The sequence below is a fragment of the Durio zibethinus genome, chromosome 9 (assembly GCF_047325235.1).
Source record: "Durio zibethinus cultivar Kanyao isolate XHJ-2024 chromosome 9, ASM4732523v1, whole genome shotgun sequence".
Lineage (NCBI taxonomy): Eukaryota > Viridiplantae > Streptophyta > Magnoliopsida > Malvales > Malvaceae > Durio > Durio zibethinus.
Window position 1 is genome coordinate 27,705,054 of NC_143170.1, and position 62,545 is coordinate 27,767,598.

The 62,545-nt window shown below is 32.7% G+C and overlaps 7 protein-coding genes across 15 annotated transcripts; 2 read left to right on the forward strand and 5 right to left on the reverse strand.

Annotated features, from left to right (window-relative positions):
* Positions 1–5,733: 5,733 nt before the first annotated feature.
* On the reverse strand, positions 5,734–8,379 carry LOC111314066 (ubiquitin-conjugating enzyme E2 27-like). The gene is made up of 5 exons (XM_022915074.2): positions 8,090–8,379; positions 7,622–7,670; positions 6,526–6,685; positions 6,239–6,328; positions 5,734–6,039 (listed from the first exon to the last, which is right to left on the reverse strand). Exons 1-5 carry the CDS (start codon positions 8,265–8,267, stop codon positions 5,932–5,934), a joined length of 585 nt encoding a protein of 194 aa, XP_022770809.2. The 5' UTR covers positions 8,268–8,379; the 3' UTR covers positions 5,734–5,931.
* A 4,783-nt stretch (positions 8,380–13,162) lies between these two features.
* LOC111318018 (CASP-like protein 1F1) lies at positions 13,163–14,089 on the forward strand. Its single transcript, XM_022920627.2, has 3 exons — positions 13,163–13,442; positions 13,524–13,647; positions 13,747–14,089. The coding sequence occupies exons 1-3, from the start codon at positions 13,243–13,245 to the stop codon at positions 13,966–13,968; spliced, it is 546 nt and encodes a 181-aa protein (XP_022776362.1). The 5' UTR covers positions 13,163–13,242; the 3' UTR covers positions 13,969–14,089.
* A 2,459-nt stretch (positions 14,090–16,548) lies between these two features.
* On the reverse strand, positions 16,549–18,684 carry LOC111318019 (uncharacterized). Its single transcript, XM_022920628.2, has one exon. It carries the CDS (start codon positions 18,479–18,481, stop codon positions 16,826–16,828), a length of 1,656 nt encoding a protein of 551 aa, XP_022776363.2. The 5' UTR covers positions 18,482–18,684; the 3' UTR covers positions 16,549–16,825.
* A 6,039-nt stretch (positions 18,685–24,723) lies between these two features.
* LOC111314070 (long chain base biosynthesis protein 2a-like) lies at positions 24,724–28,756 on the forward strand. Of its 3 annotated transcripts, none has more exons than XR_016345333.1 (12): positions 24,724–25,048; positions 25,187–25,252; positions 25,867–25,955; positions 26,197–26,342; positions 26,426–26,550; positions 26,668–26,761; positions 26,851–27,014; positions 27,356–27,517; positions 27,651–27,777; positions 27,891–28,057; positions 28,175–28,346; positions 28,476–28,756. XR_016345333.1 is itself a non-coding variant. In XM_089766106.1 (12 exons), the coding sequence occupies exons 5-12, from the start codon at positions 26,503–26,505 to the stop codon at positions 28,572–28,574; spliced, it is 969 nt and encodes a 322-aa protein (XP_089622232.1). In that variant the 5' UTR covers positions 24,724–25,048; positions 25,187–25,252; positions 25,817–25,955; positions 26,197–26,342; positions 26,426–26,502; the 3' UTR covers positions 28,575–28,756. The 3 variants fall into 3 exon arrangements, 2 of the variants coding, with proteins under 2 accessions (XP_089622232.1, XP_022770823.1); XM_089766106.1 differs by having other exon boundaries at positions 25,817–25,955; positions 28,239–28,346; XM_022915088.2 differs by having other exon boundaries at positions 28,239–28,346.
* A 544-nt stretch (positions 28,757–29,300) lies between these two features.
* On the reverse strand, positions 29,301–32,483 carry LOC111314078 (uncharacterized). Of its 2 annotated transcripts, XR_016345334.1 has the most exons (2): positions 31,219–32,371; positions 29,301–29,437 (listed from the first exon to the last, which is right to left on the reverse strand). XR_016345334.1 is itself a non-coding variant. In XM_089766107.1 (1 exon), the coding sequence occupies exon 1, from the start codon at positions 32,217–32,219 to the stop codon at positions 31,275–31,277; it is 945 nt and encodes a 314-aa protein (XP_089622233.1). In that variant the 5' UTR covers positions 32,220–32,483; the 3' UTR covers positions 30,966–31,274. The 2 variants fall into 2 exon arrangements, 1 of the variants encoding a protein (XP_089622233.1); XM_089766107.1 differs by lacking the exon at positions 29,301–29,437 and having other exon boundaries at positions 30,966–32,483.
* Positions 32,484–33,359: 876 nt separating this feature from the next.
* LOC111314085 (sialyltransferase-like protein 2) lies at positions 33,360–37,674 on the reverse strand. Of its 5 annotated transcripts, none has more exons than XM_089766108.1 (13): positions 37,493–37,674; positions 37,333–37,406; positions 37,027–37,116; positions 36,850–36,927; positions 36,650–36,750; positions 36,237–36,429; positions 36,048–36,138; positions 35,903–35,967; positions 35,344–35,498; positions 35,174–35,255; positions 34,868–34,977; positions 34,036–34,267; positions 33,360–33,734 (listed from the first exon to the last, which is right to left on the reverse strand). In XM_089766108.1, exons 1-12 carry the CDS (start codon positions 37,578–37,580, stop codon positions 34,072–34,074), a joined length of 1,323 nt encoding a protein of 440 aa, XP_089622234.1. In that variant the 5' UTR covers positions 37,581–37,674; the 3' UTR covers positions 33,360–33,734; positions 34,036–34,071. The 5 variants fall into 5 exon arrangements, with proteins under 5 accessions (XP_089622234.1, XP_022770865.2, XP_022770857.2 ...); XM_022915130.2 differs by having other exon boundaries at positions 33,360–33,742; XM_022915122.2 differs by having other exon boundaries at positions 33,360–33,769.
* Positions 37,675–56,744: 19,070 nt separating this feature from the next.
* On the reverse strand, positions 56,745–59,338 carry LOC111318023 (transcription factor BC1-like). 2 transcript variants are annotated; one of them, XM_022920639.2, is made up of 8 exons: positions 58,862–59,338; positions 58,535–58,696; positions 58,283–58,348; positions 58,085–58,153; positions 57,905–57,988; positions 57,604–57,789; positions 57,278–57,406; positions 56,745–57,114 (listed from the first exon to the last, which is right to left on the reverse strand). In XM_022920639.2, exons 1-7 carry the CDS (start codon positions 59,201–59,203, stop codon positions 57,311–57,313), a joined length of 1,005 nt encoding a protein of 334 aa, XP_022776374.2. In that variant the 5' UTR covers positions 59,204–59,338; the 3' UTR covers positions 56,745–57,114; positions 57,278–57,310. The 2 variants fall into 2 exon arrangements, with proteins under 2 accessions (XP_022776374.2, XP_089622355.1); XM_089766229.1 differs by having other exon boundaries at positions 57,275–57,406.
* Positions 59,339–62,545: the final 3,207 nt, after the last annotated feature.

A 62,545-nucleotide genomic window follows, 5' to 3' on the forward strand; every position in this document is an offset into this window, starting at 1 on the left:
ACTAGCTAACTATTATAGAAGGTTTGTGGAAGGGTACTCTCACAAGACCACAGCCCTCACGGAGTTATTGAAGAAGGAGCACAAATGGTGTTGGACCAACGAGTGCCAAGAAGCCTTTGAGAGATTGAAAGATGCTATTATGAAAGATCCCATCTTAGCTCTCTCCAATATTAAAAAGCCTTTTGAAGTTCAGACGAATGCATCAGATTTTACTATTGGAGGTGTACTTTTATAACAACATCACCCGATAGCATTTGAAAGTAGGAAGCTAAGCGAAGCGGAGAGGAAATATACGGCCCAAGAAAAAGAGCTCCTGGCGGTGGTTCATTACTTGAGGGCTTGACGACATTACTTGTTGGGTTCACACTTTGTCGTGAAGACGGACAACGCAGCCGTTAGCCACTTTTTCACCCAGCCAAGACTTACAACGAAACAAGCTAGGTGGCAGGAATTTTTAGCGGAGTTTGACTTTCACCTTGAGCATACCGCTGGAAAGACCAATCAAGTGGCGGATGCATTGAGCAGGCGATCAGAGTTGGCGACCCTCAGAAGAATGGCCCCAATGGCAACCAGTAGAGCCACTACCGACATTCATAAGTTGATTGAAGATCATCTAGGGAAGGACCCGCAAGCCTGTGCCATCTTGAAGCTAGTAGAAGAAGGGAAATCCAAATACTTCTGGCAAGAAAATGGTGTCTTGTGGACCAAGGGGCCTCGAGTGTTTGTGCCGAGAGCAGGAGGGCTGAGACAGATGCTGATGAGGGAATGCCATGACACCCCATGGGCGGGACACCCAGGCTGGCAACGCACTTTAGCGTTACTGAAACAAGGATACTATTGGCCCCATATGCGACAAGATGTGATGGACTACACGAAGACTTGCCTCATTTGCCAACAGGACAAAGTCGAAAAGGGAAAACCTGCGGGCATGCTAGAACCATTACCGGTACCCACCAAACCATGGGAAAGCATCTCCCTCGATTTCATTTCGAGCCTACCCAAGGTTGGGGATCTTGAAACTATCTTGGTGGTAATTGATCGGTTCTCCAAATATGCCACATTCATCCCCGCTCACAAATATTGTACAGCAGAAGACACAGCTCGACTATTGTTCAAACATGTGGTCAAATATTGGGGCCTCCCTCAAAACATCATCAGTGATAGAGATTCGAGATTCACGGGGTCCTTTTGGAGGGAACTTTTCAAAATTTTGGGGTCCCAACTCAACATCTCTTCGAGCTACCATCCTCAGACCGATGGCCAAACGGAACACTTCAATGGATTGTTGGAGGAGTATTTGAGACACTTTGTCCAAGCCAACCAAAAGGACTGGCCTTCACTGTTGGACGTTGCTCAACTATGCTTCAATTCCAACAAGAGCTCTTCCACTACCAAGAGCCCATTTGAGGTGGTCACTGGACAACTACCAAGGCTACCCCACACTTCTTTGGAATAATATGGAGGAAAGAATCCGAGAGCTTTTAACTTCAACAAGGAGTGGGAACAAAACACAGAGATTGCACAAGCTTACCTGGAGAAGGCATCAAAGCGGATGAAGAAATGGGCAGACAAGAATCGCAGAGCTCAGCAATTCCAAGTTGGTGACTTGGTTTTGGTCCGACTAGTTCCAGAACAAACCAGGTTCTTAAGAAAGAGAGATCGCAGACTGGTGCGTAAATATGAAGGTCCAGTAAGGGTCATTTCCAAGGTGGGGAACGCTTCTTACAAAATCGACCCACCGAAGTGGATGAAGGTGCACCCAATTTTTCATGTAAGCAACCTGAAGCATTTCCATGCAGATCCTACAGATATTAGCCGAAGGGAGCCAACCAGAGCCACCATCACCATGAAGCCACCCTCAGAGCGTCGAGTCGAAGAGATCTTAGCCGACAGGGAAACCAAGATATCTCGAAGACCAATTCGGGAATACTTAGTGAAGTGGGAGGGCTTAGGACTAGAAGAAACCAGCTGGAAGAGAGAACACAACCTCCAGAGATTTCAAAGGAAGATCGAAGAGTTTCAAGCCAGCAAGTCGATGAGGACGTCGATAGAATAGGTGGGGGAGGATGTCATGAGCCACCCTTGTATAGGGCCATGACCGGGACTTAGGTTACCATGAGCCACCCATGTATAGGGCCATGGTCGGGTAGATCACTTGTACTAGGAAAAGTGTCCCTATTTCAAACATTGTAACGATTACTGGTAGCATAGCTCTAAAAGTTCTAAGGCTCTTTAGGGGGTGAGCCGGCAGTGTAGTGTTGGGCTGTCTCACCGGGTGCTATGCGAGCTTAGGCCACCCACCAAGGGCTGCCCCCTGGCCCTGGTGATGGTGGGAGGTCCCGATGTATGATTTCCGTTTATAATATAATTTGTCCCGATTGAATGCCCGATTGTTGCCTCGATGTGTTTCTTTCTTTCTCGATGTGAATGTGCCTTGTTGTGTGTATGCTTGAGATTGACCTCGCTATATTGTGCCTTATTGTGAATGCTTGAGACTAACCATGGTTTATGGTTGTTTGTTCAGATCTCGATCTATTGAAGGCTGACTTGGGTGGAAGCGTCCATTCAAGTGCCGCACGGGCTAGTGCTTGTTGAGAGAAAAGCTTAGTCCGTGACACTGGGCCTGTTTTTCTAAGCTTTCGTAGGGTAATTATGCTTGTCATGTGGCTACTAATGGCCTAATTTACGCCCATTTTTGTCGCCATTGACTCCTGTCCTCAGGTTTAGAGGAAGATAAAGGACAAAGCCACAAGCATCCAAATGAACCCAAGAGTGAAAGAGCAACCATTGGCTGCTATCAATGTGGTAGATAGAAGTCCATGATTCATTTTTCTCTTTTTTTTTTTTTCACGGCCATCTCAATTTAATTTATTCGATCACTTCATTTTCATTTCATTTCTATATATTCTCAATTGGTCTTGTCTTAAACCTCGTTTTATCATTGCTTGAGTTAGAGAATTTTCTAGTCAATATTGAAAGACAAAAGTAGTTGACATGGGAAGGTGCTGTTCGGATTGGGATGAGTTTCTGCTGCTGGGTTTGATGCTGGCTTTGGTCATGGCAATGGTGCTCTTTGTCATTTGTCAACCCTATCCCAGAAGGAGAGTCGCTGTCTACCACTGTTATTGAAGTCTTTGAAACCTCATTAGCAACTTTCAGCCAATTGTTTCTTCTTCTCTTCTTTTATGTTTTTTTTTTTTTTCTCTTATTCAATGTCAACCACTATATAAATAGTTTAATACGCAATGTTCAGCTAAAGGACAATGGTCCACTTGTAAGAAGGATTCAAGTGCCAAGATGTAAGCATTGTAATGGCCAGGTGAAAGTGTCACGGATTTAAGGAGAGTCTTGAATCTCGTATCGAACATAATAAGAGGATCATTGAGGTATAAAAAAGTTCACACTATCTTCGCTTTGTGAGGCGTCTTTTGTAGGACAAAATCGTGAAATCGAGGGGTCAGAGCGGATAAGACCTCACAAAGATGTGAACCGTGGCAGGAAGGCTGATCTGGGACGCTGGAAGGGTGAATGCGCGTGTCCCGGAGCCACACGGGTTCGAAGCTTAAGTCTCGACCCATGACAAGTGATATCAGAACCAGTCCTAAACCGTTCGATCCACGTCAAGCACCTAAAAGGGAGGTAAGCAGGATGATCAGCCTCCGTGACGATAACGTCACGAGATTGGGTGCGGGAAAATGTCACGGACCTAAGGAGGAGTCCTAAATCCCACATCGAACATAATAAGAGGGTCACTGGGATATAAAAAGATTCACACTATCTCCGCCTTGTGATGCGCTTTTTATAAGACAAAATCGTGAGGCCAAAGGGGTCAGAACGGACAATACCTCACAAGGGGATGAACCGTGACAGGAAGGCTGATTTGAGACGCCAAAAAGATAAATGTCCGGATCTCAGAGTCGCACGAATTCGAAGTTTAAGTCTCAACCCGTGACAAAAGATCCTACTACAATAAATTCCTATAAATTCCTATCATCTTTAGACTTGGTTGTGTATTACATTGATGGTTGTGCCTAAAAGTAAGATTCAGATTTGCTTCAGGCGTCAGATATTTGCAGATTAGGAACCCGGTAGGGTTGTAAATGAACAAAGATTTTAAGTGCAGTATCTGTTGGTTCAAATTAAAGTTCCTTTTTGGGTGCCATGCCAACTAACCGAATGCTCAAATTCTCAAGCTCACAAGCCTTTGAAGTGGTTTAGCAGCATCCCAATATTCATGAACATTCGTGAATCATGAACACGAAAATGTCTTTCAGAGCAATGAGATTCATATCCTAATTTGTGGCCAATATTATAGCACCCATCAAGGTTCCTGAACCGTATATAAAAATCTCCTTTCGTTGTTCAACTGTTGTTTTCTGAGCTTATGGCGTGTTCGAAAATATTGATGGGGGTACATTATTGGCCTCTTAACTGTCTGGTCTTTGACAAAGATTCATAGGCTTCCTTGTCATGGGGGCAGTGACTTACTGAAATGCAGCTTTTGTGGCGACCATTTCCCATATCTCTTTCTCGCCTGTTAGTCTTTCTATATAACCTGTCTCTTTCTTCCTTGGTGGGACTGTTATTGCTTGATCCTTCCATGGTTATCTTCTTTTCTTTTGCATCTGCCTCCTTTCCCGTGATAGACGAGTCCAGCAGTTGAGCCTTTTGCTGGGTTGCAAAAATCCCGGCCTTCCATATGACTTTCTCTTCCAAACACCCCTTGCTTTTATTAAGTTTTGAAAAGTACCCAAGTATGCCTTAAATATGGAGGACACCATGGCTATAGCCTTTCTATCTTTTGATTCCAGGTCATTAAGATACCTTCTAAGTCAAGAATGTAAACCATAATAGGCTGTCATTACATCTTCATCAAATTCCCATTGAGAAGAAAAGCGTCGGCGTCCAGGATAGGCATATCAAGCAAGGTTCTTTCACTTTCACGTCTGTATGCTGTACATCCCATTCAACAGCTTGTTATGCAGTATGCAGTGTGATCACAACCACCTCGCGAAGTCCACAAACAGGGGCTGCTATGGACAACATTGCTTCAGGGTGATTAAGCAAAATCACATTTGAAGCTAGGATGAGCTAACGCATGCAATTTTAGCTGTTGGAACCTGAACGGTATAAGAGTGCAATATCAGTCAAACTGCACATTTTCCTTGCATTTTGCATAAAATGGCAGGTTCACGTACCCTTCAACCTCAATTCTACAGATTAACACTACATAATAAAAGTTGAAAGGGGTTTTGAATCCCTTTGAATTATTTTAATTTACCAGTGTTTTTCAAGGCCTCTCCTTGTCCCATGCCAGACTTCTATCTTCCCTCTCTAATATTTTGACTCTGTTCTCTCCCTCTCCCTTCCTCACAAAATTCCTCAGAGTTTTGGGGCAAAACCAAAGATGGCAAATGGCGGTTTGGTGCCAGTGGAGAGAGTGCTGGTGGAAGAAACAGCACGCAGCCATTCCCTCCTCTCTCTGCCTCCCAGACTCCCTGAGTTCTCTTCTCTCTCCCTTTCCTTCCCTCTTTCTGTCTCTCACTTCCTCCTTAAGGTCCAAAGCAACGTCGTCTTTTTGGACCTACCTTGAAAAACAAAACAAAATACAACTGATTTGGGAAACTTGGTAATCCCACAGAATTTCCCGACTCAGTTTTTAGATTAAAGATAATCATGGAAAGACTAGGAGAAAAGTTTCTGATTGAACTTCAATCAGCATTGGAATTTACCTATTTCCAAGATTCAGTAATTAATTAATCAAAAGGTCTTAGCATACAAATAATCTTCAAGAAAGCCAGCATAACTTAAGAGTAAATGAAAATGCTTATATTCAGATATAATTCTTTGTGCCATTGTATAGTGTTCAGATTCACCAGGTAGGTGAAAATTAACTTAAAGAAGTAGAGCAAGTGGCAGCTCCAGCACAGATCAGCTGGATAAAAGCTTTTCAAGAGCCAGGTTTTCATCACCGCCAACAGCTTCTAGAGTACTTCTCACCAAACCATCGGAAAAACCCATTTCCGCAAGTCGTTGCACCTGTACCAATCCGATTCTGGCTTAGCAAATTTAGCTCATTAAAAAAAATTGTCAAAAATTAGCCCATTACCAAAAGCAATTCAAAGAATGTATCTACTACAATGTAAATGTCTATTGTTAAAAGGGATGCCACCTCGCATGAAAGAATTTACTTGCTTCTATGAATATCTAGATGACTAGATGCATAAAGAATACAAACCTTTTCCTCAACCCCTAAAGAAGAGGCCTTGGCAAAACTTTCTGTCCAGTAACGGGCCGTACCAACAAATGTCTGATACTCTCTCAGATACTGCATTAGAGTAGGGGAAAAAAGGTCAATGGCTAGAGTGATAAAAACTTTAATGGAAATGATTTAAAATGAGGCATTCAAGCTGGACTGACAGCATATAGGTTTAATCTACAAACTCTTGCACATTCATGTAAGGCCAATAAAAGAAAGAAATTTTTGGTTAAGAAACATTGGAAAAGACATCGAGCAAACCAAACCTGTTGAGCTACTACAGCATCTTGAGGATCATCAGGTTCAGGAGCAGAAAGCAAAGCTTGGACAGAAAGAAGAGCTGTCTTAAGAGTTAGTGCAGGGCTCCACTGGTCCTTCAATATATCCAGGCATATCGCCCCACTTTGACTGCTAATGTTTGGGTGCCTTCGGTGGGTAATAGAACACAAGGAAGTTCGAAAAGTTGATCACCATCAGAACTTACTTGATTATTTGTCATGTTATGCTCATGCATAAAGCACAATAGGTATAACTTGCCAATAATTGACCCCTAAGATAAACTCAAGCATAAAACTTAATCAATGCAAGGACTCCAGAAAAAGACCACCAAATCTTACACTTATCATCTTGCTTATGGTATCACACTCAACAAAGTTCTGCATCTGAAATTCAAATGCAAAAGATATTCAAGGGGTACACAAAGCCATTCGTACTAACTCAAAGTAGTTTCAAAGGCATGCAATTGGCAACATGATACATTTTGCTTTTCTTTTTTCCTTTCAACATCCTCAAACAACAAGAATGTTTATACATAGTGCTGCATATCTATCAGGCAGAAAAAGAGAGGAAATTATTTATACATGTTATTTAGGGTATTTGCTCAGAAATAAGGGGAAAAAAAAAAGAAAGGAAATAACTTTAATGCAAACCTAACTATTGCTACAAACCAAGACCACAAATTTCGAAAAGGACTCACACTGTTTCAGCTATGCAATAAGTGAGAAAAAGAGCGGAACAAACAATTGTGCATCCTCAGGATTACATACACAAGTTAAGGTTAATTAAATTATTTCATCAGCACAAAAGGATAAACAAATGTGCAAGATTGTGGATTGTTTCATCCAACCAACTTATAAAAGGAACCGAACCGCAGAAACTAGGATTACGACCACAACATGCATAAAAGCAATTAACCAAGTCTTCTGCACTCTCCTTAGGCCTTTTTTAAGTATAGCCTTTATTGGCCCATCAATCACACCGACAATGTACTACATTACCAGAAAACCAATTCAACTATCCTGCGCAATTAGCAAATGATAAAAAAATATGAAGACAAAACAAGATGATGCATATTTTTCCTACCAAACTTTGGTCACAAACTTCATTTTGGGCGGCTCAAACGGATACCCATCTGCAAATTGAAATCAGTCACCAACAAATATCAGTAAGCAATGATCCATTCCATTTCAAACACGGCTAAATTTCCTTAAACTACCAGCCAATTGATAGTATTTACCTACATTAAAGTCAAAAGAACAATCCTTTATCACTTTACAAACAAGCTCAAGGTCCCAACTTTATAACTACAAACTCACAAGAAAACCTAAACCTGGATAAAAATTTCATCTTTTTTTCTGAAAATTTGAACAAGAAAAACTTACCCATTAAAAAACCCCTTACCCTCAGCCCAATTTTTAAAGAAAAAAAAAAGATGTCACTTTTAAACCAAAAAAGAGATATCTAAGCAGAAACCAAAACAAACCCATGAAAGTTAATGCAAAGAAAAACAAGAAATTTGAACCAGTCAAATGATTTTGAATTGCGAATTACCAGGCAATGTGATATCGATTTCAAAGGAGCCTCCTTCATAGGGAGTGCCAAGGGGGCCGGGGATGAAGCCAGTCAAGCGAGCAAGATTGTCTGATTTTGGAGAGACCCTAATGCCCGAAGAGTCTTTTTCTCTGCTACATTCTTGAAGCTCCTTTTGCACCCGAGCAAAGTCTATCATCTTCTCAAACCCTCCTCCTCGATCAAACTCTTAACCCAGTAATGAGAGACAAAAAAACAACAAAAGGTCAACAAATTGGGAAGAGCCCAAGAATAATTAAAGTGTTTCTCCCAACTCTTTACTGTTTTAGTCCAAGAATAATTTATCCTCCTAATTGGACAATTATTTTCCTTAATCCTTTTACTAAGAATTTTTTATTATTATGATTTTTATCGTGTTGCCAGCTGCCTCTAAAATAATAAAAAATATATATCCGAATATTCCTGTATTAATATTGTATAAAATATTAAATTTTATATATTTATATCGTATTTTATATAAAAAATTATATATTATAATTTGTATCGATATAAATATATAAAATATATTTTTTTAATTTTGTTAGATTCATATATAATTATTGTTAAAATTTTAAATTATATCATTTTTATATTTATTTTTTATATTATATTTATATCGTGTCATTATATCATATTTTATATTATCAAATTAAAAGAAAATTTTTAGTTACTGATTTATGTAGCAAAATAGTTTTTTTTTTCTTTGCAAAGAGGATTTTTTTTATTATTTTAAATTCATAGAGGGATTATAAAATATATTTTTATGAATTTATTAAATTTAATATAAATAAATCTATTTGAATTATTGAAAAAAAACATGTACAAAGTGAGACTCAAAATTTCTTTATCTATCAATACTAAATAAAAAAAAAATAACTAACGACTTTATTAAAAGCAAATTATAGTTTGTTTTCCATTGCCAGCAGTAAGAAAATTTATTTTTAATTTGTAGTTGTAGTAAAGTAAACAATGAAACACCAAAATTAGGTCTTGTTTTTAGTAGATATTTTTGTTTTTTATTTCTGTAAAAAAATAAATAAAAATAAACTGTTTATGAAAGGAGAGTTTGCAAACAATACACAAAAAGCAAGAATAAGACCTTGATGAATTTGGCAAATTGGGATAGCAAAACTAAGAATACAACTTGATATCAATTAAGGTTCAAATTGGTTAATGTTTGGGTTGAAAAATTGAGATTACAAACCATAATTTATTAAAAAAAAAAAAAAAATCTCCCCAAAATCTCAGTATAGGATGAAAATCTTGAACCCATTTGACATTGAAAGAAATATTTTTGGATCCAAAAGGTTAATGGGTTATTTTTTTCGTTAAAAACGATCAACAGACAATTAAAAATATTTTTAATTCTTTTATTAATCTAATATATATAATATCATATCAATTTAGATAAACTTAACATGTACAATACCACATTAATCCTGTTAAATCACTACTCTACACCTTCACCTTCCATATATAAATAATGTTACTTAAATATTATCTATCTAATCTCACGTTCTTCTACTTGTTTTATTTTTTACTCTCCTTGTGATTTCCTATAGCCAACCTCTGACTTGCATAAAAAATGCCCTTTGTCTTTAATCACTATTTTTCTTTAGTGTGATCTCAGTATTTTAGCCCACAGGAAAGACTCCCTTTGTTTAATCACTCTTTTTCTTTAATATAATTTTAAGATTTTAACCCTCAATTGCGAGTTCGACACCAACAGACATCATGGATGAATGATAAACATGTTACACTTGGCCTCCCACACTCAATAAAAGACATTCCCTTATTTCTTGAAGTTGTAGGTACATATAGGTTTTGTGAAAACATCAATTTCTGTTGCTATAACGAGATCTAGTTGAGGAATCGATCCTAGTGCTCTATATTTCTGTTTTGAACATGAATTTGGTGATGGCTGATGAGATCTCTAGGTCAAATTCTACTCTTACCTTCCCTAATCAGATCCAAAGTACTTCAGACACCAGCAGCTAAAATGCCCCATAGATTCTCTTCCCAAATGTGCCGGTTTAACATTTCTGTTCATATCTGTAACTGTAAATGCAGTTTCTCTCACTGACTACTGCCAAGGGTAATATATATCCCTTCAAAAGAACATCATTTCTACTTGTGATAATGCGAGAAAGAAACAAAGAAAGAGCTTCATGATTTCACAGATGACTTTGTCTATTCTTGACAGAAACGGCCCATGGTTCCTACTAGCAGCAACATATCAGCTTTGGCCAATTCAAGTTCATGCTGATTCTTACCATTTGGCAACCAAATTCATTAGTTTTCACTTTTCAGGAACAGGTGTTTGAAACGAAAACGACCCTCTTTTTTTCTTTTTTGTGCATATAGCTAGGGAGAGGTAAATGGGAATTGGTGATTGGTGATTGAATCTTACTACTCAATCCTTTCAAGAAAAACAACCATGGTTTGGCCAAACATGAATGGTTCCAAAACGACTTTCAGAGAAGACCAATGCAAAATTAACGAGTCTGGTGAGTTTTTTTCCTTGGCTTGTCCCACAGATAGAAGGTTCCTCCATGACCCCATCCCCATGCATGGAGTTGAAAAGTAGCCACAGAGATGATGGATTCTGTCAGAACTGGTTTGCCCCTTACCTCTGGGAAAAGGAATTCCCGTCCACCATTTACACCTACCAGTAACAAATGTCTCTTCGTAACAGAACTTTACATTTACTCTACGTGGGGTCTACGAAATTTCAGTTTGTTGGCCAAAAGAAACTTGGCTGAAATCCATAGTCTGTTGGAATCAATTAATTCTTCTGCAGCACTCCAAAAGGGAGAACCCATCCAGGGTTCCCTCCTTGGTACTTTTTTTTCTGGATGAGCAGATTCTTGTGGCTCAACTATTGTCTTATGGTCCATGGAACTGTTCGATATTGAATAAAGACACTGCTAACATTTCTTTTTCATTTTCAACTTCCCTTTTCCCTCATCATTGTCCTATGTCTGTTAACATTCAGGGTTATGGTTAGGTCCATTCAACAACATTATTATTGACATGTAACTTTTGGAGCTTTATCACCTACCACATTTAATCCTAGTTCTTCGTTTTGCTCCTGGGGAAAAGATTCCACCACAAAAAAACCCAACCATTTTTTTTTCAATTAGGAGAAGGATTTAAACCGACTCTCTGAAGAAAAGAATACATATGCACCTATTGAACTAAATTCTCGAGTATCATTGATCCTTTAGAAGATTTGAAAATGGCCGAACCTGGTTAATTATCCACATGACAACTGAAAAGTATAACAACAATGAAAATTTTGTGTAAATTTTGTGATGTCAATAAATCTGAAATTCAAATTTTAACACATGTAATTTTTTATCCTCAAGCTGCGGCCTATTTTATAGAAAAAAATGGTTATGCATGATAGCAAAAGTGATTCCTATAGAAACTATAGGATTGGTGCCAATTGAACGTGATTGCATTTGCATGCGTCAAGAAATGGCTACATGACAGACATGGCTTTACAAAGGTGTCCTACTACGTACTACTTACATAAGAACGTGTTCTTATGTTACAAAGGAGAACGTGCATGGCTAAACCTTCTCAATCTCTTTTACCATTTTGTTTCCTGGTCTTTTTGAAACGTGTCGTGTCAATCTTCTTTCTGCAAAAAGCAAATACTACTTTTTGTTACTGAAAATGTTGGAAAAGTTCGGTGAAATTTGCACGAATTTTTGAGCAATTTCTTTGGGATACTTTAAACAATTGAAATCTGGCAACTTTGGATATGGGGCATGCATGTGCAGAGTGATTTAAAGGGTGAAGATTGATGACATATGCATGCCTACCATTTTAATGGAAGCAAGTAAAATCAAAGTAGAAAAGAAGATATCATCTTTTCTGTTGAAGAACGAATTTTTAGGTTTTCAATTTTATTGTTCTTTTTCAAATGAATGAAAAACATTTAAAACATGTTCGTATATCATCATGTGGATTGATCTCGATGAGGCATGGAAAGTTATACATTTTTAAACATAAAAATCAAGCATCACATTTGATAACTGAAACTAAAAATTCAATACTTTATCAAAAGATTATGCGGCAGTTGGCGACTATAAAGAATTGTTAAAATTAAACAAAATTTTCTATGTATAGGAATGGAAATTTCTGAATCTTTTTCTTCTTGGCAAATACTTCTTCCATTCCACAACTTCAGAAAAAGAAAAGCAGATCCCTGCAATTAGACCTCCTTTTCAGCACTAAACATTTATAATAGCAAACCATTTAAGAAATTTGTTTGGATCTCAAGAGAAAGATTGTAGTATTTGGGAATATCAGCTACTGAAATCCAAAGTCAAACCTTCTATTATTCATCTTTGTCTTTGAATTATGATGTCCAGAGGATAAAACAAAACAGAAATGAATCAAGAACAATGCCAAGTGTGTAAAGTTCCTTGTAGAAGGCCACCAACATTGTCCTTGTTAATTGATCCATAAAACCGCTTAAATTGCTGCTCAAATGTTTCAAAATCACGAAGTTTTATTATTTTTACTTCTTTACTATATCGGTCACTAATACTTAATGACATAGTTCACTCACTACCCCAATGTTTAGGCTATTTCTATGAAAATTTTTGAGAGTCAAATCAGCTAGTGGCCTATACTAATGAATCCAAAGAAGGTATAGTAATATTATGAACGACTCAATATTGAATACTAGTAAGAATATCAGCAAAAAAACGTTCTTGTGTGCATTTAGACATGCTGACCTCCACATATTATGTCCAGTGTCTCCATGAATATGAAACAAATATCAAGGAATTTTTCCATTTGTTTTTGTTACAGAATTAAGTTGAGAGGTTTTACATTTATATACCCATAAAAAAATGCCTCTTTAAAGATAATTAAATTATTATTTTTTATAGTAATATTTTTATATTTAATGTAATAATTGATAATTATTTTGATGAATTCTTTCTTATACATGTGGAGCAGATATTGATAACATTAAAACATGCCTTTTGGACACCGATGCCTTTGATCACTCACTTCCTTTCTTCTATAAATACCCTCCTTAGCTTCACTCTCATCCGTTACGTCTAGTGTTTGCTTTTGCATTGTTCGATTTCTTTCAAGAAATAGCTTCCCTCCCAATGGAAAGCATTGAAGCCAAGTTTCCAGAAAACCCACCTCTCATAACACGCAAACTTGCCCTAGGTGCACAAATCTGCTTGAGAGTTGTGGCGGTTGGGACTGCATTGGCTGCCACATGGATGATAGTCACTTCCAAGGAAACTGTTGTGGTTTTTGGTTTGTCATTGCACGCTCGATATAGCTACTCTTCTGCTTTCAAGTAAGAAAACAGAAAATTTCAGAGCTCGTTCTTTTCTTGTACTACTTGAAAATGCCTAGTGCTAAATCCTCTACTTTTCAGGTTCTTCGCCTTTGCAAATGCCTTGGCATGTGGCTTCACTTTGCTCTCCATATTCTTTGTGTTCTTCTTTGGTCGCCATGGCTTGACTCCTACTAACAAATTCTTATTGTTCCTACACGATTTGGTAATGTTGGTTAATTTTATACATAAAAGCAACAGCTTTTTGTTCAGCCAAGATGTTTGATATTGAATTGATCATATTCCGGGTTCCGGGCTATTGCAGTTTATGATGTCGCTGGTGCTTTCCGGTGTGGCGGCTGGGACTGCAATCGGGTACGTAGGCCGCTACGGTAACAGCCACGCTGGTTGGTTTCAAATCTGCGATCGTTTAAACAAATTCTGCCACAAGGTGACCGCTTCATTGATACTCTCTTATCTGACAGTCCTTTGCTTGCTGGTGCTTACCATCATCTCCGCCAGCAATTCTAGACAAATCAAGGCTTAGAAACTCCATAACTTTGGAGTGACAGAACGGATCAAGACGAAGAAGATGAGATTAGAAAGCCAGTGATGTCGATCATGCAATGTGTATTTTTCTAAGCTTGTTCACTCTACCGCAGCAAAAAGGAAACTAAATAAAACTAAAAATACATTTCGTTTAAACAAGGATCTAGCGAATTGCCTGCTTAAACTTAAGTATTTGTAACTTTTTCCATCATTTTATTATTCTTCTGTCATCTATTTTCCTAATCTTCAATGGAGGATATGGTATGGCTACGGGGGAGGAATGAGTTGCAGTTGGTGTCTAGTTTGAACGGTCCCCAATGAGGATGACCTGTTAGGCATGCTGGAGGCAGTAAATCCAATCAAACTCACTTCTCAGGATTTGTTGTTCTTCTCGGAAATGAGCGGGCTTCTGGAATGAATTAAGCAGGCCTATAAATGGGCTGCCAAGGCTAAAGGAATCCAACTCACTTTCAACTTTGGAGCCAATTATAGTAACACTTAGCAAACAGATCATTCCTAAGCCTCAATTCATTTTTAATATAGTAATTACATAATATTTCCATTTTTAATAAGCATATTTTTGTCCTCTTCCTCTTGAGTTCATATATATAATAATACAAGAGCCACAACTAAGACTTAAAATCTCTTTTCCAAAGTCTTAATTTGCTGTAAAACTCCTGCCTGCTAATGTAAGATGTAAGAAAAGCTTCCTTCAACACCCTTTCTTTTTTTTTGTTTCCGCCAACCATATTGAACAATCCGTTTCCACATGGTGTAGACGGCAAGGCATCACGCCTGTTCATTTGCTTCCTGTTCATCCTTCATCTCTAAGTTTGAACAGCTAAGCACGCCTGTTCATTCGCTTCCCCCATCGTTTGATTATTCTACTTTGTCCCCAAAGATTGTTTATTCTTCCTTTCCTTAAAGTCGGCATTGATAATTCTTCTTATTCAACAAGATTTCAGTAAAAAATATATATATAAGAATCCTCCAAATTCTAAGGTTTCACCAGACACAGCTGTCTTATATCCTTGTCCCTTTGCCATAGGCAGGAAGGTTTCAACCAAGCAGGTTCCACAACCTTTCCCGACCCCTTCCTTTACCACTTTTCCAATAAGAATATATTAATATATGGTCTAAGTCAATTTGTAAACAAGTTTAGGTAGGTCCTTACCTGTGAAGGTAACACAGCCAGAAGAAGATTGCTATAACGGCAATAACATAGAACAAATGCACATGGTTAAGAACAACTGCACGTGGTTGAGACCCACAGCCAGTATATGGATTATACCATCTGCCAGACATACATAAAAAGTAAACTAAACTATTTTACAAAATGATTGTGATAACTATTTTACAAAATAATTGTGATAACCTAGTTTACAAGTTATATACAGGAATTGAATGAGAAAGATCGATAATGATCGAACAGATCCTTCTGCCGCCCCAGAATATTGATAACAGAAGATTTAGAAGAGCTGGAAAGAGGAAGTGCTTGCCTGTATGGGCAAGGATCAGTAGGAAGTTCGCAATGGTTGGAGAACATAGACACAGACCAAAGTAGAACAAATGTAGCCAGATTTTTGTGTCACGGGTCGAGACTTAAGCTTCGAATCCACATGGCTCCGTGACATTCTCTCCCACCCAACCTCATGATACTCTCATCACGAAAGCTGGCCACCCTGCCTACCTCCTTCAAGGTGCTTGGCGTAGATCGAACAATTTAGGGCTGGCTCTAATACCACTTGTCATGGGTCAAGACTTAAGCTCCGAACCCACGTGACTCCGGGACCGGGGCATTCACCCTTCCGGTGTCTCGAATCAGCCTGACTGTCACGGTTCACACTCTTGTAAGGTATTGTCCGCTTTGACCCCCCTGACCTCACGATTTTATCCTACAAAAGGTGTCTCATAAGGATGAGGTGGTGTGAACACTTTTATACCCCAGTAATCTTTCTATTATGTTCGATGTGAGATTCATGACTCTTCTTTAGATCCATGACACTTGCACTTGAAATACAATCATGACTCATCATCATCGTCACTTTCACCGGCTACCAAAACAATCAATGGTTGTTGTTATCATCTTTTTAGCACTTATGGTTTAGGACTTATTTTAAATTAATAAGAAAACTAGAAAAGAAACAACCCAAAGTGGTTCATTGCGTACGTAATGCTTAGATTTAACATTTAAGGTGAAAAAGGAACTAAGTATGGTATCAACATAGAGTGGTCAAATAGAATGCTGTGTAAAAGGTTTCACCAAGCTCTTTGTAAAATAAAGAAATTGACCTGCACTGATTAGCAAAGTCACCTATTAAGGTCTATGCCTAGCAGTGAAAACAAGCTACCCCATATCAAATGAAAAAACATAATATCCGTTCCCTTAATGCCAATCCTCGTTGAAATTTCCGAGCATCCAACATGGGCAGAAAATGGTTAATATGTGCATCAAACGCCTAAGAAATTATAAAAGAAAGCGACCTAGGCTAGCAGAATCAATATTATACACTTGATTCAGTTAGGACTTAGTCATCAGCAACAACCCCTTTGTGAAGTCAATAAAAACTCGAGAAAATAGTAAAAACAAAACCATGAGTTCACACATAGCTGTGAAATCATTGAATTAAAAATTGAACGCCAGCCTAATTAGGTCACCAAACCAAGATCATGTCTCTACAAACTTGAAACTCCAAAGAGTTTTTCCCATCAGCAATTACACTAACAAAGATGTACTCTAATTCTAAGTAAATCAACATCCACTATGAACAAGGAAATGAAAAAGAAATCAAAGTAAAAACACAACTATTCTGCATACAGTTCAATGTCCCCCATTTTGTAGATATCTTCCATTGCTATGATCTGGCAAAAACACCCCAAATCTTACTCCGACCAAGATTCTCCAACAGCTTTTTAGCCCCTTCAACATTCATCTCCAGAAGTTTCTGCAAGTACACACAAGCACCAGCAGCAACCATTTGCCTCCTACATTTCTTAGAATGCACAAGCTCTGACAAGATCGAAACAGGGTATTTTTTATCCAAATTCTGTATCAAAGGATCCAATAACTGCACAGCATTTATTATCCCTCTCTCATCCCTTTGGAAAACCTTTCTGTTACCGGCGTACAAGACGAGCGTTGACAAAGCCATTGCAGCAGCTTCTTTTTCTTCAACAGCCTTCCCATCCAACATTTTAATCAATGCTACAGTACATCCACATTCACCCATTTCTTTCCTTGTTTTCGAGTTAAACCCAAGCTCGTAAACAGCTCTAGCAGCCGCAATTCTTACCCCTAAAACCCCACAGTTTAGAACAGCCACGAGCCGTGCAACGAAACCATCAGCAACCAGAGCTTCTGCAATAAGGGGACATGAAGCTAAATGCCTGACTAACTCGACTGCAACTTCAAGAGTTTTTGGATTCGGAGATGAATCCCAGAAATTCTTCAAACATTCAATTCCACCTTCCTTAACAGTCAAAAGCTTCAAAGTTTCATCATCAGAAACCAAATTACATAAACAGCCAATTGAATTTTCTTGTGCTACGGCAGTGCCAGAAGCAGCAAGCCTGATTAAAACAAAAGCCGCGTTTTCTTCAATAAAATTCTCTTTAATTTCATGAAAAGAAGCTAAATTTTTCAAAACGCCGGCTGCAAAAGCTTGAGAGCCCGGAGTGCCAGCTTGGCAAATCTCCAAAAGAGACGAAATCCCACCTCTGGAACCAATTGCTCTGGCGTTTTCTTTTGAAAAGCTTAACGCTCGTAAAGCAATGCAAGCTTTTTCCTTAGCGAAACAGCTTCCTGATTCAATAACTCGAAGCAGATGGTTCAAAAGCAACAGCCCTTCAGCGATCAACACGTGTTTGCTTGATTCCACCGTTGATACACTCGAAATGGCAGCAACCGCCTTTTCTTTCATTTCTAAAGAGCTCGAATCCAGTAAGCACATGAGCACGGGAAACACCCCCTGCGCCACGGCTGTCATCACGTTTTTGTCGTCCTCTTGGAGTAAGCCTAAAAGCGAGTCCATGGCTGAGTTCTTCGACTCGATGTTTCCAATTTGTAACCGAGTAATCAAGTTCCTCGACTCAACTCGTACTGCTTCTTTCTTCGATGAAGAAGTTGAAACGGCGCCGTCTTGGAGGACCCCACTCCGAATCAAAATCTCGCTATCTTTGATATGTCGATCTAATTTAGCCAAAACGACGTCGATGTCGCTCTGAGTCTTGAGTTTTCCCTCGGTCAAAACGGCGCTTTGACATTTCCGGGAAAGCAAGACGGCGTCGTTCAAGGTGTGGGAGATGGAATGAAGGAGGTCGACGGCGAGAGGGTTAGAGGAAGAAGCGGGAAAGTCGGAGAAGTCGGCGAGTTGGGCCTTAAGAACAGAAAGCTTTGACTTGATCAAAGCCCATTTTCCTTTGAAGTTGCTGATGTTTTGGGTTTGCTCCGAAAGGGAAACCAAAAGACGATTCGAAAGAGAAATTGAGTCGTCGTTTTCCTGTACTTTCATGGCGTCTCAGAGCGATTATTTGCTCCCTTCACGTAGGGTAAAGTCTATGACTCTAGTGAGAGAGTGAAGAGTGTTGGGAAAAGAGACGACGGAGCAAGCAGTGTCCTGGCATCGCCTAGAGATATGCTGTAATATAAGGGAGGTTATCAGACGAATCCCAGGAGCGTGAAATTCACCGGCACTTAGCTTATCAATTTGGAATTTGGAATTTGGAATGGATGGATAATTATTATTATGAGATTAATTGTGGCTCCCACCGGCAATTAAATTAAATTCCCGCATACATTCTTCTTTTTTTTTTTTAGATATAGGCTAAATAATAAGTAAATATTAAAGGGTCACATTTAATTAAATATTTTGAATAACTTTTTATAAAAAACTGTAGCATTTTAAAATAAAAAATATATAAATATCAATACTAGAGCTTTAAATTTATTAAGTTTACATTTTTAAATGATTATGTAATTCAAATTCTTAATGATTTTGACTCGTAAACATTTCTTAAATTCACCACTTTAGATTAATTTTTTTTGTTTATATTAAGAAATTTAGGTCATATTTATTGCATGAAATAATAAATAAAATAGGATAATTATGATATATTATATTTTATTATATCTAAAAAATAATAAAATTACAAGAAAAATTAATTATTTTTATATAAGATAATTCAATCTTTTTAAAATAGAAAAATTTATTTTTAATCTGTGAGATTAAACTTGTATATCTTATTATATTTTTTAAAAATATATCAATAATTTAAATTATATAAACTTTGAAAAAAATAATTTTATTTATTAATTTTGATTAATAAATATAATTATTTTATTTTAATTTTTACACAAATCAAATATAATACGATGTAATATTATTTTATTTTATTTTATTTATAATATTATCTATCATAATATTATACACAAAATACATCCTTAAATAACATAATTAAGGATGGATGAGTATTTGTTGGATTGTGAAATTAATGCATATTAATTTAAATGTTCAAACAATGATCTTGAATTTGAATTATTTGATTCAAAATGCAAACGTTTACCATAATTGAATTGAAGATTTTTGAATTTGATTCATCATTGTCCATTCAATGTAGTAATCATTATTAACTTTAAATAACTATAACTATAATTATTTATCTTTGTTATTTTTTTTGCTCAAACTAATATATTTTGAACCAAGTGCTAATTGTTATTCATTTCCTTTTCACAAACCAATACATAGAAACCAAATTAAATACTTTTTTATTTAATTATTTAAATACATTATTTATTATAAATATGCCCATTAAAAGATTTTCATAAAAATATTTTATTATTAAATACTTAATTTTTATTTAATTAAAATTTAAAAATATATTTAATATTTTAATAATAATTTAAATTAAATAAATTCAATTCGAGTTTGAACAAAACTTTTTAATGTGTAAATAAATTTATCTTAATGATCCGATCGTAAACATCTTTACTCGCTTATTTATTTTAAATATTTTATAATATATACATTTAACATTTGATTGATTTGATTATTATTATTATTATTATTATTATTATTATTATTTATAGCCGTCCCTGCGTTAGGCTGAAAAAATTGTTTTTCCTTTTGTTAGATAGTAAAAGTTGAAGCAAAAGATGTTAAATGATAAATTAACTTTATTATATATTTTTTGCCACATTATTTTATTTTATTTTTGTTTAGTAGCCTTCGTTTCTCACAAAAAGACCAAGTCAAAAAGAGCAAGAGACGCCGGATTGGAGTGTGAAATACACGCACAAAAAATGGTGGTGATAAACGGGTAAGAATTCTGTGATGATTGGAAATTGAGCCGAACAGATAGAGAAGGGTCTGAGAAACAGAATCACAGTGCTGAGAGGGCAACTTAAAAAGCGGTGGGATGAATAAGTGAGTTTTTTTTTAATTAATTATTCGTAAGGGTGTAAATGTACAAATAAAAAATATATATTTGACCGTTTATATTTAAAAATAAATTTATTTAAAATATTTAAAATTCATTTATTATTTATTTAGTTTTAATTTATAATTATATTTATTTATTATTTATAAGCATATTTTTTTATATATATTTAAAAATATAATTATTTAATATTTATAAATAAATTCCTTTAATTTAAATTACTTAAATATAAATTGAACGTAAATATATTATTATTTAAACAAATAAAATTTGAATGTAATAAATAAATTTTTTATTAAGCGTGAACTAAATATAGATATTTTTAAAATAAAAGAATAATATATATTCATTTGTTTATATCCTAATTATTTTGAGTTGAATTTATTAAAATATTTGTAAAAAATATTTTTATTAATTTATTAAATTTGATATAAATAAATTTATTTAAACCTATATGAGAAAAAATGTTACCTCAAATAGTCGTGGTAAGAAAGTTTGCTCTTCTCTTAATTATTTTGAATTGAAATTCACTTAAATATTAAAAAATAATTTTTAATAAATTCATTAAATTCTGTAAAAAAAAATTTTTTTTTAAAATTTTTAAAAATGCCTAACGAAACTAAAAACCTTCCCTCTAAAGCGGTGGGATCCAGCCTGACCAATAATACTCCATCTTATTATTATTGACAGCTTGGACAGCGAAAGTTCTCACGAATCTTTCCTCTCGTCATTGTCATTCTAAACAAATTCTATTCGCACAGAATAACTTTAATCATCACTTCACAGTCCCTTTATGATCGTCAGATTGTCTGACCAACTTTTAGCTTCATTTGATGATTGCTTTCTGATTTCTTTGGTCCTCGCCAAGTTATAGGTTTCGTTGTCCCTATTGACATTTTTTATGGGCTTGGGCTCGTTGATATCAAGTTCACCACAGAACAGCACTCCCTATTGTAGCTGATTATAGCCTATAAGTTTAGCGTGGTATTTGGATTAGAATTGGAATTTTGTATGCCAATAAATTAAAATCTCAAAATGGAATTTTTGAAACTATTATTTACAATTAAAAAAATTATTTTGGAAATGAAATGCAACTCCAAACTTATTCTTCATTTGCCCAAAATAATTAACTATTATATTATGCTTAATTGTTGGAGTTTTTAAATTTTACAAATGAAATTAAAATAATTTATATGTTAGTTTTTAATTATGTAAATTTATTAATGATATTAAATATTCTTATAAAGTATGTGGTAATTTTTTAATTTCGTTGTTGGAATTTAAAAACTTTACCAACGATATATAAGATTTTTTTATGAATAATTATAATTTTTCATCCTAACTAAAAATAAAATGATTTTTTTTTACAACATAGATTACGGTTTGGGATAAAAAATGATTGTATGTGTTGAAATTTATATTTGATAATTTAAAATATAATACAATAATATAATATGAAAATGATACAAAAAATAAATATAAAAATGATACGATTTAAAATTTTAGTAATAATTATATATAGTTAATAAAATCAAAATATATATTTTATATTTTTATATCAACACAAATTATGACACGTAATTTTTATATAAAATATGATATAAATACACGAATTTTAATATTTTATATGACACAAATACATGAATCATCAAGTTTACTGAAATTTAAATTTCATATCTATTAAATGCTATTTTATAAGGACAATTATATGAGCTAATTTGATTAAATTTCATATTAATAAAAATAATAGTTTTCATGTTCAAATATATGGTTAATATTTATTATGTGTTAGTCTTTTCCTTTGCACAACAAGGCAACAACCACATTTACAAATTTGTCAATAATATAAAAACTTATGGTTAATAACATACAAAAAAGTTTTAAATTGATTAGATAGATCTTAAAATAGATATTAAAAAAGTTGATGAAGTTAGAAATTTTGGCTTTTATGGAAGAAAACAAAGAACAAGGATTAGTGCTAGTACATTTATATGAAAAAAAAATCATCAAATCTTAGAGAATTATTTTATTCAACTAATGAAAATTGCTCACCATCTTCTTAAGCTAAAGATATACCAAAAACAAATGTATCTTGCTCAAGATGCCAACGAGGCTTTTGCATGGTCGAGATTTTCTAGTCCAATTTTTAAAAATCAATATTAAATTCTCATGAAATTAAAAAATTTTGATACAAACTTAAAAGCATGCTAGATTACGATATAGAGGTTCATTGACATTTTATAATTTAACTGCTATTTTAATAATGATCTATAATTATTTATAAGTTATTATTATTTTAATTGCAATTATTTGCATTAACATACGCAAAACATTGGTTGAATAATAAAGAATTTGGTTTCCATAAGTTGTTTACTATTAAAGTTGGTAACGGATCGATTTATTCTAAATTTTTTTTTTTAATAATTTATAACTTTCAATGTATAAAAGAAGAGATATCAAGTTTGACTTTTACTTGTATTATTAAATTTTTTTTTTCACTTGTATTTTAGATGTGTATATCTTTTTTATATATAAAATTGTCGTCATTTAAAAATAGATTTAATAGGATTAAAAATTATAAAAAACCAAGATTCAAATTTAAAAATATTATAATTTATTAGAAAATGATTAAATTTTTTAAACAATATATAAAAATCATGCCCACTTCCGCATTTCACTCTCATATTCCTTTTGCAATGCCACATGTCAAACTCACAGCTCCCATATCATCACCACACGTTGCCATAATATTCTATCCTATAATACAAAGAATTATAAAATTCTTTTCACCAAAAAGCAAAAGAATTATAAAATTTTGATGCAATGAGAGGGGAGAGGTTGGGAGTTGGTTTTTTGTCATATCAAGTGAATCAAATTGATTTTAACAAAGAAAGTTGTTAATGCTACTTTTTTTTTTTTATAACGAGTCAGACTCTGTCGGCAATAGATCGGATGTACAATGATTACGGAATGATATTTATATAATAGGCAGGCTACGAGGCTTTGGGGTGGGCTGATGTTGCTTATTTGCCAGTCTTTATGCAGGGAAAATATTATATAAGAAAAAGAAAAGAACACCAATTTGAAGGAGCGCCTAGGTTTCCCAATTGGCCCAACAAGAGCCCACTTTTGTAGAGGTCAAAAGTCAAAACCTTGTTGTTCCCTTCATCTAAGCAATCAGATCAATTATCATAAAACTCGTCTCTTCATTTCTTCCTAAGCCCAAAATGATGAACAACTTAAGTTTTGACACTTTAAGCCGGAAAAATCATGTTTATGATAGGGGGGATAATGGTTGAATCGGATTTAATTTAAAATTTTTAAATAATATATAATATTATAAAAATTTAAATTTAAATTTAAATTTTTAAAAAATCCATTCAAATCAAATTCTATTAATTTAATTTAATTTGGTTTATAAATTTTTAAATTTTAAATTTTATATATTATTTTAATAAAATTTTTAACATAAAATAGATTTATATATAAAATAATTATTTTTATTTAATAAGAATTTAAAAAATATATAAAAACCAATAAAAAATATAATTAGATTCAATTCGATTTTTTTTTATTTTTTATATTCTAATCTAAAATTTAAATTTTATTTAATATATATATTTAATATCCGAACTTGATTATAGTAAAATAAAAACAAAATCAATTTAAACCGAACTAAATATTATGATTTTAAATCGATTTTAAATTTTTTTTCACTTCTAGGTAAACCACTTAAGTTTTGACAGCTCAGCTCTTAAGTGGGAAAAGTCCATCTTTATGGATTAGTCCAGCTGTTGGCCAAAGAAAGAATTTCTTTCTTGGTTAACCAACAGTTAATTTTGAGAATAAAAGGTCTTGTTATATCTAGTGAAAATTTTGAAAAAAATAATAAAGTTTGATATATTTTTTATATAAGATTTCTTTTAAAAATTTTGAAAAATTTCTTACCCTTAAATAAAATTTGATTAAATTTAAATTATAAACTATATTTTTTAATTTTTTTACAAATAATTGATATTTTTGTTGAACTCTATCTATCTATAAAATTAAATTTTTTATTCAAATTTTCATTAATTTATTTTAAATAAAAAATTTCACAAATTCTAGCCCAGCCCTTTTAGTTTATTTAAGTAATTGGGCTTTGGTTAGAATTTAATTAACCTAAGCCCATTTAGATATATATACCCACAGAAATCCCTCTTGCGGCGATTTTTCCTCGTTTTCTACAGGAACAAAGGAATTTTCCATTGCTCAAACCCAGAAGTCAAAATTCAAAATCCTTTTTTCTTTTTATTTTAAAGTTGAAAATAAAAACCATAGAAGAGAGATTGGTCATTCCCATTCTCTCTCCTGAGTTAGTTTTTGAATCTCTCTCTCTGATCTCTTTTTCTCTCTCATTCCAAGCAAAAAAGAACAAAATCTTTAAAAATCTCAATTCCAGATCTCGATTTCACGATTTAACTGAAGAGAAATAAAGAGAAAAGAGACAGAGAGATCGAAAGCTTGGACAAGAAAAAATGATCACAATCCCGTATTTGACTGCTTTGTCCACGTACTTCAGCTATGGCCTTCTCTTCGCGTTTGGCCAATTCCGTGATTTCTTCAGGAAAATCTTCGATTGGTGGCACGCCAGCAATCTCCAGGTTCTTCTTCTTCTTCTTCCTTTTTTTTTTTTTTAATTTTTATAATAGAATCGCCATTATTAGAATATATTTTGGTTGAAAAATGCGTAGATTGAAGTCAGTTGCGTGATGATTTGTTTGTTTTTTGGATTGTGTTAGGGATATGCTCCGATCTGTTTAGGACTTGAAGATTTCTATACTCGACGCTTGTATCTTCGCATTCAGGTGTTTTCTTTTTCTTCATTAATTTCTTGATTTATTTAATTTTCTTTTATGCAATTTTACTGGAAATTCTTTGTCAGAAGTCAATTATCAAATTAAGCTGCAATTAGACCTGACAATTCGTATATTCATATCATGAAAAATATTAATAATTAGTGTATTGGTTTTGTGTTTTATACCAAAATTACGTGTAACAATTCGTTGTCTAGACGGAAATATAAAATAATTTTTTTTTTTTGTTTTGTTAAGCTCATATATGGATTTTGTTAAAATTTTAAACCGTATCATCTTCATGTTTTTTATTTGTATCATTTCACCATGTCATGTTTAAATTGCCAGGTCTAGCTGTAATAGATATAATTTCACTCGAGAAAATTAATGCTAGAATCTAAAGTTCGGTTGCTAATCTCAAATTTTGGTCCATTTTGCTTGGAACTTATTTATTGTTCTTTTTAAATTGTTGAAGACAAAGTAGCTCAATTTTGATCTCAAACTGCCTCTTTGCAACCTTGATCCTAACTGGATGATTCATTTCGGTTGTTTTCTTATGAAATTTGTTCATGACAGTCGGTTGAGTAATAATGCTGCTAACATGTCCTACGTTTTCACCCCTCTAGGATTGTTTTGGAAGACCGATATCAAGTGCTCCTGATGCTTGGTTTCACGTAGTTGAGCGCTACTCCAATGACAATAATAAAACATTGAAGTGAGTCCACTGTTATGCTTTTGCTTCTCAATCCTATTATAAGCTTGATTTTTTTATTCTATGATAATTTGCTGTATATTCTGACTTCTTTTTGTTATTGCATTTGTACAATATGTATAGAAAATTAGGCATCTAATAATTGTTCGCTTGTTAGGTGAATGGTTGAGATAAAAAGCTTGATTGCTAAATATGATGTCACAAGCTTATGTTGATTAATTTTCTTGATCTGCATCTCTTACAGGCGAACTGACAAGATAAATAGGTGTCTTAACTTGGGATCATACAATTATCTTGGCTTTGCTGCATCTGATGAATATTGCACACCCCGTGTAATTGATTCATTAAATAAATTTTCAGCCAGTACCTGTAGTACTCGTGTTGATGGAGGTATACTTTTTAATTCTGCATTGTAGTTCCTCTGATTGCATACCCAGTTATATGAAATCTCCTCCTTTATTTTCCCCCATCAGGAACTACGATAGTGCATAAAGAACTGGAGGAGCGTGTTGCAAACTTTGTTGGGAAGCCAGCTGCTATAGTCTTTGGCATGGGCTATGTGACAAACTCTGCTGTCCTTCCTGTCCTAATTGGAAAGGTATGAACACAATGTTAGCATGGGTGTTCTTTCTGTAAAAAGTTTGTATCTAAACTTTCTTTTTGTCATTGCTCTCTGATTATTGTCATTATCATTTTTCTTTACATATATCCATAGGGAGGGTTGATTATTAGTGATTCATTAAACCACAACTCAATTGTCAATGGCGCTCGAGGCTCAGGAGCTACTGTCCGAGTTTTTCAACATAATAGTAAGTTGTATGCGGTATTTGAAACTTAACTAATTCTTGGCATTTCATTATGCTGATAAAATAAACCACTTTTTCGATTTTTATTTTAGCTCCATCTCATTTGGAGAAAGTTCTGAGAGAACAAATTGCTGAGGGACAGCCCAGGACACATAGACCATGGAAGAAGATAATTGTTGTTGTGGAGGGTATTTATAGTATGGAAGGCGAAATTTGTAAACTCCCTGAGATTGTTGCAATATGCAAGAAGTATAAGGTGATGCAGTTAACATAATGACCATTTTCTCATTATAATTCATTCTGGCTTGTCCTTAAAGTAATCTGCTCATGTTTTTTTCTTTTTGGCACTTGGTTAATGATCAAGTAATAATTGGAAAAAAAAGAAAGAAAAGAAATTTTATAATTTATAACTGCTTTTTAACTTCTAGAAAGTAAAAGAGGTTGAGTTACCTTAACCAATAAACATGAATGCTATGTATATCTTGTTTCTAGCTATTTCCTCCATTTTTAAGATTTTCCGACAATTTCTATAATCTTCAGCCATCATCCTTGATTTGTTCAACTGAAAATTGCATGTTTGTTTCCCATTTGTTTCAGGCATATGTTTATTTGGATGAGGCTCACAGCATTGGGGCGGTTGGAAAAACGGGAAGAGGAGTATGTGAACTCTTAGGAGTGGACACTACTGATGTGGATATCATGATGGGAACTTTTACAAAATCTTTTGGCTCTTGTGGTGGCTATATTGCTGGATCCAAGGTTTGCCGCTTTTTCTAATTGCTAACTTCTCTGGATCTTTTAAAGTCACCTTGGACAGTTGAGCTTGGTTCTGTTGATCATTGAAATGGGTTCTACAAATCTTATAACTAACTTGTTCCCATGTCAATCTCAGGAACTTATACAGTATCTGAAGTTCACTTGTCCTGCTCATCTATATGCAACAGCAATATCACCACCAGCTGCACAGCAAATTATATCTTCAATAAAGGTTATTCTTGGAGAGGATGGTTCTAGCAGAGGTAGGAGCATCACGTTTTCTCCTTCTAAGACCGCTGAACTTCCATTGGGATTTCTCATTTGGATCATCATTTCTTTTTCTGTTGACTTGATGAGGCTTTTTGTGTTAATTTAGGGGCTCAAAAGCTTGCAAGGATACGTGAAAATAGCAACTTTTTCAGGTCAGAGCTGCAAAAGATGGGTTTTGAGGTCCTTGGAGACAATGATTCTCCTGTAATGCCTATAATGCTTTACAATCCAGCTAAAATCCCTGCATTTTCCCGAGAGTGCCTCAAACAAAATGTGAGTTTAAGCCAATTTCAGCTGCTCATCAGTCATTAACCTTATTTTCACATTGAAATATCTGCCATCCTTATTTTCACATTTTACTTATGCCATTCATTATCTCTATTTTCCCAGTGCACGTATCTCTCTGTCCAGTGTGTACTGACCAGTTATTGCAAATGTAATCCTGCTGTAACAGGTTGCTGTTGTTACAGTTGCTTTCCCTGCCACCCCACTACTTTTGGCTAGAGCACGTATTTGCATATCTGCCTCACATACCAAGGAAGACCTTATTAAAGCCTTGGAGGTAATTACTGGATCGTCTTCCTTCTGCCCTAATTGATTTTCTTGGTTATAATGCAGACTACAAATCGCTATTCGATTGATCAAATATTCTGCAGAATGTGATGGTTTTTTTCTTTCTTTATGACGACAGGTTATCAGTCAGGTCGGCGATTTGGTGGGCATAAAATACTTCCCTGCAGAGCCTAAGAAGCAGCAGCAGGAGGGGAAACGCACAATCAAGTTGGAGTGAAAAGTTTTGAAAACTGGCGGAGTGGTTAGCCGGAATTTTAGGTTTGATTTAACTAGCGATTCTTCATCAGTCACTTGTTTGATTATTGTATTCTCTCTCTGAAAATCAGGGAAGTTTGTAGAACCAATTGCCTCAGCATCCTAAGGTTCGTTCCTATGTGTTTTATTGTGTTTTTGGCATGATCTTCTTGGGTTCAACAAGAATTTCATCTTTGATCCAGAAATAGGAGACCTCACGACAACAAAAACAGGCATCACCAGACACTCAAAGATTTGGGGCTATCACTGACCTTTTCCCACCCATCTGCAGCTCATCCATTTTAGACGGCATGCAACTAATCATGCATTACTCGTTCTATCATCCAATATATCTGAAAAAGATACATGACAACGTTTTCCTGACACGAATACGAATCAAGTTAACTGAACCATAACAATGTCTAAATCAAGGATATTGTCTAAAATGCAGTACCGATGAGAGTTTAACTGAAGGGAATAAGAGTGCTTCATTAAACAAACTAACAACAGCCATCATCTGCAAGATGATTATTTTTTACCCACCAACAAATTTACAGCAAATTTCATTGAATGCAGAAGGCTGACTACAAGAAGGAACTTAACTTCGTCGGATGTAAATGAATAAAGGCAAATTTTGTTAGGACTTAGGGAATGTAGATGCGTGGCCTCTCCTGTGTTTCGATGAGTGCAGGGTTGATGTTTTGGCCAGACTCAGATGTGCTCCATTGATTGGTTCCCAATCGTAATCGGTAGAATTGGAGTTATACTGCTTTGCCAAGCCAAACCGCTGTGCAGAAACCAGTTTTAACAATGTCCTCACCAAGACGGAGATTAATGGACAATTTCCTGTCAGCATATAATCCTTATTCATTCATGTTTTTCACATATGCCGCCAAAAAAAAAAAAAAAGCCACCACTATTCATCCCTGCATCTCATTCCCGGTTCTAGATGGACCATTGGCTATCAAGATGTGAAAGATGCCAAAAGTAATATAATAAAAAAAATATGCAAATGCTCCTAAAATAGATCCAGCAAAAGTGGCTTTGTCTTTAAATGAAGCTAAAAAATGAGCTATATGTTTGACAAAACCTACACTAGGACCAGATAGGTCACAATGGCAAACAAACCAACAGAGAAGAACGATAACCAAAGAAGTTGGGGACTTGACAGAAAAAAGGCAAAAGTCCAGAAATAATTCACACAACTATACATGTTAAATCACCAATAATCAAGCAGAAAAGAAGTTTCAGAAAACAAAGTTGGATTTCCTTTAGAGTTTCTATATTTCTTCTCACAAAAAGGATGGTTTAAAACACGATTTCGTAATATTTGGCACATATTCACAAGACCACAATGATCAAGTTTTTCAAGGTTACTCTTCTCTTCAGTAATACCTATCATCAATTCATGAATGCAAGACAAACAAAATTTGTGAAAGAAGCACTCGGAAGTGTAATCCTTCCTGCAACAGCTCCTATTTTGTTTATTTGTTTGTTTTTTCCTTTTTTTTGTCTTCGTCGAGCCAAATTCTTTACAGACCAGAATGTACTTGACAAAATCGTAACCTACCTTAATTAATGTAAAGGACTCTAGGAATGCCCAAAAAAAAAAATGTTAGCACCCAACTCAAGTAGTATATATAATGTCTCCAACCTTTTTCTCGGACTATCACTGTTTTACAATCACATTTATTACCATGGTGTGCCCAGGAAAAAAGAAAAGAAAAAATTATAAAGGTTAAACCAGAATCACATATCCATTTCATAGAATTTTAGGCTACAGAAAGCTATGATGTCTTGGAATTTTAGTCTATAGAAAGTTAAGATGTGTTATGCATATTAACACAAGATACTGTATGATAAAAGCCTAACCTACAAGAATGCTCAAACAATGGGAATTATGCCTCAGGTGAGTAGCAGTAGTTGTCTACTTGCCAACTAAAGATTTACGTAACCATCAAAAAACAAGGCAACTAAGGCAAACAGAAATTCAAACATAGTTAATGATCCTAAAACACAATTTGCATGGTGAGAGGGAAGTTCTAGATGACTAGGTTAAAGTACTTGAGATGTGAATACATATATTCCCAAGGAGACTAGGAGCAGAAAATTTACAGATGAGCACAAAAATATCCATAGCCAGTCAATAGCAAATTCAAAATAAGCAGTTTCAAGAGGAAACAACTTCTTAAATACAGAACCTTCAATAAACAGAGTAAAGAAACACTTCTTGAGTAATTGCTTCATTCCTTGATATCACAACCTTAAGTATGAATATGCCACGGTAATCACCGTACAAAGTACTTCTGTAGTATCTAATTGTAAGATTATATTCCATTTCATAACCAAGAAGAACAAGAAAACCATAAGAATATGATTGAAATTGCCTTATTTTGTTAAGCACTTTCCTTTAACCAAAAGAAAAGATGATATTTTCTCATCGTTTTCCATTAAAGTTCTCAACAATAGTTAGCACTAGCACCATAAGCACAATGCAATGCAAAAAAATTAGCACCAGATTAAAATTCATATAAAAACACTAACAAAAAAACCCTATTGATTCTCCTACTTTTCACTACACCAAAAAGAAGTTAAACATGGAAAAGCTATTAAGGCTCAAATCTTACATTGCCATGGTTGTAAAACTCTCCTTTCAAGAACCCTAAAACCATTATGAAATATGTCATGAAAAGCCTTTACCAAGCTTCTGAATCGCACAAAACATTTTCCTTCTGGAACCAACTGCATTTATTCCCATATCCTTCAAGTCTTCCAATGTCAACAGAGGCAATACCTCATCATCCACTTCATGGATCTCGAAAACAGGGGCGTATCTTCCTAACCCCAAACTGTTCAACCATGTCCTAACCCCATCTTCCTCACAGCGCCTTATGTCGGTATCTGATGGCCCAGATAACTCCACCCCATCCGAAACCCGTGTCCGAATTGGCCTCCTTTGATTATTCCCATGATAAAGAACTTCTCTTTCATTGCCGTCGACACCTAAATTGTCCAAAGAATGAGTTGGGCTGTGCTCTTTCATGGGACTTTCGGAGTTATCCATGTCGAAATCATCGTTATCTTCGCCGCCACTGAAATTTTCCTCCGTTTCCATGTTATTGTTGTTAGTGTTGGTATTGTTGCCGTTGGTGTTGATGTTTCCGCCGCTGGAATCGTCGATTTTGGAAACCCAATTGGATCGGACGCGTTTCGTGGCGGAGGCCCGTTTCTTGAAATCTTTGACTTTCCAGCTACCAATTGCGACACCGTCTACATTGCTGTTATTGTTGTTAGCTTCTCTCTCTTCATCGAGGGCTTCGTTATTGGCGTTGAAGTCAGTGCTGAGATTGGTTAGGGCGCGAGTTTTTGACGATTTACTACTCGCAGCAGCGCCTGAGTGATTCAAGGAAAGGTGGGGTTGGTGTTTCCATGGCCTGGCGGCGGATGCGGCTGCGGAAGAGGAGGAGGGTCTTCGGATATGAGAATTGTAGGGTTGGTCTCCGCCGATGTCGCCTAATCGAACGCTGGGACGTCTCTGGCGTTTCGATCCAACGGTCTCAGACGAAAGCACCACAAGGGGTGCTCCCACGCCGTTCAATTGGCCGTCTGATGGCTGTATATCCGCCATGTTTATTTTTCTTCGTTTTTTTTTCCTGGGTTTGTCTTATTTGAGAAGAGAGTGAGGAAAAGTGGTGATAAAAGAAAGGGGCTTTGGCCTTTGCCGCTTGGCTGGAGAGAAAGAGAGACAGTGAAGACAAGGGAAAGGAAGAGGGGTGGAGATGGAGAGACTGTGAATTGCGATGTTGGGTTAGTGACACGTGTCCATCTGTTCCTACCGAAAGGGAACGAAGGCTCACATCTGCGTCTTTGATTACCTTCTTCAACCGTTTCTCACCTCAAATTTATAATACATTCTTTTTTCTTTAAAAAAATAAAAAAGGAAAGCAATAATCTTCCAATGATAGAAAAACTTCGGAGGTCTTCATGGTCAATTAAGTCGGAACATATTTGATATTAATAAATTATTTAAGTTTGATTTAATTTAATATTTTAGATTAAAAATATTTTAAAACTCGATTAAAATTAAAAAAATAATTTCGTACTTACTCAATAAATTTAATTTATATAATAAAAAATTAATTTTTTAAATAAAATATAAAATAAAAATTTACATATATATTTATATAATTATGATATTTTAATTATATATTTTATTCAAATCAAATCGAATTAAATTTTAATTTTAATTTTTTTATTTAAAATCAAATTTAAAATTTAATAAATTTTAATTTTTTATCCAAACTCTCTTAAAATTTAAATGAACCTTTAAACTTAAACAATTAACCCAACCCTCAAACAAATCTAAAAAAAATATTATTGCTTTTTTCTACTTATTTTTCAATCTTAAATAGTAAATAATAATAAGTAAATAAAAAAATTTCAATTTCTTATAAAAGATATACAAAAATCAATGAATTTTCAAATTGATTAATATCATTTCTTTAAACTAATTATATAAATAAATTAATTTAAATTCTATTTTAATTCGACTTCGAATTAAAAAATATATACAATATTTAGCACATTTACATATCTCATCATCAGAAATAATAATATAATGGTCACCTAAATGCATCCAATATTGAGAAGCTTCATCACTCACAAAGTTTAGAAGAAAGTCTGATTCAAATTGTCAACCAAAATGGGGGACATTGACAAGATGGTTTGTCCCATATGAGATTTCAGCAAAATCCATCCAAAAAGGTCATCAAGAGTAAAGAAACAATGGACTAATCAATAGAATGTCATTACAAATTAGCCATGATACATGCCTGGAAATTCAAACCCTTCAATTTGAATCATTTAAAAGGTATGGCTGCCTGCATTACAAATGAACAAAGCTGCTGTCCCACATAGCGACCTGCTCCTCACCACATATACTACTACTTTTTGTTTACATTCTCACAAGAAGTTTCATGCTCCAAATTGTGAATCTGTTGTCAACCATGGATGCTTACACCTTTGCTTCAGTTGACTTTCATGGAAAAGTTTCAGGCACCTAGCAACAGCCAAAATGTCTTCCTACACCATGATTTATATAGGCTCCAAGGGCAAGACAATGATGGACTTGCTAGAATGTTAACTGTACGTCTTTAAGAGTTTTGTATGACATGAACCCTATTAGCACTTAAAAGGTAACAATGAATCCACACAATTTTGTAAAATTGACTTTCTAATCTACACTTGCTTTTAGAATGAAGGGTACTTGAGAAGGCAATGCAGCCTGAAACCTTTCGCTCGCAAAAATGAATCTTTTTAGATGAGTATGCTGGTTGTAGCAGCTTCATGAGTAGCCCCAATTGGCGTCTGTTTTTCATCCTTTAGTGTGTGTGTGTGTGTGTGTGAACATATCAAGCAATTATTTCAAAGATTTTGCCAATTACCTCCATGCGAGTATGATCAAGCGTGGTTACATGGATTCAATCAACTGGCACCGTGCAAAGATGACCATGTCCGGAACTGTGCTCCAACGGATACATGGTTGTGCCTTTCACAAATTTTTGATGGTCAACAGCAGCCTTTCTTAGCCTAGGGACCGACATATGTTTCCTTTTAACTTGCTTCTTTACTATTGAGCACGAAGCGAGCAGATCTTCAGATCCTGCCCCAACCCTCCTACAGAAATAGTAAGAGATTGCATTTATTACATCTTCAAGAACACAGTTTTAATCTGGGATAAAGAAGTTGCCATAATATTAAAATTGATCTAATTGCAATGCACTAAAACTGTATTAACACCATACAAGATTATTTGTACCTTTTTGTGCAGCTTTTAAGCAGTTTCTTTATTCCAAAAAGCCAATGATGAATCAAATAGGTGTTTCAAATGAACAAAATATAGCTTTTATAAAAGCTGAAAATTAAGTTTAAGAAGCAACTTGCATGATGGACAACTGACTTAAGTAGCAAATAACCAATAATAGGAGCAATAATATCTTTGTTTTATAGTTTCTTAAGCTCAGGTCAGGTATTCTCAAACATCACCTGAGAGCTATGATTGATTGTTACCAAAAGCATGTCTCCAGAACCATGAGCATGTCATATGTATTACTAGACTCTGAAAACCTAATCATTGGGCTAAGTTCTAGGTTCAACCTTCCAATAATTTTGCATGTGATTGACCGTATGAAATAACATATGTTCTACAACTCGGCCTCTGACTTAGCACCCATTATTAATTCTATATGAAAAAAGGAAATAGTAAACATTAGTTACCTCAACAATTTCTCTGATGCAATTCTAGCTGCTTTTATAGTGCGACGACTTGGCACCCACTTCACAACTCGGTTTGGATCAGCTCGAATAGGAGAATGGATTTTGATAAGCTTTACAAGATCAGATACAAATTTGTCAAAGATATTGATTTCTCTATACTAATTATGACAGGACTGCAGTGGCATCATGAAGAAAAGAGAAATTGTATGTCTCTCCATATTAATAGTCACAGAAAGGAGAACTTCTCTTATTATTAATTCCAATGACTAAGGATTTCAATAAGAGAGCGAGAGGGAGAGAGCATACACCCAAACACTCTATCAACTGGTAGTAAGCCCTGCCGTGCAAAGGTGTATGGCCTTTCCGAGATTCTGAGAAATATCTAGTCCTGGGAGAACATTATGAAGGTTTTCTTTGTCAGGTAAACATGATTAAATTGTTATGTTGCAGAGAAAGATAGTTAAAAGGAACAGTACCATTCTTTATAACCTGGATCCACAGTGAAACCATACATATCCACTGAATCACATACAGAGAGAGCAAATTCAAGAGCCTTAAGCCCAGTCCCTTTTGCAGCTGAACCAAATGATGCACCTAGCATGAGATATACAGGATTTCTTATTGGAATTTCCTGCAAAAGAAAACAACGAAAAGTCTTTGAAGTTTATGTCAAATGAAGAAAAAATAGAAAGTGGCAGCAAAGGTGAAAAGAGGATGTTGCCCAAATTCCATCTGTCACTTTTCAGCCATAAATGCTTAAGATAACAGTTAGATATAGAATTTCAAAAATCGTGAATGTGGTTGAGCAGTCAATTTTGCATAAGAAACTTCAAAAGTTTTAACAGGAAGGAGGAAACATTCACAGGCACAAGGAACAACAATTTCTGAACCAATAACAAAGTTAAATCATAGGTAGATAGACATATATCAAGAGAAACTACTGTTTCTGTATACAACAGCTGTTTCAACGTGAAGTACTAGTTTGGAAAAATATTAAAACCACAGAAAGGAACTAGATGGAAACATTATACTAACCCGAATCATCCGGTTCATAATGTCATGAATTGTAGTCTTGATTATCAAGACCTCCTGCCTTGTTTCTGTAAAATCCAAAAAGTTAGCAAGCTTTTAGAATTATGAAAGTGTAATAAGTAAACTACAAGTGGGAAAATGTCAATACCATCTAACTCTACAACTTTATCAAGAGCTTTGGCAGATCCTCTATTAAGAAGTCGAAATGAACTTTTCTTGCCCACATATTCTGTATAGTTCTATAATAGAACATTTAAAATGTGAAAAAATTGTAAGGAAAATGATTAGGAACAATCAAGTACTAAAAAAGGCAAAAGCTTTATGACTGCAGCTTAACCTCAATAGGGGCACCATTCTCTCTAATGACAACATCATAGCTATCTATCTCCTTCCCAAACCTTGTTTTCAGAAGATCTCCTGAGTTGCCTATAACAGCACACCGACCAAACTGCCTTGGAACATAAGGTGGTGTTTCAGGGAGGACAAGTGAAAGCTTCTCCACGCATAAAGCTTTGTTTTTACAGTTGTTCCTGCAATACCAAAACAGACTCCATAAAACTTTGCCCAGCTGTAGCGTATCTTAGCAACACATTCTATTAATATGGCACATCAAATATCTCCTTCTTTAGGGATGTTATAAAAATAATCAGTAATTTCGTTATATTCCCTTCTTAATCTTATTTATTTTATTATGCATAAACTACATAAAAGCAACTAATAACGTATTTCAGTCGGCAAAAAGGTACTCACAGAAGTATTCCTTTATTAATCCTGCGCCATGCATACTCCTCCCACCCATTTGGTAAAGCATCAATGAACTCCCTAGTGAGTATTGTTGTACTATTCCTCACCTAAGCAATCAACCGTAAAGAAATAAAACAATCTTAAACAAGTGATATTACACAGGCAAAACTTAAAAACAAAATGCAGATACAAATCAGCAAACTCACCTGTTCCCATGTGGCCACTTCTTCACAAAGATTAAACTCAAATAATAAACCTTCAAGTTCTCCAGTTTTTGGATCCCTCTGTTTACGTATAAGAATTTCAAACAGCAATTCGAGTGACAGAACTTAATCACACGCAAACAAAAACAAAATCATAGAATTGTTAAAACAGAAACCTACCCATTTGGAGTCAGTATCACTAGGATAGGATAGAGTTACTTGGCAATAATCTTTACCCGTTATAGCTTGTAAACCTAATCCATTTGCACTCTGTATGAATTATCATACACCAACTTCAGCCATTAAAAAAAAAAAAAAACAAAGCATAATCAAACTAGATTTTTCATTACTAAAAAACATTAATTGAATAAGAATTCCACCACCTAAACGCATTTCTAAAAAAAATGACAGTGCCCAAGTTAAGATTATCGAAGTTAACAAGCAATAATTATAGTAATAACCAGAGAAAAAAGAAAAAAAACTGACCACACACTTTTGGAAACCACTTTGCAGAGATTGCAATGCATCCCAATCTTCACGTGACAATTGATGATTCTCATCTAAAACAAGAAAAAAGGCAAAAAAAAAAAAAAAACCCAAAAGTTAGAGAATTTATTTACAAAAGAATTCTATGTTAAATACGTACCATGATTGAAGAATTCATTGATGTAGATGAGAATGGCTGTGAACCCAGAGAATAAAGCTAGTAAAAGACCCAACTTCAAAATTCTCATTATAAAATGGGTTTTTGAGGGACGATTAATGGAAAAATGCCGGCTTTCCAAAGTTTATTTGATGGGAAACGAATGGATCTGAACAAGCAAAACCAGATTGATTTTCTTACGCTAACAAAACAAAATGAGTTGTCTAAACGCTAAACGCCACGTAATTAGATTTTTGTTTTCTTCAAAACTGGAGGCCCAGATGAATTTGAGGCAGTGTTTGGTTCTTGAGCCATTGTCCGAAACTGACTCCTTAATGGACTGACATTGGTTTACGAAAGAAACCGATTTAACCATGGATGGGCTTAGTTTGATGTCTCGAGAGAATTTCTTTCCCCTGTGGGCTGCAACAAATAGAGGAACAAAAACAAACCCCTTCATCCTGCAGAAATTGCTGGAACACTTGCTTATTTGACCCAAATATGGCCTCTCTCACTTTCGGTTTCAATGGTCCAAAACTTGATGTTATTTTACAAGCAAGTCTCCTTTCAATGAATGACAGGAATAATTGAGTTAATTCATTTTCATGGAATTGGTCCTATTGGACCACCTATCTAAAAATTTCATGATCACCCGTCAAATACTTGACTGCAAGGTTGATGTCTTCACCGATTTCATGTGCTTGCATGTGTAGTATCCGGGAGGGATGGGCATGGGGCAGCACATATAGGAAGCAAAAGTTTGGATGCTCAGTGTTATGTCTCCTTCGCAATTAATCCACCAGCAGTCAATTCTTTTCCATGGCCATTGTCTGCTGCATTGAATGTTGCAAGCAAAAACACTGTACTGTTAAATGAATCTCTCATCATTTTTCGTTCTCCATTAGGATTTCATTGCTCAACAAATTAAGCCCATCTTGCAGCAAAAGACTGATCTTCCCGTAAGGATTTGTCATCTTTTTTATGTCTATTTCAGTCTAAAAATATCCTGGAAAAAGTCAAAATGCTCTTTGATTCAATATGGTTGTTAGCATTTCTCATGTTCTCCACTCACCTACTGTGAAAGATGCACTAAAATTGGCATAGCACGGTCTAAAGCCCAAACACTTAATTAATTAGTTTGCAACTCCTATTGTCCTAATGAGTCTGGTTTCTGTGGTTCAAGAACCCACTGCAGCCCCAGTCTAGCCCTGCCAATGACAAAAATGGCAAAAGGTTGGTTTGGTCTAACCTTAAGTTTAGGCTGCAATAAGACTGCTTATTGAACCAAGACTCACACCCCAGAGACAGAGAGCCAATTGCAATTCTAAGCTAGCCCTTGGTAGCCTAGCTGCATCTGGCCTTAATCCTGAACGCCTAATTTCAAGTAATCCTGTTGGAATTGTACCGTGTGAAGGGGACCATGCTATTGTTCTCCAGGAAGCTTGCAGAGAAATGTTTTTTTCATGGAGTTTCAATGGTTAAAAATTAAACACTCCATGATATCGATCCATATGCTTTTACAGATACATTTCTTCTGGTCAGAATCAGACATCCCATGAGCCTCAAACGCAGACAATTGCTCAGATCATGGTCCCAGTGTACTTGTTCTAAATACCCTTCAGTATTGGGTACCTGGAGTTCTAAAGATAATAAAAGGATAAAAGGAAGCTCAGCCTGAGATTGCTTATTGGTTTTGTTTCAAATTTCATCCCAAACGCATTCAGGAAAGTTCAAAAAAAAATTTTGTAGATATGTTTTATAATCAGTATAGCTCTTTGGCTTCGAATTCAATTCCCTACTTGTTCTTAGATGGCAAGTTGGACAAAGATGCATGTATGAATTGTATGATAAAGGCAAAACATTGTTAAGTGTTCAATGGAATCAAATAGACAAATGTCAGTTTGCTCTTGGGGACGACCTAATTCGACAAGAATAAAAAGTTTGCCTGTACTTTGATTGATCCATTTTTGGCTGTTGTTTTAACATTATTGTTGATTATTAAAGAGATCATCTGACTGTGGAAGTGACCAAAAAAAAAAAAAATCCAACAAAGTCAAAAGAAATGAAAAAAAAAGTGTTTATTTCTATATATATATATATATATATATATATATATATAACATTTCTTAAGGATTTCTCTTAAATTTAAACGTAATTAAGGACATTAATGAGTAATTCGAATATTTGATTTAATTTTTTTTATATAAAAAAGTCACAATTATAGAATAAAAATAATAATTATAAATACTAAAATTTGAATAGTACATATACAAATAATTTCTTAAAAAAAGTTAAATGAATTAACTAAACCAAACTTTAAATTTAAATGCATCTATTCTTTGTTCAAAGTTGAATTCATATTGGATCAATAAACTTCATCAATTAATGTATAATTTAGTGTTTAAAGAATAAAATTTGATTTTTTTTTTTCAAACAAAGGAAGAAAATCCTGTATTAATTCAAATACCCTTTCCCCAAAAACAAAAAATTAATGAAGGAAAACATGGTCGACATGGAAGCATTATGTGTACATGAATTTTCTTAAGAACTATAAAGTGGAAACAAGAGAAAGCCCTTTGTGTTTTGTCAAATAGGATAGAAGATTGCAAAGGGTGACCACCAGACAAGATTTTGTTGAGGACATAATCTTAGTTTTTTTGTCAAAAATTAGCTAAAATAATTACAAAATTATTCTAATTAGTCAAACATGCAAGTGAATAAGCAGATAAAGTCATGTAAGATAATACAGCTACTTCAATTCCCTTATGTAATTCAATCAATAGATCGAAAAAGAGAAGCATTGGACATGCAATTTTGCCAATAATTCTTTAACATTTGAGACAACAAATTTTCAAGATTCTCTTTTCACACAATTGACACCTTGCTTTTTGTTTTTACAAAAAAGCCAAATTCTATCATATGGTAATAATAATTGATGATAGTAATATCTTTTTAATTTTTAAAATTTTTTTACTTGAAAACTTTAGCAATTGAATTTTAATTACTAAAATTAAGAATCCAACATTCTATCAAAAGATCAAAACTTTCTATGGTAAATTTTAGAGAATATTTATATAGAATATTATTACATATTCTATTTAAATAATTGTTAGGTTTACAAAATTTACATTTTTTTTTCAAAAATTACAAAATAAGGCAATAGCAAATCATTAAAAAGTAAATTCATACTAATTAAAATTCGATAAAAATCAGTTTAAGGTTGAAATATATAATATATATTATATAAAATTATACTATCATATCATATATTTAAGTATTTGATTCAATAATTGATGCATGATCTTCTGCTCAAAGAATAATAAGATTCCAATTCTTTTTTTTTCAAATAAAAAAAATTATACTAATGCATATAGGACATGTTATAACTATCAATTACTATTATAACGTTTAAATCCGAGGACTTATCGCTGGACATTAACTTAAAAAGTCGTTACCAATCTTTTTTGTTTAGGTACGATTGACCATCTAATTAAATCTATCCATTTTAAAGAGGAATCTTAAGTTCGACTTAGAGATCTCTAAAAGGTAAATTCAATGTCTACGAAACCAGAACTAGGTCTGGGAGTATGGTTACATGTGAGAAAGGTTATAGCACCCTCATAATGCATATCGAAAGATGGTACCAGCTCAATTTCGTGTTATTCAATATGTCTTAAAAATTACCAAGTAATTAATTATTAAAAATTATCCTTAATTGACTTCAATACTTTTGACAGAAAATTAAGAAAATTCTCTTACCTCAAGAGTCTACAAGAAAACTACTGTTTTACTTGCAGAGGCTCCATTGTCGGATTATTTAACATTAAAAAAAATTTGGAGAAAAAAAAAGGCAAAATGAGTAAGAAATGATGATTGATATAGATTTTTTTTGTTTGTTTTATAAAAAAAGCTTATGCTTTTATACAAGAAAAATTGATATTTTTAATTTTTTTTCAAAAATATTTTTAAAAAAATTTTATTTTCAAGAAAAATTGATACTTTCAACTTTTCCTCAAAAATATTTTTTTAAAAAATTTATTTTCAAGGAAAATTGATACTTTCAACTTTTTCTCAAAAATATTTTTTTGAAAAAATTTATTTTCAAGAAAAATTGATACTTTCAACTTTTCCTCAAAATATATTTTTTTAAAAATTTATTTTTAAGAAAAATTGATACTTTTCACTTTTCCTCAAAATATATTTTTTTGAAATTTTATTTTTAAGGGAAATTGATCATTTCAACTTTTCTTAAAAAATATTTTTTAGAAATTTTATTTTCGAAAAAAATTGATACTTTCAACTTTTCCTCAAAAATATTTTTTAAAAAATTTATTTTTAAAGAAAATTGATACTTTCAACTTTTCCTAAAAAATGCATTTTAAAAATTCTATTTTATATTTTTTTCTTTTTTTTTTTAAATTTATTCATGAAAAAATACTACTAAAAATAAACAAACACATAATAAAATAAAAAATACCATAAAAAAAATTCGGCTGGAAATTTGATGCGGCTTGACTCCAAGCACAAACAACAGCTTGGATGATACGGCTTGGAGGCTTTGCTTGGCTGAAAAGATTGGCTGAGGTGCGGGTTAAAAGCGGGTTGCGCTACGGGTCGGGTCACCCGAATGGGAATGCGCGGATCTTTGGTAGTCACTTAACTCCAAAACGACATCGTTTTAGGGCCTTATAAAACTCTAAATTGCTATTTTAGATCTTCCCTTCCCCTTCTTTCTTTTCCCTCTTCTTTTATCTCCCTTTTCTCTTTACCCGGATGAACATTGATTGAATATCAATCGAATTTTGGAAATTATCGTCGGAATCTAGGTTAGATCGTCGAAAGTTCACCAAAAAATTCAACTAATGTAGGAAAACTCATCGAAAAATTCCACTGACGTAAAAAAATTTCGTCGGGATCTGAAAAATTTTTAGAATATTTCCAAAAATTTTTTTTTCCTCTTTAACAAAACTTCAAAATATTTCTTCTCTCTGCTTGCTGTGTTTCTGATCTATCTGTTCTCTTTTTTACTTTTGATTTTCTGCTCTCTTCTTTCTATTTTTAATTTTTTACTCTATGTTTCAACGTTCTCTTTTTTGTTATGTGTGTGCTTCATGTGTGTTCCAGCGTTTATTTATAGGGATTGATTATAGGAGTTTCTGATCGATCCTAATTCCTTCTTGTGATTGGGATTCAATCTTTAAATCCAATTCAAACTCTACCAGCCCAGTTTTATGCAAACTTAAACACATTTTTCCATTTTTTGATTTTTTTAATTTTTTAATTGTCAGAGTTGATCTTGTAGACCCTTATACAAATTGGGATGTCTATAGCTACCCTCTTTGCATATTTTTTATGAAATAGAAATTGTGTAAAGACGTAGACAACCCAATCAATTTGAGATTTTTTTTTGAAAAAAATAACAAATCTCCTCTAAACAGAGGCTCAATGACTTTTGAAAATAAACAAAGCTCTTCTAAACAGAGGCACAACAACTTTGAAAATAAAATGTTCCTCTAAACAGAGGCTTCATAATTTTGAAAAAATAAATGCTCCTCTAAACAGAGGCTCCACAACTTTAAAAAATAAATTATTCATCGATAATCATGTTCAAAGGAGTCATAGATCAGACTCAATAAAATTTGTAATGAAGACCCAAAGATTCGTAATCTGAGTTCGAATAGATTTGCAAGAAACTTTCAGCTTCACAAGAATTCATTAAAATTTGATTATCAAAACTTTAGTTTCACAAGAATTCGAACTTGCAAGATTTTAGGTACGCAAGAATTCAGATTTGCAAGATTTACATTTGCAAATTGCAAGACTCGCATCTAACATTTCTCATTCAAAATTTAGAGATTCACATCCCAAAAGTTCAAAGCTTTTTGTTTGAATTTTGAAGGTTCACATTCAAGAAATCTTAGAGTTTCACATATAAGTTCAAAGGTTCTCACTCAAAAATTTAGAAATTCGCATCCAAAATTTGAGTTCAAAGCTTTTCGCTTGGATTTTGGAGATTCACATCCAAGAAATCTTTAAGCTTCACATCTAAGTTCAAAGGTTCTCATTCAAAAATTTAGAGATTTGCATCTAAAAGTTGAGTTCCAAGTTTTTCGCTTGGATTTTGGAAATTCACATCCAAGAAATCTTTGAGCTTCACATCTAAGTTCAAAGGTTCTCACTAAAAAATTTAGAGATTTATATCAAAAAGTTAAGTTCAAAGTTTTTCATTTGAATTTTGGATATTCACATTCAAAAGTTTAAAACTTTTTATTAGTTTGAAGATTCACACCTAACAAACTTTAGGGTTTCACATCTCAAAGATTCTCATTTGAAATTCAAAGATTCTCATTTGAATTCGAAGATTCACATTTTATAAATTTTGGGTTTCACACCTCAAAGATTCTCGTTTGAGTTTGAAGATTCACATTCGATAAATTTTGGATTGCACACCTTAAAGATTCTCATTTGAAATTTAAAAATTCGAAGATTCACATTCAACAAATTTTGAGTTTCACATCTTAAAGATTCTCATTTGAAATTCAAAAATTCTCGTTTGAGTTCGAAGATTCACATTCGATAAATTTTGGGTTTCACACCTTAAAGATTCTCATTTGAAATTCAAAAATTATCATTTGAATTCGAAGATTCACATTCAACAAATTTTGGATTTCACACCTCAAAGATTCTTATTTGAAATTCAAATATTCTTATTTAACACTCAAAGATTCTCATTTGAAAACCTCTTAAAGATTCTCATTTAAGACTTAAAAATTATCATTTAAAAATGTCTTAAAGATTCTTATTTAAAACTCAAAGATTTTCATTTGAAAACATCTTAAAGATTTTTATTTAAGACTCAAAGATTCTCATTTGAAAATGTTTTAAAGATTCTCATTTGGAAATGTCTTAAAGATTCTCATTTAAGACTCAAAGATTCTCATTTAAAAATTTAGGACTTCATCAAAATATTTAAAGTTTCTCTTCTAAATGGGCTTCAAACTTTTGTCAAAGTTAAAATTTTGTATGTATTGAATGACATAACCAATGATGCAAATGCAACAATCTAGATTCTCACAATGCCTTATTGTAAGTCATAATTCAAATGCTTGCTGGCTGATGCATGTCCAAACAAAGTTTTAATCCATCAAATTATGTGCATGTACTATTCAAACAATAATGCTAACATAATGCATGGAATGCGGATGTTAATAGTGTCATGAAATCTTAAATAATTGTAGTGATATGGTTCTCAAAACTCCACCATTTTATATTTTCTCATTTGAGCTTTTCAGCACCTTAAAACTAGTTTCATCAACTGATCCTCATCATTTTCATCACTTGATCATCATTCACAGGTTTCTCAGCATTTGCAATTTCAAAACAAGTTTTTATCTTTCATCATTGGGTCACCACTCACAGGTTTCTTAACACTAGCTATTTCATCAACTGATCCACATTCTTTTCCATCACTTAACTCAAAAGCTCATCAGCACTAGCCACTCCATAATGAATTTCGTCCATTGATCGTCATCATTTGATTACAATTCATGTCGACCAATCCATCACCCTATTCATTTTTTAATGTCATCATCTTTTTATATTTTTACCCTTTCTTCATTTTGTTGAGCAATTCATCATTATATTTATCATTTAGCCATCCCATGTGACATCTTTCAAATTCTTCCATCTCTTTATTTTTTTTTGTCCCTTATCATCATGGATTTCTTTTCAAAATAATACAAGCTTCTTTTATGCACATTGTCATTCATTCATCATTATTTCAAATCATGACGAGTACAATGCAGTCATACATTTCTTTAATTCATTCTAGAGATTGAGAATAAAAGAGCACAAGGTACATTGAGAAAAAAATAATCAATGAAGAGTGAGTTTGGTACAAAAATAATTGAAAAAAGAAACAAATTGGATGCATGTCATTGGGATGAATGGTATATCCAAACAATGAATATTTAGATAATTTTGAACATTAATCCATGATTCTTTTTCAAAAACTCATTCCATTGACTTTTCAAAATCACATTGAGCTCATTGAACTTTGCCCCTACCTCTGAGGGGTCTTCAAATGTCTTTGATTTTTCATACATGTGAAATGCCTATCCAATGCTTAACTCAGAGATTTTTTACCCAAATTGCCCTTTTAGGTTTTCAATTTAAGTTTTCATTTTCTCTCATTTTCATCTTTTTTTCCATTTTTTTCATTTTTTCATTTTTTTCATTTTTTTTCATTTTTTTTATTTTTTTTCATTTTTCATCTTTTTTCATCCATTAGTTGATCTCTCACATTTCAATCTCTAAAGCAATGTAGCACGATTTCATTGTTCCATCACGAGCATGCATTTGCCTAACATATAATCATTCAATTCGAGCATTCACACTTGATCCAAATAGACTTTTCAAAGTTGTAATATAGGTTATGGTGATGAGTCATGAAAGAAATGGATAAAATAGGAACAATATATGTGTTTAAAGGGTTCAAAACCAAAGGATTATTTATTATCTGATGCAACCTGACATTTTGCCCCATTTCTTATTTCACTACTTTTTCTTTTTTTCATCTCATTCCTCACAAAAAGATTCTCATTACTTTGCCCCAACTTTTTTGTGGCATTTTTTTTTCTTTCTTTCTTTTTTTTTTTTTTTTGCTTTTCTTTCTCTCTTTGAGACTTTTTATGATCTTTTGTGTATTTTTTTTCAAACAAAATACCCCCTAGTGTGGAGGGTGATCCTTGGTTAAGGTTCTTTAGAAAAAAAAATCATAGTAGGCCTAAATGGGTAGCAATGAATGGTTTTTCAAATGGTAAAAGAAAGATAACAATTTTTTTATCTCAAATGTGAATATTTTTTTTAAGATCATCTATTGAATAAAAACAAGCTCATTGATCTTTATAAAAGATTGCATCTTCAAGATATATCAATCTCATATCTGTCAACAATTTTTTTTCAAATAATCACCTCAAATCAATGTGAATGAGTTTTCAAAATTAAATCCTAAAATTATTGTTAGCATTATTATCTAAATATTCATCATTTGGAGTTCAAAAATGAGAATGAAAAATTATGAAAAGTGACAAATAATGGAACAGTGATTGAATGAAAAAGAAAATATAATGAAATGCATTATCCTTGCCTTTTATTAAAATGATAACAAATGAAATCTTATTATATAAAAGAAATCCTAAAATGACACATATCTTTCAATCAGCTTTGACATTCTTCTTTAAAATCATGCCCCTATGCAATCAGATGAAGGATTTGTATTGACATTTTACCCCCAAATTCGTTGAAACTCACTAAGCTTTTCTAGATCAAACTTTGCACTTTATGTTTAAAAGTAGGGCAAGTCTCAATAAAATGACCTACATTCCCATTATGATAATCGCACGTCGCATTAGCATCGTACCATTTTGGATAAAGTGGCTTTAACGATTTTAAAATAACTAGAGATACAAGTTGTTCTTTACCAGTTCTGAGAATAATTCAGTATAAGTTATAGGGATAAGGTCAATATGTGCCCTTTCTTGATTATTCTGAGATCTTTTTGAATCACTCGTTTGGTTGTTAGGCTTTGAAACTGTTGTAATGATATGACTAGAATCATATACAGATACTTGAAAGGCTGATTGGTAAATTGGTAAGTAAGTTGATTATGGATATGGTTGGTAAGGGTAAGGTGAAATATTGTTTACAGCATGATAGTATGAAAAGTAATCTTGTGGTAGATAGGGTTGATATCCCTTGAATTGTCTATTAAGGCTCGTAGCTTGAGCTTCAATTTTTTTCTTCTCTGGCATCTTTTTAGTTTTCTCTCCTTTCAACTTGCCATTTTTAATAGCATTCTCAATGATTTCGCTTGAGATTATCATGTCAGTAAAATTTTTTGTGGCATTCCCTATCATCTTTCATAATAGAGAGATTTCAAAGTGCTGACGAACAATACCGTAGTCTCTTTCTCAGTTAATAGAGGTTACACTTGAAAAGCTATGTACCTCTATCTTTGGGTATATTCTTTGAATAATTCAGTTGCTTTCTATTCTATATTTTGTAAAGAAAGGCGATCAAGGGTCAAGTCTATAATATGTTGATACTGACTAATGAAGGTATGGGTCATATCACTCCAAGAACGAATATGGGTCCTATTTAACTAGACATACCATCTAGCAGCAGAGCCCGTGAGGCTATCTTGAAACACATGCATTAATAGCTTCTCATTATTAGCATGGGCAACCATTTTTTGACAGTATATGATAATGTGGGTTTTAAAACACTTTGTACCATTATACTTCTCGAACTCTGGCACTTTGAATTTTAAAGAAATAACAACATCCGGGACTAAATAGAGTCCAGCAGCATCCACTGAACCATAAGAACTAGTGTCTTATACGGCTTGTAACCTCTTTTCTAACAAGTTCATCTTCTATTCAACTTTTGAGGCTTATAAAGTCTCATTCTCTTTAGGCCTTAGCTTATCTTTTTCTTCTAGATCATCCAAATTAGGGACTGGTATTGGTTCTACTGCCTTTTCAGTAAAGATAAGATTTATATAACTTTAATACTACCTCAGATTTGAAGTTGATGGTATTTCAGGGTATGTGTACCCTACAAAATAGGTAAACCATTATGGTGGTGGACCTTTTAAGGGTTGGGCTTGATGTGGCCCAAAATCAAGAGCATACAGTGGGTCATTCTCTTCTTCTGAGGGATGATCTTGTTGGCTGGTATTTTACTCTACACTATTTCCCTTATTTAACTTGTTCAAAGCCTCTAAAATCCTATTCAACTCTCATTCTAGCTTTTCTTAGGTTTTCTCTATCCTTTTAAGATGATTAAAATTTTTTTGTTTCATTTGTCTGGCTCGAGCTCTTGTATTGTATTGGTAGATGAGGTTACTTGATGGAGCTATCCTTGAACTTTTAGTATCATAATTATGATTAGAAATGTCATGCTGTGCTTTATGTATGATATGTTGATGCACAAATGAAATGTATATTTTTGTGGATGAAATCTAATATGAAAATGATGTAGATGCACAATGTTACATATGACATGATAATGCAAATGCACAAAGTCAAACAATCAAAACGGTTAGATCAACATAACTTATTCTTTCTTGTGTCCTAGTTTCGAGGTATATCTATCATTGAGTAGGAAAGGCTTTATCTAAGGGTTGGCTTCTTAAGTGTGCACTATATGTTGGGTTAGATGATTTTGACCCCTAAAGGTTTCCAAATTATTCCATACATCATCATTCATCACAGACTAGTAAGGTAATTCAAACCTTACCCATCACAAGCTACCAACAAAAATGATTCAATTTGAGTAAGAGTATTTCACTAGCCACTGTGGAGGCATTAAAGCCTCACGAAAGTGTAGGTACTTTACTTCCTCTTAGAGGAATAAAGCTCGGGTATAGAGCTCATGTTATGCATATGAATGACATAATTTGCAACATAAATAAATAAAATGAATAGAAAAGAAAGAAAAAGAAAAAAAAATCCTTACAAAGAATTCAATTTTATTAGGCTTTTTTGGATAACACAAATTTATTTGCTGACCTAACTCTCGGCTTTCCCCAGTAAAGTTGCCAAACTGTCATAACGTTTAGATCTGAGGACCTATCGCTAGACATTGACTTAAGGAGTCGTTATCAATCTTTTTTGTTTAAGTGCGATTGACTATCTAATTGAATCTGTCCCTTTTAAAGAGGGATCTTAAGTTCGACTTAGGTATCTCTAAAAGGTAAATTCAATGTCTGTGAAACCAGAACTAGGTTCGAGAGTACGATTACATGTGAAAAAGTTTATAGCACCCTCACAACGCCCATCGAAAGATGGTATCAGCTCAATTTCGTATTATCCAATAAACCTTAAAAATTATCAAGTAATTAATTATTGAAAATTATCCTTAATTGACTCTAATACTTTTGACAGAAAATTAAAAAAATTCTCTCACCTCAAGAGTATACAAGAAAACTACTGTTTCATTTACAGAGGCTCTATCGTCTGATTATTTAACATTAAAAAAATTTGGAGAAAAAAAAGGTAAAATGAGTAAGAAATGATAATTGATATGGATATTTTTTTTTGTTAAAAAAAAGGCAAAATGAGTAAGAAATGATAATTGATATAGATATATTTTTTTTGTTTTATAAAAAAAACTCATGCTTTTATATAAGAAAAATTGATACTTTCAACTTTTTCTTAAAAATATCTTTTTAAAATTTTATTTTTAAGGAAAATTAATACTTTTAACTTTTTCTAAAAAATATTTTTTTAAAATTTTATTTTCGAAGAAAATTGATGCTTTCAACTTTTCTTCAAAATATATTTTTTTGAAAATTTATTTTTAAGAAAAATTGATATTTTAAACTTTTTCTCAAAATTTATTTTTTTGAAAATTTATTTTTAAGAAAAATTGATACTTTCAACTTTTCTTAAAAATATTTTTTAGAAATTTTATTTTCGAGAAAAATTGATACTTTCAACTTTTTCTCAAAAATATTTTTTAAAAATTTATTTTCAAGAAAAATTGATACTTTCAACTTTTTCTCAAAAATGCTTTTTAAAAATTGTATTTTATATTTTTTCTATTCTTTTTTAGATTTATTCATGTAAAAATATTCTTAAAAATAAACAAACACATAAATAAAATAAAAAATACCAAAACAAAAAAGCTCAGTTGGGAATTCGACATGGCTCGACTCCAGGCACAGATAACGGCCTAGATGATGGGGCTTAGTAGCTCAGCTCAATTGAAAAGATTGGCTGAGGTGCAGGTCAAATTTGGGTGAAAATCGAGTTACGCTACGGGTCAAGTCGCTCAAATGAAAACGCGTGAATCCTGCGTAGTCACTTAACTCCAAAACGATGTTGTTTTAGGGCCCTATAAAACACCAAATTCCTTCTTTCTGCTTCAGATCTTCCTTTCCCTTTCTCTCTCTTCCCCCTTCTTTTCTTTCTCTTCTCTCTCTACTCAGATGAACACCGATTGAATATCAATTGGATTCTGAAAATTATCGTCAAAATCTAGGTTGGGTTGCCAGAAGTTCACCGACAAATTCAACGACACTGGAATCTGAGCCGAATTCTAGAAAACCTGTCAAAAAATTCAACCGGTGCAGAAAAACTCATCGAAAAATTTTACTAGCGTTAAAAAATTTCATCGAAATCTAAAAATTTTTCAAAAAATTCCAGAATTTTTTTTTTATCTTTAACAAAACTCCAAAATTTTTCTTCTCTTTGCTTACTGTGTTTCTAATCTATCTGTTCTCTTTTCTACTTTTGATTTTCTGCTCTTTTCTTTCTGTTTTTGATTTTCTCTCTTTGTTTCTGCGTTTCTCTTTTTTGTTCTGTGTGTTCCAACGTTTATTTATAAGGATTGATCATAAGAGTTTTTGATCGATTCTAATTCCTTCTTGTGATTGAGATTCAATCTTTGAATCCAATCCAAACTCTACCAACTCAGTTTTATGCAAACTCAAACACTTTTTTTCATTTTTATTATTTTTTTAATTTTTTAATTATTAAAATTGATCTTGTAGACCTCTAGACAAATTAAAATGTCTATAATTATTATCAATTTGTGTGATAATTTCTAATTACCATTAATTTAATCCATAAAAAAAAATTCAAGTTTCTCTACATCAAAAATTTATTAATGCTAATCCAAATTCTGATCAATTGCTGCAAATTTCTGTCACTTTGGACCCACAAAACCTATCAATATTTTACGAAATTAATTTTCATGGTTAAAAAGCATATGGAAAGCAAACTATATAAATATACCAAAGAAAAAGAAACAAGTGGGGATAATGAATGATCCCAGTCCTTTTCTTTGGATAGGCCATGCCTTCCAAACAAATTAAATTGACGAAGACACCTTCAAATATTAAATAATTGTCGCCTTCCATCTTCTCATGATCATACCATAAATTTCAAATATATTAGAATTATAAATTGCGCATAAAAAAGATTATGAATAATGAGAATCAAACTAAATCGTAATATTCGATTTTTATCAACTTAATCAAACTCATTCAATCGGTTGATTCTCTTTTTTATGTAATAATAAATGGACAAAAGAGACAAGGGAGGCAATTCAATGGCGAAGGGACCGTGCCATGCGGGTTTGCCCCTCTACTGGATCGACCATTAACAAGAGAAGTCCCCCTGGTGGACCAGAGGCCGCACCGTCCCAACTTCCCGACCATCGCGACCCTAAGCTAGTCCCTCCCTTCCTACAAAGTGGACCAGTAGTTCTGCCCATAGGGGTTTGATAATGTGAATATGATAATAATCCCGGTTCATATCTTCCATATATTTAAAACAACAAAAGAAAGAACTAAAATGGAGAAGAGAATTCAGCCAAAACAGCTAGGAGACAATCTCCCCAAGTATTTTCTATCGTTTTTCTTATGCTTTCGAGATATATCTGATGATTCGTATATTTATATCGTATAAAATATTAAAATTTATATTAATATAAAAATATAAAATATATTTTTATTAAATTTATATATAATTATCATTAAAATTTAAAATTATATCATCTTAATATTTATTTTCATATCATATTTATATCATAATATTATATTATATTTTAAATTATTAAACCTATTTCGAAAAAGAGTAGTTGATTTCAACTTAGGCCATACGTATATATTTTTAGTAATGGTTGGAAAATTATTTCAAACTCACTAATAGAAGTAGAGAGTAATCACATATTCCATTATTAATGTATATCAGGTTACATCAACTGAAAAGATAAAAATATGTCTCCCTTCATTATTATTTTTTCTTTCTTTTCCAACAAATTTCATTCTGTTTTGTTTTGTTTGGTATTAAACTTTTGATGCCATGCACCCTTCTTTCCATTGTGTTTGATTGAGGTGAAGTGAAATTCAGAGCAATGAATCGTGCTAATTGTCATTTCTATATATTGGGAAATTAATACGCGTGGGCAACACCGACACAAAATAAGAATAAAAATATATAATATATTTATTTCAATCCAATTCAAAATGATTTACTCTAAATTTAATCCATTAATAAATAAATTTTTATGATTGTAAAATTTTTTAAATAAAAAAAATCATTTAAAATTTAATTTAAAATTCAATTACATCATTTTAATAGTCTATTCGTTTAACTATTCTCTTAATATCTAACTATTTAAAATTATAAAATTAAAATCAAAACATTTTATTTATAAAAATGAAACTCTTAATATTTTTACTAAACTTTCGATATAAGATATAAGATAAATTTTTAACTCTTATAACTTTATTTAATTTTTAATATAAAATTAAAAAATTTAAGACAAATTTCAACGCTATATATACTATTTATAAAGGGTGATATTATGTAACATTAAACAGCTTAGTCAATTCGATAGAATCCTTGATTTTTGAATTGAAAAATCGACTGATATAAAACGTTAAACTACATGTGCTAAGAAGGAAAGAGAGAGAAAAGAAAAAAAAAATGCTTTAATCTGATTGGTCACCAGCAATGGGATGTAATTGGTTAATTTTAGGTATGCATGATTTAACAGGAGATGAAAAAGTGCTGCGGCATTAATTTCACATATACATGCATTGATTTTTCTTACATAAATGCCACAATTAATTGGAAAAGCTTAAGGAAAAAGGATATCAATTTTATTCATATTTAATTAAAATTTTGATTTTAATAGGGATGAATATTATATTAGAGATACGAAAATAGAGATGTATATAATTTTAAATTTTTATTAGATATAAGGATAGAGATAGATAATATAATACTCATTTTGTATTTGTAACACATATATATATATATTTATATTTAGTAAATAGATTTTTAATTAAACATTATAAATTATTACTTCAGATTAATTAAAATTAATATATTTTTATTAAAAATATATATTAATATATATGTATAAAAAATATCTAAATATACAAGATAAAAATAAAAAAGCTAAAAAAAAAAATTTGGGTCCTTTTTTATTTTAAAAGCTATTAGTACGAGGATTATTTATATTTATCAAATAATCACAGAAATAAAAATAAAAATAAATTTAAAATATTCGTTAGATATGATTATAAGAATAACTCTAATAAATCTAAAAATGAGGATAAAAAATGTTCTATTTATATCTTATCAATTGACATTTGGTCACCAAATATTTATTTGTAAGTCAAATTTCCACAATCTATTATAATTAAGATTTCTTAGTCGGCCAATGGGCAAGCTTACAAATTTCAAGTGGCCACACATTGTTTTCTGGTAGCCAACATTGTAGACATGCAATAATAACTAAGTTTGAATAGATTCCAAAAAAATAAATGCAAATCCCCATCGACATGGTCATGTAGCTTTTTTAGGCCATCCATATATGTATATGTATGTATGTATGCATAATATGAGAATTTGAGAGGGAGACAACACAAAAACTACTGTGAAAAGAGTTTCAGGCATGGCCATATGTATGATTGACATAAATAAAAGAAAAATAAAAAGCTGATGGGTTATTCATTTTCCTTTACTGGCAGCATGTCCCCATCTTGATTTTGATGGGTCATGCATGTACCACATCATCATCATCATCATAAATTAATCAAAAACCAACCAAAAGAAAAAGTGAATGAAGGAGACATAAAAATACTTGGAGAGAAAATTACTTCATACGATCACTCATCACACAAAGGCATTATCTCTTCCTTTCTTTCGTTTTTGTTTCTTTTCTTTTATACCTAACATGAAACATTTTCTTGGGTGAAACTTTGACAAATGCGCTGATAACCTGTTGCTTGTTGCTTCACCATGCAAACTTTAATGTAACCCTGTGATCATCGACTTCTGTTGTTTGGATGAGGAATTGTCATAGAAAGGATCGAAGATTCAAGACAAATGCTTTTGCTTGCAAGTTTGGGAGACATTCCAGAGTGTTCCATAGGAAAAGGAAACAAACAGTAACGGCAGTGAAAGCAGCAACCAGTTCTCGAAATTCCAACTATATATCAAAGGAGTTAGAAACAAACTACTACATTGATTTTGTTTAATGTTAAATTTGAACTAAATTGATGAAATATGTCAATTTATTTGAGAAGAAAAGAGAGATTCTCTCTTTGTCAACAGGACTTACAACAGTACTTGAAAATTGCGATGATATATGATGATCAATTGGCAAATATGTGATGGTCCGTCCAGCAAATTTGGAAAGAAATTGAAATTTTTTAGAGGTAACCAATATTTTTAAGAATTGAATCATCATTATCAGCTTGATGTATATGAAAGAAAAAGAGATTTTATAATCACATGCTTTGCTTTGCTTTCTTTTAATTGCAATGAAAGTTGATCACTAGAAAGCTGTGTTAAAAAAGAGATGAAGCAATTCAGCTGGTTCTAGAGCTGAGAATTTGCTTTCACTTTTTGCAGATGGGACTTGGAAAGCTGAAGAAATTAAGATCGAATTTTGTTTTTAGCAGCATTTAGAAAAGTTGAGCCACTCATGCAAGAAATAAGGCATGTGGGTCAGTTTGAAAAACAGGTGGAACACTAGAACCACATGGATTGTCTGCATCTACAACAGTGGAAAATTATAAATTAAATTTTAAAAAACCAAAAAGATCAACTGTTTAATTTCTCAGTCATACAGAGGATGCTGATCATTGAGAACTAGCTACATGATTGCTCCAGTAAGTTTGATTTTCGATCAAATTTCTCACCCAATCAGGATCTTTTAAACAGGATTATGATAATTGGATGAATGTAAATCAATGATCAGAAAATAAGTGCCTGGAAAATAATTGCCAGACTCTCACCCTGGTTTAAAGGGCCCATAAATCTCTATCTGATTAGAGATGAATTTGGGTGCTTTAATCAAATCACTTTTTAGTCATTTTGATGCTCATTTTGTTTGTGACTTAATTGCTTGCTTAATCAAATCATAATGCAATCATTAGTGTAATAATAAGAACATGCAATCCACTGAACTTGCTAAGTTTACATATAATGGAAAGAATATTAAAGTTAGCCAAGTGGCAAGTTCCCAAGACTTCTCAGTTCTCACCAGAAAAATAAAAATCCAATTTTTTTTTTCAATAGTTTGAGAGAAAAGCAAAAAGGAAGATTTGACATCATGAAAAAAAAAAAACTATAAGTATTTAAAAAAAATTTTTTTTTTGGAAAGAATCCAAGCTTCAAAAAGTAATGCTTTGTGTATTGGGGTATATTTATTCTAGTAACAATCAGAAATCATGATCACCAATTTTCCTAATTCCATGACCATTATAGTTTGACTGCCTACCTTTTTTGCTTCTTAATATTCATTGTTTCCTCAACCATAAAAAAATAAAATAAAATTCCTATGATCATCTAAATTCCCCCACAATATTCTCTTCCCCATCATCAACTAAAACCAAATATTCCAATACAAACAAACTGCAAGCCTGAAAATCTGACACTCCATCCAATGGAATCAAAGCAAGTTAACAAAAAATCACCAACACCCAAGATGTGATTAAGCCAGTTATTTCTTCAAATAATAATAATAGTAATAATAATAAAAGATTTGTGTAGATCATCATTCTGATTTGTAGCCATCACTCAAAGAAAAGAATTTCCAGTGCTTTCGACAGCAAATATATAAGTTAATGTTATGTGCAAGATCCTGTTGATCCTAACTGGACATGATATGGCTGTGTTTGGACATTACAAGTGAAAGATGCCTAACGTTTTTTACATGGTATAAATCATACTATACATATTGTTATGGAATTTTCTTTCAGAAATCTGATGAGTGATTTGGAAAGAAAGAACAATTATTAACTGGCACTGTTTGGGATGTTCAACTTGCAAGAGAAAAAAACGAGCAAGTGGCTAAGACTTGGATCAGATTTGCATGGGGAAAAAGAAGCCTCTGCATAGAGAGATGCTTCGTCTAAAACAGTTACAAAAGGTGGGTAACGGGGGAAATCATCTCATAAATAAATCTCAGCCCCCGTTAATGCTAAAATACAAGAAGATTCCACCTTGAATTTGAGCCAACAATTGTAGAACTGGTCACATCAACCATAGCAGCAGAACCTAGCTTTACAACTTGCCTGTCCAATTCAATAAGCATATATGTAATCTATGTTTGATCGTTTTCACCTTTATCTTGAGATCAAATTTTATTTTTTTATTTGAAATTATCTGATTATTCAAATTTATTAAGGGAGGAAATAGGGCAGCAGTAAAAATAACTGTAACAACAGGAAACAACATATATTACTATTTTTACTACATAAAAAATTAGGGGTTCTTTTTTTTAAGCTAAACATCGTAGGGTCTAGGAATTTGTGCATGAGAGACATAGGGGGAGTCAAAATGGACAGGAACAAGGGATTTACATAAAGATGTGGTCTTATTTGGTCGGATATATCTGTCCTTTGTGTTCTTCCTCCATCGATGTTGCTGCCCTTTATTCATGTTCAGATGCTGCTTGTATTGGTTGAACTTGGAACTAGAGCTTTAATTCAAGGAGAAGCCCCCACCCCCCTCCACTTGAGCTGATACTGGAAAAAGAGAAGCCTTGTTTTGATTCTTCTTTTCCTGGTGATTCCCTTTTTTTCTCATTGCAAGCTAATGGGAAAGATATATAAATCCACGAGAAGAGCAAAAGTCAGGAAACATCATACAATTTTACATAAAACAAATGTAAATGTAGCAAATTTCTAGTTGATAAAACATGTAAAAATTTTTTAATATTTTATTGGATGAAAGACAGGACACGAGGGCTTACTACCAGATGTTTGTAGGGCAGCCATCTGCATTAATATTAATGAAAAGAACACAAGCTGTCGTTGAGCCCAGACGAACTGAGAAATTTTTGTCTTGGTTCCTCGTCCACATCCCATAATAAACTACCATTATCCTGAAAAAGATGTGTTGTCAAACAGTTTGAATATTTATGTTTTTATTTATGTTTTCTTATGTCATGTAGTATTTTTTTTTCTTTTCTAACCGTGTAATAGTTGATAGAGTGTTGGATTTTTTATTTTAATAATCAAAATTCAATCCTGACAATTTCAAAAATATATTAAAAAAAAAGTATATATAATGTATATATACCTGAGGCTGAGAGAAGACATTGGGCCTTTGCCCCTGGTGAAGTAAAAGTGCAGCTGAAGCATCCAGAAGAGGATAGTTATTATTATCTGGGGCAAAGTTGGTGGTTGTTGTATCAAGAAAAGCTGTAGGTTGACTGGGGTTGCATTGTTGCAGAGATGGCAGTGGTGATGCTATACTGTTCAGTCTCTAAAATAATTGTGGAAGACAAAGATTTCATCAGCTTTTTTAATGCTTAATGGCTATAATCAAGACATGTAAACAACCTTAAACTATGTTTCTTTTTTATCCCATGGTTTCTTACCTCTGGTCTGACCATCAATGCTTCCAGATCCACTCCAAAGTCATAGAAAATGGGATTCACAGAAGCAAGCTTCATTGACAGAAACTAAAAACAAGACAAAAAAAAAAGGAAATTATTGCTGATTTGATCATACACTAACCAGTTGGATAATTAGAAATGTAAACAGTAGTTTGATTGTACCTCTACTTGATTTTGTAGGGACTGAACATAATTGATAATTTCATCCAACATAAGGGCCTTTCCAGTTACCTATGTTCATGCATAACCACATGAAAGCTGTCAGAAATGTACTTTGACTATCACCCAAATGGAGTGAAGGAATCGCATTATTTTTTCCTGTGAAAGACAAAGTCAAGACAAATGAACTGAACTGCACACCTTGTCACAACCTGGAACAAGACATTGCAATATCTTCATCCTTTCACTGATTTTCTCTCTTCTTATCTGCAAATCCATTTGGAGAAATAACCAATAAGAAATAAAATAATCCATTTAAAGCCGAACCCGGTGCTTAGTCCCATGGTTCAACCACACCCTTTAGGCCATGGGATTTGACCCAGGAGGGGGCTTGGGGTTGGTTGAGCCCATGGCCCCTGAAAAAGAGAAAGAGTGGTGTATATGTAAATGTACCCTTTCTGCTAGACTATGGCTGTCCGTTGCTTGACCCCTCCTGGCTCTTACATGAATGTAGCCTGTTGGGGGCTCTTCAGGAGATTTCTTTTGATCTTTCTTTTCACTTTTAAGGGCATCATTACACTTCTTTTGCTTCTTACTTTTCCCTTCCTTTGCATACTGATGGAAATAAAAGAAAGAAAATTGGAAACATATTCGGATAAATTGAAAAAAACAATTAAGAAACCCATCCTTGAAAAAGCTGAAGAATTTTGAGTAAATCAAAACCAACATGCACATACAATTCGTATGTTGTTGAATACACATGGATCTAAAGCTGTTTACCTTCGACCGAGCAGAATTCAAGGCAGTCCCATTTCTGGTCCTCCTTTTCCTGTCTGTGAGAGTCACATTCCGAGTGACTTGCTCACCACTTTCAAGCTTATCCACCACAGTCGAGTCATCAGTGCTCTGTTTTTGAGTCACCGAAGGCTCATTATCACTATGAGCAACCTTTGAGCTGTGATCAAGAGGGGACTCCTGGACAGGCTCAGGTAGGTAAAATTGAGAGAAACAATTGGAGTTGATGTTTCCTTCCTCCATAAAGCCAGAAACTCTGGTGGGAGCGTTTGGCAAGAAAATGGAGTCAAGAAGCAGAGGGTGAGGTTGGTATGAAAAGGCTGCCATATGGGAAAGCGGTTTTGGAATTGAAAAAGAGAAAAATGCAAGTTTTCAAGAAAGAGAGACAGAGGGTCAGATAGAGAAAGCTGATGAAACTTTAAGGCAGCCAGAAGTAGCAGTCGAGAAAAGTGTTTATGACAAACAGAGGTGCCAAGGTTTATATAAAACATCAGGAGAGAGAAGTGAAGAAAGGCTCATTAAAATTCAAGATGACTCATTCCCATGCATTGTCTCTGTATATTTTACTGGTCTTGACTCTCTCAACGCCTCTATTAAATAATAAATGATAGGTTGGCACTCATTAATTACTCAAATTTAATTTAAATAAAATTTAAATTTTATTCCATTATTATTGAATCAAGTTCGAGTAATTTATTTTATTGATCGAGTTAAGTTTAAATATTTTTATATCAGATTCAAGTAATTCATGAGTTTAATCAAATTTTTATATTTTAATTATTTTAATTAATAAATATTTTAAATTATTACTTCAGCTCGAGCACAAATAATCAAATTTTTATTGAATATAAGAATCGAATTTATTTTTTCATATTAATCAAATATAATTAAATGAGCTCGAATAATTTGATTTTTATTTCAAGTCAAATTCGATATAAAAAAATAAAATTCGATCTAATTCGATGAGTTTGAAATCTCAAATTTCGAATTAAACTCGAATTTAAATTTAATACTGTATCGATTTAAATTCGATCGATTAGACTTTTATCTCTAACATTCATTCATAAATATTTATAAATATGATAATTAATATATTCATATATTTATATCATATAAGTTATTAAATTTATATATATATCATATTTTATATAAAAATTATATATAATAATTTTTATCGATAAAAAAAATATAAAATTATTTTTTATTTTATTAAATCTATATATAATTATTATTAAAACTTTAAATTTATTTTTTTTATATTTTTTTATCATATTTATATCTTATTATCATATCATATTTTAAATTACAAAATCAAGGTAAAACTTAACAAAAAAACTCAAGAAAATAAAAATGTCAGTGATTTTTATTTCACACATACTATGCCTATACTTTCTGCTGTATAATGATAGTCCATGACAGCACACTCTTTTCCAGAGAAATTATATATTTATGCTACTGAGAAATCAACATTGTGACGCTTACTTTTCAGTCTGATAAAAAAAAAAAAAAAAAGGTGGTTTGAAATTTTTTTTTTAATTAAGAAATAATATCTTAAAGATAAATAAAGAAGTTATGTATTTGATTTGACCTTTAAATTTATTAAATATTATTTTTTAAAAATATTACATAAATTAAATTTCAGATTTAAGATTAAAAAAATGGTTTTTAAAGAAGTGTTTATTATTTTTATGTAAATTTTTATGTAAAATATTAAAAATAGATTAGACGATCTTTATATTTATATTTTATAAAATATTAAAATTTATATATTTATATAATATTTTATAATTTATATCGATATAAAAATATTTTTTTATTTTATTAAATTTATATATAATTATTATTAAAATTTTTATATCGTATAAACGTCATGTCCAAAAAAAAGTCGGTGGATAAAAGAAGAGGCATTGTCAGTGGAAAAGAACAGAACTGGATGGAATTGAACAAAGCAAGGGGTCCAAATCATCAGCCTGAGTCAGTTTGCTCTTTAACACTTTAAAGCAAGCCCAAAATGTATCAGTCCTGAAGGCCAAGAATTGATCTTCGGCCCATCTTTGCAAATATATATATATATATTTTTGGCAAAATGATTTAAAAAATTTTCAAATAAAAATTTAATAATTAATTAATATTTTATATTTTATTATAATTAATTAAGTTTTATATTTTTATTTCATATCAATTGAATCTTTAAATATCTATTTTCACCTAATTGAACATTTATACATCTCTTTTCATTCGATTAAATTCTCGACTGGACAAAAAAAATTAATTATTTTTTTCTAATAAGTGCTTAATTGATGAAAATATATATTTGAAAGTTTATTGAATGATATTGAATTTTAGTTCAATGACTTTTTTGAAATTGGGAATATTGTATAAAATAGTTTAACTTTTGACATTTTTGAAACAAATTAAATAATAAAATTACACTCATAAAGATAAATGGTAAATTTTGTCTATATATATATATATATCAATAAATTTTAGTCTTAACCATTTTTTATAACAATTTGTTTTTCCATTTATTGGGTTTAAAATTGACATTGTAGAAAGCAAGTATATCATAAAGCATGTAAGTAGTGACTAAATGTATTTTAAAAGTAATGGAAAAAAGCTAAACTAATTAGGATAATTAATATTTTTCAAAGAAATTACAATTGTAGGTGAGAAAAAAGGGGACAAAAAAAAAAAACTAATCTGTCAACACCAAATGATCATATCAAATAAATAAACTTGATGATTCGTGTATTCATGTCGTGTAAAATATTAAAATTTATATATTTATGTCATATTTTGCATAAAAATTATATGTCACAATTCATGTTAATACAAAAAAATAAAATATATATATTTTTAATTTTATTAAACTTTTTATATAATTATTATTAAAATTTTAAATATGTTATTATATATATATTATTCATATCATGTGTTTTAAATTATTAGGCAAAAAAATAACCCTAAATTATTTGTTGATTCTAATACGAGGGAACAAAAAGGAAAAGGAGGCTAGCTGCAATTTGGCATGCACCAGTTGTCATGATATTGACAATGATAAAGGAAGAAAGAAAGAAAGAAAAAAAACTATGGATAAGTACCATTTTTTATGACCCAATTGTACAATTTACATTCATCGATACCTAGCTAGATCAAACACGAAAAGCACCTGGTAAGCTGGAAAGAAGACAAATGGCCAAAGCAGTGAAAAATATAGTATGAAATTACGTGTAATAATTAAATTATAAATATTTATTTTAAAAGATTTATGTACATATAACATGATTTGAATTAAAAGAATATATAATGATATAGAATAATTATTTTATACAAATAAAGATTGAATATTAATAATTAAATTAAAATTTTGATCATGTATGTTGGCTAAAATTTATTTAATAATTTTGCTAAAAAGAAATTTCAATGGTAATTAATGTCAAACAAACATTTAATAATAAATAGTTTAACATATAATATAAAAAACTAATCTTTCAATGGAAGTGATTATGTAATTATCACCTTAAAAGTAGTACTTGACTGCATCATAGGCAGATATCTCTGTCGATCAAAACCCCATTTTGACTTATAAGAAGGAGAAGCTGTTAAATGTTTCTGTGACGAACTGCAAAGCAGCTTAACAAGGATCTGTCATTTCAGGGTAAAAATAGA

Coding starts and splice junctions, on each gene's coding strand:
- LOC111314085 (XM_089766108.1), bottom strand. CDS start 37,580: ATGAGAATTTTGAAGTTGGGTCTTTTACTAGCTTTATTCTCTGGGTTC. Junction 36,928..37,026: donor GTGATACTGACTCCAAATGG/GTAGGTTTCTGT, acceptor ATACGTAAACAG/AGGGATCCAAAAACTGGAGA. Junction 36,139..36,236: donor AGAATGGTGCCCCTATTGAG/GTTAAGCTGCAG, acceptor GTTCTATTATAG/AACTATACAGAATATGTGGG.
- LOC111314066 (XM_022915074.2), bottom strand. CDS start 8,267: ATGATAGACTTTGCTCGGGTGCAAAAGGAGCTTCAAGAATGTAGCAGA. Junction 7,671..8,089: donor AATCGATATCACATTGCCTG/GTAATTCGCAAT, acceptor TTCAATTTGCAG/ATGGGTATCCGTTTGAGCCG. Junction 6,040..6,238: donor CTTTAGGGGTTGAGGAAAAG/GTTTGTATTCTT, acceptor GGATTGGTACAG/GTGCAACGACTTGCGGAAAT.
- LOC111314078 (XM_089766107.1), bottom strand. CDS start 32,219: ATGGCGGATATACAGCCATCAGACGGCCAATTGAACGGCGTGGGAGCA.
- LOC111318018 (XM_022920627.2), top strand. CDS start 13,243: ATGGAAAGCATTGAAGCCAAGTTTCCAGAAAACCCACCTCTCATAACA. Junction 13,443..13,523: donor AGCTACTCTTCTGCTTTCAA/GTAAGAAAACAG, acceptor TCTACTTTTCAG/GTTCTTCGCCTTTGCAAATG. Junction 13,648..13,746: donor TATTGTTCCTACACGATTTG/GTAATGTTGGTT, acceptor GGGCTATTGCAG/TTTATGATGTCGCTGGTGCT.
- LOC111318019 (XM_022920628.2), bottom strand. CDS start 18,481: ATGAAAGTACAGGAAAACGACGACTCAATTTCTCTTTCGAATCGTCTT.
- LOC111314070 (XM_022915088.2), top strand. CDS start 24,923: ATGATCACAATCCCGTATTTGACTGCTTTGTCCACGTACTTCAGCTAT. Junction 25,049..25,186: donor GGCACGCCAGCAATCTCCAG/GTTCTTCTTCTT, acceptor GGATTGTGTTAG/GGATATGCTCCGATCTGTTT. Junction 26,343..26,425: donor TAGTACTCGTGTTGATGGAG/GTATACTTTTTA, acceptor TTCCCCCATCAG/GAACTACGATAGTGCATAAA.
- LOC111318023 (XM_022920639.2), bottom strand. CDS start 59,203: ATGGCAGCCTTTTCATACCAACCTCACCCTCTGCTTCTTGACTCCATT. Junction 58,154..58,282: donor TTGTTCCAGGTTGTGACAAG/GTGTGCAGTTCA, acceptor GCATGAACATAG/GTAACTGGAAAGGCCCTTAT. Junction 57,790..57,904: donor CATTGATGGTCAGACCAGAG/GTAAGAAACCAT, acceptor CAATTATTTTAG/AGACTGAACAGTATAGCATC.